At 37.3% G+C, this 72,089-nt stretch overlaps 1 long non-coding RNA gene across 1 annotated transcript; it reads right to left on the bottom strand.

Annotated features, from left to right (window-relative positions):
- Window positions 1-24,834: 24,834 nt before the first annotated feature.
- On the bottom strand, window positions 24,835-30,244 carry LOC120883283. The gene is made up of 3 exons (XR_005725727.1): window positions 30,233-30,244; window positions 25,336-25,341; window positions 24,835-24,937 (listed from the first exon to the last, which is right to left on the bottom strand). It is a non-coding gene; the product is annotated as an uncharacterized LOC120883283 (long non-coding RNA).
- Window positions 30,245-72,089: the final 41,845 nt, after the last annotated feature.

Here is a 72,089-nt window from a genome sequence, read left to right as displayed (position 1 = left end):
CCTGGAAAATTCCATGGACAGAGAAACATGGTAGGCTACGTCTATGGGGTCACAAAGAGTCTGACAAGACTGAGCGACTTCACTTTCACCTTACATTTTAAGTATTATATATGTAACGTGTGAAAGTCATTTAGCCCACTCTTGCCTAAAAAAGTAAAGAAAGTGAAGTTGCTCAGTCATGTCGGACTCTTTCCAATTCCATGCCATGGACTGCAGCCCACCAGGCTTCTCGGTCCATGGGATTTTCCAGGCATGAATACTGGAATAGGTTGCCCTTTCTTTCTCCAGGGGATCTTCCTGACCCAGGGATTGAACCCGGGTCTCCCACATTGTAGACAGACTCTACCATCTGAGCTACCAGTGAAGCCCAATCTTGGTTATTGTGAGTCTAATTGCCTTCTGGGTGGTGGTGTAAGCCTAAGCATTTGTGCATTTGGTCATCTGAGTAATATGATAGTTCCTAAATATTTTAACAAACAGAGAATTAAAATCATCTATGAATGATATCTATCTTTCTTACTACTTGTTTTCTATCGTTTTATTTACTTTCATGGTTATAAATTTAAGCTGTTTGTTCTTGGTGGTATGATAAGGTAACGAAGTTTATAAATGGTTTACTGAATGGAAAATATAGTATAAATTTCTGCTAAGATAGACTTCACATCCAACTTTTCATTTTGTATAGTATATGAAAAATACCACTAGGCAGTCCCATTTTATGAAATCCAAAACAGGGAATATCTTTTAGTTTTCTCATGAAGATAAGTCACTGAGAAATGTTGACAAAATTATTTTAGTATAAATTGATCATGGTGATAGTGACTTAATATGAATTGAAAACAGAAAACAATAGTCTCTACAATGACAGCTGAGACATCAATTATTGAGTATACATCAAATTGAAATGTTAAGCAATTATTAATAGTTAATTTTTATAAAAGCCAATGCACACTCATCTCTCCTAGGCTCTCAAAATTAGAACATGTGCATATTTACTTTTGTAGATACATATGCATCTACCCTAATGAAAACAATTCAATGTATCTTTATAATAATTCTCATGCATTATATTCAATAGTGACTTGGTAGACCCTATATAAATATGACTTCTAATACCAAAAAAACCTTTAAGTTTATACAAGACAAAAGAAAGTTGATCACTTCCTAGTAATGTAGATAATATTAAGAAAATTACTATGTCTAATTAATTATCAACTGTATTTCAGTCTGCTTTTGTTGTATGATAAACAACATTTTAGTGACATAAAACAATATCATTTAATTTTCATGTACATTTCTGTAAGTTGGCTGGTGTAAAGTTTATCCAGATTGGACTCAGCAGGCTTTGGCTCCAAGATAAGGAGTGGAGCCAAGCCCACTTTAGATATCTATGTATTGATTTCATTATATGTATATATTTTAAATGTAATAAATTAAATATTTCAAATATGTGTATACTTAAATTATTTCAGTAATGACAGATTGCTGTATTATATTTCATGATATGGGCATACCCTAGGTTTACTTAATCAGTTTCTAACAAAGTGTATTTATGTTTTCTTACATTTTCACTATTAGAAAAATATGTTTCCTCAGGCATTAGTGTACAGACATTGTTACTCTTACATAAGGCAAATCTTTAGAGAATAGAGAGAAGTAAAGTAATTCCTATAATATAAGATATGTACATTTCTAATGCAATAAGTTTTTTTCAAACTGCCTTTTATAGAGCAATTCAATTTCTACTCTCAACAACAGTTGGCATTATTAAAACCTGATGGCTAAAATATGCTAATAATGTTCTAATCTGCATTCCTTTTTATTATTAATGAGATAATGTACCCTTTTATGGACCATTTTTATTCCTTCTTTTTTGGCTCCATTTCATAATTGCTTCCAAATTATTGAATTGAGTGGGTTTTATTTTCTTTCTTTGCTTTGTAGGAAATGTTTATATATCCTGGATCTCAATACTCTGTATGGTAAACATGTGGCAAATGTATCTTTTCAGTTGCTGCTTGTCTATTAACAATATTTATGGTGAATCCGAATTTTAATTTTGATATAACCAAGTTTATCAAAGTTTACTTTATGACTATTGCTTTTTATATCTTGTTACTATTTTTCTCTCTTATAGACACAAATATTGCATACTAATTTTTATTCTAATTCTCCTAATATTTTTAAAGCATATACTGCAGAACCATAATCTTATGCTTACATCTTAGTATGCAATTTAGCAGCTTTATGACATTGAGCAAGAAACAACCCCTCTGTGCTTCACTTTCCAAAACTAAAAATTAGAATTATACTAAACAACAGCATACTTGCTACTAGTGGTGACTAAGTGCTAGCAAATTTGGAAAACTCAGCAGTGGCCACAGGACAGGAAAAGGTCAGTTTTCATTCCAATCCCAAAGAAAGGCTATACCAAAGAATGCTACCACAAACTACCACACAATTCCACTCATCTCACATGCTAGTAAAGTAATTCTCAAAATTCTCCAAACCAGGCTTCAGCAATACGTGAACCATGAACTTCCAGATGTTCAAGCTGGTTTTAGAAAAGGCAGAGGAACCAGAGATCAAATTGCCAACATATAGTGGATCATGGAAAAAGCAAGAGAGTTCCACAGAAACATTTATTTCTGCTTTATTGATTATGCCAAAGCCTTTGACTGTGTGGATCACAATAAACTGTGAAAAATTCTGAAGGAGATGGAAATACCAGACCACCTGACCTGCCTCTTGGGAAACCTATATACAGGTCAGGACGCAACAGTTACAACTGGACATGGAACAACAGACTGGTTCCAAATAGGAAAAGGAGTACATCAAGGCTGTATATTGTCACCCTGGTTATTTAACTTATATGCAGAGTACATCATGAGAAACGCTGGGGTGGAGGAAGCACAAGCTGGAATCAAGATTGGCAGGAGAAATATCAATAACCTCAGATATGCAGATGCCACCAACCTTATGACAGAAAGCGAAGAAGAAATAAAGAGCCTCTTGATGAAAGTGAAAGAGGAGAGTGAAAAAGTTGGCTTAAGGTTCAACATTCAGAAAACTAAGATCATGGCATCTGGTCCCATCACTTCATGGCAAATAGATGGGGAAACAGTGGAAACAGTGGCTGACTTTATTTTTCTGAGCTCCAGAATCACTGCAGATGGTGATTGCAGCCATGAAATTAAAAGACATTTACTCCTTGGAAGGAAAGTTATGACCAAGCTAGACAGCATATATTTTATTGGCTTATCCATTATTTAAAATTGTATGGTTTTATTTTTGGATCTAGGCACTCAATTTGTTCCATTTAATTATCAAAGGTGGCCAACTCTCTGAATTAACTTCTGAATTTAATTTCAATGAACATATTTTGGATTGCTAGTAAATAGAAACATGCTTACTTTTTTGTGTTTTTTTTTTGCCTTTTTTTTTTTTTTTTTTCTTATTAAACTCAACAATTAGTTCTAGTAGGTTTTGCTTACTTTTGTAGATTCTTTGGAACTTTCTATGTAGACTGGAATGCTATCATATGTAAAGACAGGATAATTCTTCCTTTCTAACAATCTGTTTTATGACTGATAAGTTTTAAAATACTTCAGATTTAAAACACTTCTGTGATTTAGGAAGCTCTGACCTTGATATAATTAAAACTTTCCAATATATTAGTATACCTACAAATAAGCATTTGGAAGAAAAGTAAGTGTCTCACTAAATTCATCAATTAGCCTGACACAGTGTTCCCAAAGCTAAAGCATGGCTGAATATAGGCTTACAACCAAGTCTTTAAAAAAATGAGAAAATATACTATCACTCAGTATACTATAATAATATAATAGGTAGTTGATCAGTTGAGTTCAGTCGCTCAGTCGTGTCCGAATCTTTGCGACCCCATGAATTGCAGCACGCCTGGCCTCCCTGTCCATCACAAACTCCCGGAGTGCACTCAGACTCACGTCCATCGAGTCCGTGATGCCATCCAGCCATCTCATCCTCTGTCGTCCCCTTTTCCTCCTGCCCCCAATCCCTCCCAGCATCAGAGTCTTTTCCAACGAGTCAATTATTTGCATGAGGTGGCCAAAGTACTGGAGTTTCAGCTTTAGCATCATTCCTTCCAAAGAAATCCCAGGGCTGATCTCCTTCAGAATGGATTGGTTGGATCTCCTTGCAGTCCAAGGGACTCTCAACAGTCTTCTCAAACACCACAGTTCAAAAGCATCAATTCTTCAGCACTCAGCCTTCTTCACAGTCCAACTCTCACATCCATACATGACCACAGGAAAAACCATAGCCTTGACTAGACAGACCTTAGTCGGCAGGGTAATGTCTCTGCTTTTGAATATGCTATCTAGGTTGGTCATAACTTTTCTTCCAAGGAGAAAGCGTCTTTTAGTTTCATGGCTGCAGTCACCATCTGCAGTGATTTTGGAGCCCCCCCAAATAAAATCTGATACTGTTTCCACTGTTTCCCCATCTATTTCCCATGAAATGATGAGACCAGATGCCATGATCTTCGTTTTCTGAATGTTTAGCTTTAAGCCAACTTTTTCACTCTCCTCTTTCACTTTCATCAAGAGGCTTTTTAGTTCTTCTTCACTTTCTGCCATAAGGGTGGTGTCATCTGCATATCTGTGGTTATTGATATTTCTCCCGGCAATATTGATTCCAGCTTGTGTTTCTTCCAACCCAGTGTTTCTCATGATGTACTCTGCATAGAACTTAAATAAACAGGGTGACAATATACAGCCTTGACATATTCCTTTTCCTGTTTGGAACCAGTCTGTTGTTCCATGTCCAGTTCTAACTGTTGCTTCCTGACGTGCATACAGATTTCTCAAGAGGCACGTTAGGTGGTCTGCTATTCCCATGTCTTTCAGAATTTTCCACAGTTTATTGTGATCCACACGGTCAAAGGCTTTGGCATAGTCAATAAGGCAGAAATAGATGTTTTTGTGGAACTCTCTTGCTTTTTCCACGATCCAGCAGATGTTGGCAATTTGATCTCTGGTTCCTCTGCCTTTTCTAAAACCAGCTTCAACATCTGGAAGTTCACAGTTCACATATTGCTGAAGCCTGGCTTGGAGAATGTTGAGCACTACTTTACTAGCATGTGAGATGAATGTAATTGTGCGGTAGTTTGAGCATTCTTTGGCACCGCCTTTCTTTGGGATTGGAATGAAAACTGACCTTTCCAGTCCTGTGGTCACTGCTGAGTTTTACAAATTTGGTGGCATATTGAGTGCAGCACTTTCACAGCATCATCTTTCAGGTTTTGAAACAGCTCAACTGGAATGCCATCACCTCCACTAGCTTTGTTCGTAGTGATGCTTTCTAAGGCCCACCTGACTTCAGATTCCAAGATGTCTGGCTCTAGATTAGTGATCACATCGTCATGATTATCTTGGTTGTGAAGATCTTTTTTGTACAGTTCTTCCATGTATTCTTGCCACCTCTTCTTAACATCTTCTGCTTCTGTTAGGTCCATACCATTTCTGTCCTTGATCGAGCCCATCTTTGCATGAAATGTTCCCTTGGTATCTCTAATTTTCTTGAAGAGATCTCTAGTCTTTCCCATTCTGTTGTTTTCCTGTATTTCTTTGCATTGATCGCTGAAGAAGGCTTTCTTATCTCTTCTTGCTATTCTTTGAAACTCTGCATTCAGATTCTTACATTTTTCCTTTTCTCCTTTGCTTTTTGCCTCTCTTCTTTTCACAGCTATTTGTAAGGCCTCCCCAGACAGCCATTTTGCTTTTTTGCATTTCTTTTCCATGAGGATGGTCTTGATCCCTGTCTCCTGTACAGTGTCACGAACCTCATTCCATAGTTCATCAGGCACTCTATCTATCAGATCTAGACCCTTAAATCTATTTCTCACTTCCACTGTATAATCATAAGGGATTTGATTGAGGTCAGACCTGAATGGTCTAGTGGTTTTCCCTACTTTCTTCAATTTAAGTCTGAATGTGGTAATAAGAAGTTCATGATCGGAGCCACAGTCAGTTCCCAGTCTTGTTTTTTTAACGTATAGAGCTTCTTCATCTTTGGCTGCATAGAATATAATCAATCTGATTTCGGTGTTGACCATCTGATGTCCATGTGTAGAGTCTTCTCTTGTGTTGTTGGAAGAGGGTGTTTGCTATGACCAGTGCAATTTCTTGGCAAAACTCTATTAGTCTTTGCCCTGCTTCATTCTGCATTCCAAGGCCAAATTTGCCTGTTACTCCAGGTGTTTCTTGACTTCTTACTTTTGCATTGCAGTCCCCGATAATGAAAAGGACATCTTTTTTGGGTGTTACTTCTAAAAGATCTTGTAGGTCTTCATAAAACCGTTCAATTTCAGCTTCTTCAGCATTATGGTTGGGGCATAGACTTGGATAACTGTGATATTGAATGGTTTGCCTTGGAGATGAACAGAGATCATTCTGTCGTTTTTGAGATTGCATCCAAGTACTGCATTTAAGACTCTTTTGTTGACCATGATGGCTACTCCATTTCTTCTGAGGGATTCCTGCCCGCAGTACTAGATATAACGGTCATCTGAGTTAAATTCACCCATTCCATTCCATTTTAGTTCGCTGATTCCTAGAATGTCGACATTCACCCTTGCCATCTCTTGTTTGACCACTTCTAATTTGCCTTGATTCATGGACCTGACATTCCAGGTTCCTATGTAGTATTGCTCTTTCAGCATCGGATTTTGCTTCTATCACCAGTCACATTCACAGCTGGGTATTGTTTTTGCTTTGGCTCTATCCGTTCATTCTTTCTGGAGTTATTTCTCCACTGATCTCCGGTAGCATATTGGGCACCTAATGACCTGGGGAGTTCCTCTTTTGGTATCCTATCATTTTGCCTTTTCATACTGTTCATGGGGTTCTCAAGGCAAGAATACTGAAGTGGCTTGCCATTCCCTTCTCCAGTGGACCACATTCACTGATATCTTAATTATATCACTTTGTATTTATTGTTGTTGTTTAGTCACTAAGTTGTATGCCACTCTTTGTGACCCTCATAGACTGTGGTTGGCCTGGCTTCCCTGTCTTTCACTCTCTCCCAGAATTTGCTCAGACTAATGTTCATTGAGTCATTGATGCCTTCCAATGTCTCATCCTCTATTGCCTCCTTTTCCTCTTGCCCTCAGTCTTTCTCAACATCATTGTTGACTTTTTTGCATCAGGTGGCCAAAGTATTGGAGCTTCAGATCATTATCAATCCTTCCAGTGAATCATCAGGGATGGTTTCCTTGAGGATTGATTGGTTTGATCTTGTTGCTGTCCAAAGAACTCTCAAGAGTCTTCTCCAGCACCACACTTTGAAAGCATCAATTCTTAAGCACTCAGACTTCTTTATGGTCCAAATCTTACATTGTTACCTGACTACTGGAAAAACCATAGCTTTGACTATATGGACTTTTGTGGCAAAGTAATGTTTTGCTTTTTAATACCCTGCCTAGGCTTGTCATAGCTTTTCTTCTAAGGAGCAAGTGTTATTTAATTTCATGGCTACAGTCACTGTCGACAATGATTTTGGAGCCCAAGAAAATAAAATCTTCCATTGTTTCGATTGTTTCCCCACCTACTTGCCATGAAGTGATGGGACCTGATGCCATGATCTTAGATTTTGAGCTTTTTAATTTTCCATTCCACCCTCATCAAGAGGTTCTTTAGTTCCTATGTGCTTTCTCTCATTCAAATAAGTTCAGTTTAGTCACTCAGTTGTATCCAACTCTTTGTGACCCCATGGACTGCAGCACACCATGCCTCCCTGTCCATAACCAACTCCCAGAGTTTACTCAAACTCATGTCCATTGAGTTGGTGATGTCATCCAATAATCTCATTCTCTGTCATCCCCTTATTCTCCTGCCTTCAATCTTTCCCAGAAATAGGGTATTTTCAAATGAGTCAGCTCTTCACATCAGACAGCCAAAGTATTGGAGTTTCAGCTTCAGCATCAGTCCTTCCAGTGAACACCCAAGAATGATTTCCTCTAGGATGGACTGGTTGGATCTCCTTGTAGTCCAAGGGACTCTGAAGAGTCTTCTCCAACACCACAGTTCAAAAGCATCAATACATCAACACTCGGATTTCTTTATAGTCCAACTCTTATATCCATACATAACTACTAGAAACCCATAGTTTTGACTAGACTGGCCTTTGTTGGTAAAGTAATGTCTCTGTAATTTAATATGTTGTTTAGATTGGTCATATGCAAAAGTAGGGAGTCAAGAAATACCTGAAGTAACAGGCAAATTTGACCTTTGAGTAGTGAATGAAGCAGAGTAAAGGATAATAGAGTTTAGCTAAGAGAACATACTGGTCATAGCAAACAGTCTCTTCCAACAACACAAGAGAAGACTCTGCACATGGACATCACCAGATGGTCAACACCGAAATCAGATTGATTAGATTCTTTGCAGCCAAAGATGGAGAAGCCATATACAGTGAGCAAAAACAAGACCAGGAGCTGACTGTGGCTCAGATCATGAACTCCTTATTGTCAAATTCAGACTTAAATTGAATAAAGTAGGTAAAACCACTAGACCATTCAGGTATGACCTAAATCAAATCCCTTCTTATTATACAGTTGCTAAGTCACATCAGTCGTGTCCAACTCTGTGTGACCCCATAGCTGGCGGCCCACCAGGCTCCTGTCCCTGGGATTCTCCAAGCAAGCATACTGGAGTGGGTTGCCATTTCCTTCTCCAGTGCATGAAAGTGAAAAGTGAAAGTAAAGTTGCTCAGTCCTGTCCAACTCTTCGTGACCCCATGGACTGCAGCCTACCAGGCTCCTCCATCCATGGGATATCCCAGGCAAGAGTACTGGAGTGGGTTGCCATTGCCTTCTCCAGATTATACAGTAGAAGTGCCAAATAGATTCAAGGGATTAGATATGATAGATAGAGTGCTTGAAGAACTATGGACAGAGATTCATGACATAGGAGATAAGGAGCAAGACCATCCTCAAGAAAAAGAAATGCAAAAAGGCAAAATGGTTGTCTGAGGAGGCCTTATAAATAGCTGTGAAAAGAAGAGAAGTGAAAAGCAAAGAAGTGAAGGAAAGATATAAGCATCTGAATGCAGAGTTCCAAAGAACAGCAAGGAGAGATAAGAAAGCCCTCCTCAGTGATCAATGCAAAGAAATAGAGGAAAACAACAGAATGGGAAAGACTAGAGATCTCTTCAAGAAAATTAGAGATACCAAGGGAAATTTCATGCAAATATGGGCACAATAAAGGACAGAAATGATATGGATCTAACAAAGCAGAATATATTAAGAAGAGGTGTCAAGATACCAGAAGAACTATCCAAAAAAGATATTCACGACCCAGATAATCATGATGATGGTGTGATCACTCACCTAGAGCCAAACATCCTGGAATGTGAAGTCAAGTGGATCTTAGGAAACTTCACTACAAACAAAACTAGTGGAGGTGATGGAATTCCAGTTGAGTTATTTCAAATCCTGAAAGATGATGCTATGAAAGCGCTGCACTCAACATGCCAGCAAATTTGGAAAACTCAGCAGTGGCCACAGGACAGGAAAAGGTCACTTTTCATTCCAGTCCCAAAGAAAGACAATGCCAAAGAATGCCCAAACTACCACACAATTGCACTTATCTCAGACACTAGTAAAGTAATGCTTAAAATTCTCCAATCCAGGCTTCAACAGTATGTGAACTGTGAACTTCCAGATGTTCAAGCTACATTTAGAAATGGCAGAAGAATCAGAGATCAAATTGCCAACATCCTTGGATCATCAAAAAAAGCAAGAGAGTTCCAGAAAAACATATATTTCTGCTTTATTGACTATGCCAAAACCTTTGACTGTGTGGATCACAATAAACTGGAAAATTCTGAAAGAGATGGGAATACCAGACCACTTGACCTGCCTCTTGAGAAACCTATATGCAGGTCAGGAAGCAACAGTTAGAACTGGACATGGAACAACAGACCAGTTCCAAATAGGAAAAGGAGTACGTCAAGGCTGTATATTGTCACCCTGCTTATTTAACTTACATACAGGTTACATCATGAGAAATACTGGGCTGGATAAAACACAAGCTGGAATCAAGATTGCTGGGAGAATTATCAATAACCTCAGATATGGAGATGACACCACCTTATGGCAGAAAGTGAAGAAGAACTAAAGAACCTCTTGATGATAGTGAAGGAAGATAGTGAAAAATTTGGGTTAAAGCTCAACATTCAGAAAACTAAGATCATTGTATCTGGTCCCATCACTTCATGGCAAATAGATGGGGAAACAGTGGAAACAGTGACTGTCTTTATTTTTGGGGGCTCCAAAATCACTGCAGATGGTGACTGCAGCCATGAAATTAAAAGACGCTTGCTCCTTGGAAGAAAATTTGTGACCAACCTAGACAGCATATTAAAGAACAGAAACATTACTCTGCCAACAAAGGTCCATCTAGTCAAATCTATGGTTTTTCCAGTAGTCATAATATGAGAGTTGAATTACAAAGAAAGCTGAGCACTGAAGAATTGATGCTTTTGAGCTGTGATATTGGAGAAGACTCTTGAGAGTCCCTTGCACTGCATGGAGATCCAACCAGTTCATCCTAAAGGAAATCAGTCCTGAATATTCGTTGGAAGGACTGATGCTGAAGCTGAAACTCCAGGACTTTAGCCATCTGATGCGAAGAACTGACTCAGTTGAAAAGACCCTGTTGTTGGGAAAGTTTGAAGTCAGGTGGAGAAGGGGATGACAGAGAATGAGACGGTTGGATGTCATCAGTGACTCAATGGACATGAATTTGAGTAAACTCCAGGAGTTGCTGATGGACAAGGAGGCCTGGTGTGTTGCAGTCCATGGGGTCACAAAGAGTTGGACACGACTGAGCAACTGAACTGACTGACAACTTAAAGGTGGCTTCCCCAGTGGCTCATTGGTAAAGAATCCCCCTTACAATGCAGGTGATGCAGAAGATAGGGATTCAAAGCCATGAAGTCATTAAGGCATCTGACATTATTTAGCAACAAAGCAACAATAGCTTAAAAAAGATTTTTCAGGGAGATATATCCCATAAATTATTTCTTTCTAAATTTGTTTAATATAAGTAAACATAGGCAAATGAGATTCAATCTGCTGAGAACTTTTATTCCATAGATTAGGATCCTTCCTTGAGAAAATGATATTGGCTTGTTTGCCAGGAATTCTGTTGTTTGTATGTATACAAGGAGATTAATTAAGCTACCTTCTTTTTATTCCAGAAGTGATCCCATAGTAAAAGGAGAGGATCAACAGCTGTCTAACCATTTCTTCCTCATTGTTTAATGCAGGAACTGCAAAAGTTGGGACAGCGGAAATGTGCATAAGTTTGGATTCTCCAGAGAAATATAACCAATCTAATCAGTTAAAAGAAAAGGTTTGAAAGCAAAAGTTGAATTTTCTGGAAAAGAAATTCTGCAACTTTGAGGCTACCCAAGCTCTGTACCTGCCAGCCTGCTATAGAAGATTTCAAATCTACCAGTCCCAACAATCACTTGAGCCCATTTCTTAATTCTTTTCTCCAAGAAAGTCAGTTTTTGCTCCTAAGGCTTTTCAACCAATTGAATGGGGCCCACCCACATTATCTAAGGTAATCCTATTTAAAGTCAACTGATTGTAAGGGGTATACACACATACAAAACCCCTCCACCAGAAAACTGAGATTAGTGCTCAATTAAACAACTGAGTGCCATAGCTAAGCAAAGTCTACACATAAACCATCACAAAATGTGGGTCCTCTGCTGATACAAATGATTCTTTCATTGGAAAAGTATTCAAACCTTTTTCTAAACACAGGAATCTCACTTGATGATGGATTTCTGTTGACAAGTCTGATTTTATGTTATGACTGGTTAGAAACTACTCTGTTTAATATACCTAGTTTCAATCCATGCAGAGTCCATCTGGAAACTCACAGTCTACTGGTGTTTAAAATACTTTTTGAGAGATATCTCAAAAAATATTGCCTATATTGCCTATTATAGTGTGGCTTTGGTCTATCTGGTTTCCCTGGTGACTCATATGGTAAAGAATTTGCCTGCAATGAAAGAGTTGTTGTTCAGTCGCTCAGTTGTGTTCAACTCTTTGCAACCCCATGGACTGCAGCATGCCAGGCTTTTCTGTTCTTCACCATTTCCCGAAGCTTGCTCAAACTCATGTCTACTGAGTCAGTCATGCCATCCAACCATCTTGTACTCTGTTGTCCCTGCAGTGCAGGAGACCTGGTTTTAATTCCTGGGCCTGGAAGATACTCTGGAGAAGGGAACTGCAACCCACACCAGTATTCTTGCTTGAAGAATTCCATGGTTGGAGGAGCCTGGCTAGCTACAGTCCATAGGGTTGCAAAGAGTCAGATATGACTGATTGATTAACTTTACTCTATATGGTGGTGCAAGTGGTAAAGGACCCCCTGCCAGTGCAGGAGACACAAGAGACATGGGTTTGATCCCTGGGTCAGGAAGATTCCCTGGAGAAGGGCATGGCAACCCACTTCAGTATTCTTACTTGGAGGAGCCTGGCAGGCTGCACTCCATAGGGTCACATAGAGTCGGACACGACTGAAGTGACTTAGCACACACTCAGCACACACATATGCCATATTGCATTTTCAAAAGGTGGCCACAGTAATATCATCCATCTTACATACATTCTAGTTTGTTATCATGACATTTCTCCCACTGAGAATAATTTAGAGGAAAAGCTATTATATAATTTTATCAAAATATTGGTTTTGGGGTGGATAACATGTCTTAGTGTTAAGATATTTAGCATTTTAATAATCTAGTACATGTTGTTTAAATTGCAGGTTTTCTCTTTATGTTTTATATATATATAAAATCTCCTTACTATCCTTAAAGTACTTAATCTAAAAATTTTAATATATTTCTCTAGTTTTTGGACTCGATTCTCAGTGTCACTGTGCTGTGTGCTTATTACTATCTGACTCTTTTGAGACCCCATAGACTGTAGCCCACCAGGCTCCTCCAGCCATGGGATTATATAGACAAGAGTGCTGGAGCAGACTGTGATTTCCTACTCCAGGCGATCTTTCTGACCCAGGGATCAAACCTGTGATTCCGGTGTCTCCTACAGTGGCAGGAGGATTCTTCACCATTGCTCCACCTGGAAAGCCCCACGTGTCACCATCTCTAAGGTATTTTGTACTAGATGTTCTCAGGTAGCCCAAACTTTTCTGCTTTATGACACTCTGTGACTATGAAAACTCTGAGCTTGTGGCTCATAGTGTCATTATCCTGTGGCAATAAGGAGTTCATGATCTGAGCCACAGTCAGCTCCTGGTCTTGTTTCTGCTGATTGTGTATAACTTCTCCATCTTTGGCTGCAAAGAATATAATTAATCTGATTTTGGTGTTGACCATCTGATGGTGTCCATGTATAGTCTTCTCTTGTGTTGTTGGAAGAGAGTGTTTGCTATGACCAGTGCATTCTCTTGGCAGAACTCTATTAGCCTATGCCCTGCTTCATTCTGTACTCCAAGGCCAAATTTGCCAGTTATTCCAGGTGTTTCTTGACTTCCTACTTTTGCATTCCAGTCCCCTGTAATGAAAAGGACATCTTTTTGTGGTGTTAGTTCTAGCAGTTCTTGTAGGTCTTCGTAGAACTGTTCAGCTTCAGCTTCTTCAGAATTACTAGTCAGGGAATAGACTTGGATTACTGTGATATTGAATGGTTTGCCTTGGAAACGAATAGAGATCATTCTGTCATTTTTGAGATTGCATCCAAGTACTGCATTTCAGACTCTTCTGTTGACTATGATGTCTACTCCATTTCTTCTAAGGGATTCCTGCCCACAGTAGTAGATATAATGGTCATCTAAGTTAAATTCACCCATTCCAGTCCATTTATGTTCACTGTTCCTAGAATGTCAATGTTCACTCTTGCCATCTCCTGTTTGACCACTTCCAATTTGCCTTGATTCATGGACCTAACTTTGAGCTAACAGCCAGGTTCCTATGCAGTATTGCTCTTTACAGCATCAGACCTTGCTTCTATGACCAGTCACATCCTCAAGTGTGTGTTGTTTTTGCTTTGGCTCCACCCCTTCACTCTTTTTGGAGTTATTTGTCCACTGATCTCTAGTAGCATATTGGGCACCTACTGACCTGGGGAGTTCATCTTTCAGTGTCGTATCTTTTTGCCTTTTCATATGGTTCATGGGGTTCTCAAGGCAAGAATACTGAAGTGGTTTGCCATTCCCTTCTCCGGTGGACTACATTCTGGCCGAACTCTCCACCATGACCCATCCATCTTGGGAGGCCCCACACAGTATGACTTAGTTTCATTGAGTTAGACAAGGCTGTGGTCCGTGTGATCAGATTCGTTAGTTGTCTGTGATTGTGTTTCAGTCTGTCTACTCTCTGATGCCCTCTCTCAGCACCTACCATCTTACTTGGGTTTCTCTTATCTTGGATGTGGGGTATCTCTTCACGGCTGCTCCAGCAAAGTGCAGCCACTGCTCCTTACCTTGGACGTGGGATAACTCCTCTCGGCCACCACCCCGACCTTGGACGTGGCGTAGCTCCTCTTGGCCTCCACCTCAGACCCTGGACATGGGGTAGCTCTTCTCAGCTGCTCTGTTCCTGCACCGTTGCAGCCACCGCTTGGCATTCATTAATTACAACACCAAACTGATTGTCAAAATTATTTACATTCCCTGTGCCATCCAGGGTCCATAATCGTAACCATTCTTTTATCTCATTCTTGCATACCAAGCCATTATTTCCCCTGTCCTAAATCACCCAGGTCCAGCTCTGAGACAAACTGAAGACCACCCATATAGCTCAGAGCCCACCTATATTATTCAGATTATCAAATCGTAAGCCATTTCTTCTGCCCTATCTTGCCATTCTTGCAAAGACTCTGGCCTGGGCTATCCTTTGTTTCTCCTCTTTGCTTCCTGACCATACTCATGTGTCTCTGCATGCCATAGTGAGCCCTCTCCATGCCATGGTGTACAGCCTCCTCTTAGGAAATTTCAGTAAGAAAAATCTTTCAATAACATTAGTTCTTCCACATCATCATTCAGGTACCTCTTGGAATTAAATATCCTGATGATGCAATTGCCACACTGTCAAAAGAATATTGCTGGTGAGCATGAAATCCATTAAAAAAAAATAGTTTTCAAAAAGTGGGGACATTGTTATAACAAAATTTGTATATACTTGTTTTAATCCATATGAAAGAAAAATAATATGAAGACATTTAATCTTAGAATCAAATATTAATCACTACAGCTAAATTAGGAAATATTTGCCAATATCACATTCTGAAAGAGATCAGCCCTGGGATTTCTTTGGAAGGAATGATGCTAAAGCTGAAACTCCAGTACTATGGCCACCTCATGTGAAGAGTTCATTCATTGGAAAAGACTTTGATAATGGGAGGGATTGGGAGCAGGAGGAGAAGGGGACAACAGAGGATGAGATGGCTGGATGGCATCACTGACTCAATGGACATGAATCTGAGTGAACTCCGGGAGTTGGTGATGGACAGGGAGGCCCGGCATGCTGCGATTCATGGGGTCACAAAGAGTCAGACACGACTGAGCGACTGCACTGCACTGAACTGAACATAGAAAGATGCATTAAAATAAAGCTGTGAAAACTCTTAAGTTATTCATCCATATCTTAAGTTATCACAAGTTATCCAAGTTATTCCAATAATTTTTTTTACAATTGTAGCCGAAATTATTGTAAGAAGCTGATAACACTATGTAATGAAGCTAATGAAGCAACCTCTGCATGAAATGTGGACTCTTTATCTGTTTCTAAATACAAGTATAATCAATATATAAACTTTGATATGTATATATCATGATTTTATTCTGTAGAAACCTTTATTTCTTCCACTAGTTCCCTCTTTCTTTCTCTCTCTCTCTCTCTCAATGTGGTCATTGAATTTGGGGGCAAGTGATATTGGAAAGAATATAATAATTAAAAGACATTACATGCCTGTGTGTAGAGTTGCTTCACTTGCGTCCGTCTCTTTGTGACTCCATAAACCTAACCCGTCTAGGCTCCTCTGGCCATGGGATTCTCCAGGAAAGAACACTGGAGTGGGTTGCTCTTCCTGAGTGGGAGCTTCCTGAATCAGGGATTGAATCCATGTCTCTTTATGTCTCCTTCATTGGCAGGTGGTTCTTTAATTCCAGTAATTTTTTATAAGCCAATTTTAAGGAGCTGATACACTATATAATGAAGCTAATGAAGCAACATTTACATGAATTTTGGATTCTAACTCTTTCTAAATACAAGTAGAGTCAACATATAAAGTTTAATGTAAAAAGACTTTATTTTTCTGGGCTCCAGAATCACTGCAGATGGTGACTGCAGCCATGAAATTAAAAGACGCTTACTCCTTGGAAGAAGAGTTATGACCAAACTAGATAGTATACTCAAAAGCAGAGACATTACTTTGCCAACAAAGGTCTGTCTAGTCAAGGCTATGGTTTTTCCTGTGGTCATGTATGGATGTGAGAGTTGGACTGTGAAGAAGGCTGAGCGCCGAAGAATTGATGCTTTTGAACTGCGGTGCTGGAGACGACTCTTGAGAGTCCCTTGGATTGCAAGGAGATCCAACCAGTCCATTCTGAAGGAGATCAGCCCTGGGATTTCTTTGGAAGGAATGATGCTACAGCTGAAGCTTCAGTCCTTTGGCCACCTCATGCGAAGAGTTGACTCATTGGAAAAGACTCTGATGCTGGGAGGGATTGAGGGCAGGAAGAGAAGGGGACGACCAAGGATGAGATGGCTGGATGGTATCACAGACTTGATGGATGTGAGTCTGAGTGAACTCTGGGAGTTGGTGACGGACAGGGAGGCCAGGCGTGCTGCAATTCATGGGGTCGCAGAGTCGGACACGACTCAGCGACTGAACTGAACTGATACAGTTTAAGGAAAAACATACACTTGAGCAAGATGAGTTGTTTGTTGTATAATCATTAGCTCTGGGCTTAAAGAAAAAAAAAAATGTTTTATGTGACTAAGCAAAGGAATGTAGGAACAAAAAAAAAGTGTGTCCTCTTCTCCTCAAGAGCTCTGACCCCTTTTCCCCCCTGGGGGACCCCAGACTTCTTATCAACCTACCTGAGAATGAACTCTCTGATTTCATAATCAACCCTTTTTCTTATCCTTTAAACCACTGGCATGACCTGGGCAGCCCTACAAGACATTACACTAATAATTAAATGAAGGAATTTTTAGAAGATAAATATCATCAGAACTGATAGTGTTGATAGAGGTACACATATAACCTTAACTATATGGTAACTGCTGAACTTCTTTTGGGTGTGGTGTTAAAGTAAGTCTAAGAAGTTGGTTGTACATACAAAATTAATGCCCACGGATTTGGTGTAACACTTAGGGTTGGCCCTTGTGTGGCAGACAGGATACTTAAAAAATGAGGCCAACAAGAACAGCACCATTAGGGAATGCAGAATGAGTTTACCATTATTTCTCTTGATTTCACCCCTTCCTTTCTCTCTTCAGTTCTAAACTCTCCTACCTGGAAACATATGGCAGACATTTTGTGTAAACTTAAATTCTGATGCTGGGAAACTAAGTCAGCCACCTCACTGTGACTTACACACAATACCCAAATCCCAAATCAGTGTGGTTCTTCAAAAAGGGATTTTTCAGAACCAAAGAAGAATTATAAACACATGTCCAGAGACTTGCATTTTTTTGTGTAAAAAAGTTTTCTTATTAAAAAAAAAAAAGCTCTGTCAAATAGAATAGCTAAAACCTTACATTATGTCTTCTTTCATTTTTACCTTTCTAAATGTGGGAAGGGTGCTACTTAACACTGCTAATTATGGACATTTATTACTATTCCATGAGAAATGGGGATTTATAGAATTTATTAGATGGTTACATAAAATTTTATGCATATTCATAAGAGCATAAGTAGAAATTAACTTTTGCAGTGAGTAAAGTAATGCTCAAAATTCTCCAAGCCAGGCTTCAGCAATTTGTGAACCATGAACTTCCTGATGTTCAAACTGGTTTTAGAAAAGGCAGAGGAAACAGAGATCAAATTGCCAACATCCACTGGATCATGGAAAAAGTAAGAGTTCCAGAAAAACATCTATTTCTGCTTTATTGACTATGCCAAAGCCTTTGACTGTGTGGATCACAGTAAACTGTGGAAAATTCTAAAAGAGGTGGGAATACCAGACCACCTGACCTGCCTCTTGAGAAATCTATATGCAGATTAGGAAGCAAAAGGTAAAACTGGACATGGAACAACAGACCAGTTCCAAATAGGAAAAGGAGTACGTCAAGGCTATATATTGTCACCCTGCTTATTTAACTTATATGCAGAGTACATCATGAGAAATGCTGGACTGGAAGAAACACAAGCTGGAATTAAGATTGCCAGGAGAAATATCAATAACCTCAGATATGCAGATGACACCACCCTTATGGCAGAAAGTGAAGAGGAACTAAAAAACCTCTTGATGAAAGTGAAAGTGGAGAGTAAAAAAGTTGGCTTAAAGCTCAACATTCAGAAAACGAAGATCATGGCATCTGGTCCCATCACTTCATGGGAAATAGATGGGGAAACAGTGGAAACAGTGTCAGACGTTATTTTTGGGGGCTACAAAATCACTGCAGATGGTGACTGCAGCCATGAAGTTAAAAGATGCTTACTCCTTGGAAGAAAAGTTATGACCAACCTAGATAGTATATTCAAAAGCAGAGACATTACTTTGCCGACTAAGGTCCGTCCAGTCAAAGCTATGGTTTTTCCAGTAGTCATGTATGGATGTGAGAGTTGGACTGTGAAGAAGGCTGAGCGCCGAAGAATTGATGCTTTTGAACTGTGGTGTTGGAGAAGACTCTTGAGAGTCCCTTGGACTGCAAGGAGATCCAACCAGTCCATTCTGAAGGAGATCAACCCTGGGATTTCTTTGGAAGGAATGATGCTAAAGCTGAAGCTCCAGTACTTTGGCCACCTCATGCAAAGAGTCGACTCACTGGAAAAGACTCTGATGCTGGGAGGGATTGTGGGCAGGAGGAGAAGGGGACGACCGAGGATGAGATGGCTGGATGGCATCACCGACTCGATGGACATGAATTTGAGTGAATTCCGGGAGATGATGATGGACAGGGAGGCCTGGCGTGCTGCAATTCATGGGGTCGCAAAGATTCGGACACGACCGAGTGACTGAACTGAACTGAACTGGGTCTTTTAAGATACATTCTTTGTTGTTCAGTCACTCAGTCATGTCTGATTCTTTGCAAGCCCATGGGCCACAGCACACCGGGCTTCCCTGTCCTTCACTATCTCTCTGAGTTTGCTTAAACTCATGTTCGCTGAGTTGATTATGTCATCCAACCATTTCATCCTCTGTCATTCCCTTCTTCTCCTGCTTTCAATCTTCCCAATATAATGGTCTTTTCCAGTGAGCTGGCTCATCACATCAGGTGGCACAAGTATTGGAGCTTCAGCATCAGTCCTTCCAATGAACATTCAGGGTTGATTTCCTTTAGGATTGACTGGTGTAATCTGGGCATTGTTTCCACTTTGGTTCAGTCCCTTCATTCCTTCTGGACCTATTTATTCACCCTTTTCCACTAGCATTTTGGACACCTACTGACCCAGGGGGCTCATCTTTCAGTGTTTTATATATATATATATATATATATATTTGCCTTTTCATACTGTTCATCAGGTTCTCTAGGCAAGAATACTGAAGTGGTTTGCCATTCCTTTCTCCAGTAAAATACATTCTAATATTCCACTTTTGGAATTTGCTTATTTAAGCAAAACAACATTGAATAAGTTTTGAGCAGTTTCTAGATAATCCAATTAATTATCAAATACTTTGAATAGCCTAAAATCTCTGTTTCTAGATCCAGTTTTCTGACATGATGTAATTATTCTGGGGTCTCAAAGAGGAATGCTAAAGCCTAACTGGGATATTGAACAGTGAACTAAATCATATAGGATCTTCCAAATGTCTATGTTTAAAGTTTTTGGTATGCTGTCTACTTTACTTCAAAACAGATACAATTGTTTAGTGATGTCATAGAGAAGAAATCTAAAAGAAAGGGTATAATGAGGATGTTCAAGAATGCTGGAGAAAAATAAATTTCTAGGAAAGGGAGTTATAAAGTGGATTAAAGTGCTTGAGGACCATGGGAGTTGAACAAGCTTTCAAAAATGGAAGAGGGACAGAAACATCGAGAAGGACACTGAACGTAGGTATCCAAGCAGCATCTCTTAAGGAAGCAGAAGCTTTTTTGGAGGAGTGAGCTGCAATCTTTGAAAACAATTTGTTAGTTAAAGAGAAAGAATTTTTTTAAGGTGTAATAAACACTGTAAAAGAGAGTGAAAGAGAGAAATGGGAAGATTGAAAGTTTTGCTAAGTAAAGAAAATTCAATTTTCTTGTGGACAGAGGTCCAGTGTGACTATGACATTTATCAAACATCATGAGATATGTATGACACCCTCCCTTATCAATTCCCCTTGTCCCGTTGTTCCTGTTATTACCTTTCCCTCTCCTCTTTCATGAAATTCTGGCATTGGGTCAATATCATTTGGAAATTACTGCTGCTGCTGAATTTCATTTAGAGAAAGTGACAACACACATCTGTGACTATGACATCTAACCTACTAAATATAAAAGTAAAAGAGCATATTAACAAATGCCATCACCATCACAGGAATAAAGAGAAAATTGGCTCAGGTTATATTGAGAATATTTAAAAACACAAATATATTATAAGCCTGAAAATAGGCCCTACAGGAAATTATATTTTATTTCTATGGTAATTTATTCACCTTAAGTGAGGAGTGACACACTGTAGATAGTTTATGGGTTTGTAATTTGGGTAATTAATTCTTTAAACTTTCATGACACTTTAGCTTCTCTAATTTTCAAATTATTTTACATTCCATTAGAATCATACATTACTGGGTGGGGACAATCAGTAATTTATTTATATTGATTTATGTCAGAGAGGATATTGTTTTGATGTCTGAGGTGAAATGAAGCACTAGGAATCAACAAAAGCTAATTTTGTTACTGCAGTCATAAATAATTGTTCAATGTGAAGAAAATATGCATGTAATTCAAATATCTCATTCCTATTAATGTAGAAGGTAATTGAGTCATTACCACTGTCTCATCAATGGGGCTTTAGAAGCACTTGCCAGATAACTTCATTTATACAGCCAAGTTAAACTTTCTTTAGCCTTGACTCATTGAACAGTGCAATTTAGTACTTTGTAATAAACTGGGATTTTAAAAGGAAAATTGTATTGGTTTTCTACTTCTTGACACATATCTTTGGAATGGAAGACTGTTGCATATCAGGAATTCTCCTTCATAGGAGAGATGTGACTTATGATAAAAATAGTTGTTTAAGAGCCCCTTTTGAGCAGTTTCTCAGTTGTGTGGAATTCCATGTATCTTATTTAGCCATAGGTGCTGGGGTCCAGCCACGGTGGATCCAGGGAAATTCTAAGCATGGATGGTGTAGGAGAGGAAAAACTTATTTATTTAATAATATAAGATTAGATTAGGAAGAAATAGTGTAGCAGGAAAATTAAGTGGAGAAAAGAGGCTGAATAACTTGGTTTACTTGGAAAGTCAATAAAGTTCCAGACAAGGAGCTTGCACCATCTACGTAAGGCCACTGGTGTCCTCTTGAATAGATGGGGGTGCCCCACCTTGGGCTCCCTCTCATGTGGATCTTAGAAGCTGGGGCAAGTAAGTAGACATGGTGAGCCTCCACGCTCCAGATGGGAATTCAGCCAGAAATTAGAGTAAAGAGAAGACATGGGGGAAACCAGTCCAGCCACTGTTCTGGCTGCTATTGTCTAGAAAGGCCTTTTATACCTTTTTGATTGTACATAGAGATCAATGGGTAATACAAAATTATGCAGCATCAGCAGCCCTGACTCTTATCAAAACCAGGCTTTCTCTCTGCATACCTAATTGTATACACAAGTCTTAGGTGATTTACATCATCTTCTGGCCAGAGGGCCAATTAACATTGTACGGCCCTTTTCTGATAAGGGTTTGTCAACCAGAAGACTTATTTGTGTTGTTCTTCCCAAAGTCTGGTGCCACTCTCAGAAAGCACTAAATAAAGTTACATTCTTACATAGCAAAGATACAACAATTTATAACAAGTAAAACGAGTACAGTGATTTATAACAAAGAAAAGTAATTAACTCAAAAGTTTAGTGTTGCTAACATCAAAGCTATTATATATCTTTTTCCATATCCCATTTACATTGATTAACATCCTCCAGTTGCCTAAAAGATAAAGAATATGGAGGCCTGGCAGCAATCATTGAGTCAACAGTGAAATCCCGTCACAATATGATTTTTAGCTCTTTAGAAAAGGCTCTGTATCTTAAGATGCTTTAAGCTTTGTGCCTCTTGTGGTTGGGGGGCTGTAAACAATCCACAAATTGTAAAAGGTCCGGGGGAACCTGTTAGGCAAGTTAGAGAGTTATCAGAGGGGGTTTTAAGCCGAGACATTCTTTTGCAGGAGACTGAAGCCCTGAATTAACTTTTTCCAGAGAGTGTCAGAAAAGTAGAAAAGTACAATAAGGCAGGCAGATTCTTATTTTGGAGGGTACATGCTCAGGAAATACCAGGGGAAAACCCTGAGGCCTGATTCACCTTGCCCATCAAGGCCTCTGGCGCATGACCTTGTCATGGGTGGGATTCCTCACGCTGGCTCCCGGCACATAGGGTCTAAGAAGTGTATTTGTTTATAATTCCATTTAATATGATTAATGTAAAGCCAACTATAGCAAACCATACCAGTTTCTAGACTCCTAACATTTGTATATCCTCCTTAAAAAGCTAAAAAATTTTAGCTTTTTAACATTGAAATAGCTTAGAAGGAAAAAGCAAGGATGTGAATGAGACAGATCTCATGCATATTTCCTGCTAAAATTTTAGGTAGACAATTCTATCAATAATTTGCTGAACTGCTTTCTATTACTCAGCAACATATAATTAATAAAATATTACATAAGTCTGATTTAATCCTGCTGAAAATTCAGTTGTTTTTATTAATCTTACCAAGTCTGACAGGAAAGAAAAGGCACAATCAAAAAGTTATTTAAAGATAATTTAATGAAATGCTGTTTACAGCAGTAGATGCAGAGTTGTTGTTGTTCAGTTGCTCAGTTGTGTATGACTCTCTGTCACCCCATGGACTGCAGAACACAGACTTCCCTTTCCTTCACCATTTCCCAGAGCTTGCTCAAACTCATGTGCATCTGTCAGTGATGCCATCCAAATGTCGTCCTCTATCATCCTCTTCTCCTTCTGCCTTCAATCTTTCCCAACATGAGGGTATTTTCTAATGAATTGACTCCTCAGATCAGGTGGCCAAAGTATTGGAGTTTCAGCTTTAGAGTCAGTCCTTCCAATGAATATTCAGGACTGATTTCCTTTAGGATTGATTGGAGTCCAAGAGACTCCCAAGAGTCTTCTCCAGTATCAGAGTTCAAAAGCATCAATTCTTTGGTGCTGAGCTTTCTTTATAGTCCAACTCACATCCATATGTGACTACTGGAAAAACCATAGCTTTGACTAGATGGAACTTTGTTGGCAAAATAATATGTCTGCCTTTTAATATGCTGTCCAGGTTGGTCATAGCTTTTCTTCCAAGGAGCAAGTGTCTTTTAATTTCATGGTTGCAGTCACCATCTGCAGTGATTTTGGAGCCCAAGAAAGTAGAGTTTGTCACTGTTCCCATTGTTTCCCCGTCTATCTCCCATGAAGTGATGGAATTGGATGCCATGACCTTAGTTTTTTGAATGTTGAGTTTTAAGCCACTTTTTTCACTCTCCTGTTTCACTTTCATCAAGAGGTTCTTTAGTTCCTCTTTTGTTTCTCCCACAAGGGTGGTGTCATCTGCATATCTGAGATTATTGATATTTCTCCTGGCAATCTTGATTCCAGCTTCTACTTCATGCAGCCCAGCAATTCTCATGATGTACAATGCATATAAGTTAAATAAGCAGGGTGACAGTACACAGTCTTGATGTATTCCTTTCTCAATTTGGAATCAGTTCATTGTTTCATGTCCAATTCTAACTGTTGCTTCTTGATTTGCATTCTCTGGAGGCAGGTAAGATGGTCTGATATTACCATCTTTTGAAGAATTTTCCACAGTTTATTGTGATCCACACAGTCAAAGGTTTTAGCATAGTCAGTGAAGCAGAAGTAGATGTTTCTCTGGAATTGTCTTGCTTATTTTATTATTCAGTGGATGTTTTCAATTTGATCTCTGCTTCCTCTGCCTTTTCTAAATCCAGCTTGAACATCTGGCTGTTTTTGGTTCGTGAACTGTAGAAGCCTAGTTTGGAGAATTTTGAGTATTACTTTGCTAGCATGTGGGATGAGTGCAATTGTATGGTAGTTTGAACATTCTTTGGCATTGCCTTTCTTTGGGATTGGAATGAAAACTGACATTTTCCAGTTCTGTGGCCACTGCTGAGTTTTCCAAATTTGCTGGCATATTGAGTGCAACACTTCCACAGCATCATCTTTACAGATTTGAAATAGCTCAGCTGGAATTCCATCACCTCCACTAGCTTTGTCATAGTCATACATACTAAGCCCACTTGAGTTCACACTTCAGAATGTCTGGCTATAGGTGAGTGATCACACCATCATGGTTATCTGGGTCATTAAGATCTCTTTTGTATTATTCTTCTGTGTATTCTCACCACCTCTTCTTGACATCTTCTTCTTCTGTTAGGTACACAACATTTGTGTCCTTTACTGTGCTCATCTTTGCATGAAATATTCCCTTAGTACCTCTAATTTTTTTTTGAAGAGATCTCTAGTCTTTCCCATTCTATTGTTTTCCTCTATTTATTTGCATTGAACCCTAAGGTAGGCTTTCTTACCTCACCTTGTAAGAACTCTGCATTTAGATAGATATATCTTTCCTTTTATCCTTTTCTAAGCTATTTGTAAGGGCTCCTCAGACAACCATTTTGCTTTTTTGCATTTCTTTTTCGTAGGGATGGTTTTGATCACCACCACAATATTACAAAACCTCTGTCCATAGTTCTTCAGGCACTCTATCAGATCTATTCCTTTGAATCTATTTGTAACTTCCACTTAGAATCATAGGGGATTTAGTTTAGGTCACACCTGAATGGCCTAGTGGTTTTCCCTACTTGTGTTGTTGGAAGAGGGTGTTTGCTATGACCAGTGTGTTCTCTTGGCAAAACTCTGGTAACCTTTGCTCTGCTTCATTTTGTACTCCATGGCCAAACTTGCCTGTTACTTCAGGTATCTCTTGACTTCCTACTATTGCATTCCAATCCCCCATGATGAAAAGGACATCTATTTTTGGTGGTAGTTCTAGAAGTTCTTGTAGGTCTTCATAGAACCATTCAACTTCAGCTTCTTCAGGATGCATGGTTGAGTAGAACTGAAATGAATGGTAAGACTCCTAGGCACCTGCAGTAGCTATAATCTATGACCTTACCTAGCTTATGGGGGAGAGACTACTTTCATTAGAGCTTAGCATTACAGCCATTGATGTGCAGTCACCTGAATATCACTGTGACCAGAGAGAATGCAGCCATTGACCAAACATGGCCCAGGATTAACAGAGCAGGGCTTACCTGATAGCTCGGTAAAGAATCCATCTGCAATGCAGGAGAGCCCAGTTGGATTCCTAGGTCAGGGAAGATCCACTGGAGAAGGGATAGGCTACCCACTCCAGTATTCTAGGGCTTCCTTGTGGCTCAGCTAGTAAAGAATCTGCCTGCAATGAGGGAGTCCTGGGTTTGATCACTGGGTTGGGAAGATCCCCTGGAGAAGGGAAAGGCTACCCACTCCAGTATTCTGGCCTGGAGAATTCCATGGACTATACAGTCCATGGAGTCACAAAGAGTTGGACATGACTGAGTGACTTTCGTTTTCACTTTCAACTGTCTCTTTCCACCTACCCTTTGGCCAAAAGTATAACTATTGGTCAAAGGATCTAAAGGTTAATCTAAAGTAGAGAGAAGTCAGAAAAGTGTGGAAAATAGTTCTGCACAACAACTCAAGTAAAGTTATCACAGAAGTATAGTAAAATTAAAAAATAATACAAATCTAAATACTAAATATTTAAGTTGAGAAAAGCTCATATGCATATTGAAACTCTCTTGATAAAAAAATATGTCTTAAGGTTAAATGATTGCATACATAATTTTAAGAGATATGCAAATAATAGCTCAAACAATTTAAAAATGTATTATATGTATTTTACTTTCAATAACAGCCACTTAATAGAAGAATAAAATGAAGAGACTCATTGCTACTTCACAAGTTATCTCAGAGTCCATTCCTATAAAGAAAATGGACAACAGAATATATTTCTAAATTTACTGTAAGAACTCTATGTAGTCATTAAACAAATTATTCAGCAAAAAATGCAATAAAATCTTAAATATGTGTTATATAATATTGAAATATCACTAATTGAAGATTTACTTTAGGCCATATGTCAGAGCAAATGTACTGGGAATCCTCTTACCATAAAATGACTCTTGATTAATTACTAACTATTAAAGTAGATGAATCTGTATCTAAGAAAAGTCAGCAGTGAGCACATGAAGATGATGTAATTTCATTGAAGGATGTAGAATTTAGAAACAATGATTAGAGGCAGGCAAGGAATCAAACACAAATATTGAACTATATATTCAGAAAAAAAGAAAACATAGTTCAGTGTAAAATAAAAATAAAAACTCTCTCAGACAAAGAGAAACAGGAAATTAATCAATAAGAAACCTGCCTTTTAAAAAATGTTAAAAGAAGTTCTTCAGGAAGAAATAAATGATTTATTTATTTATAGGTTAAAAGAAAAACAAAAAACACTGAGCATCCATAAAGAAAGCAAGAATTTTGGAGAAGGAAAAAGGAAGGTAAAATAAAATATTTCATTGTTCTTATTCTTGAGATTAAAATGAAAAAAAAAAAAGCTTGCCTAATGACAATAATACCAGTGTACTGCATGTTTTTAGGATATGACTAAGTGAAATGAATGGCGATAATGTAATAAGAGGCAGGAGGGATGAAGTGGAAATAGGCTAAATAAATGCTTCTGCACTACACATGAATCATGTTATTTGAAGGTAGAATTTGATTAGTTTAAAATGTATACTGATAATTATAAAGAAACTTAAAAAATAAAACACAAGAAATGAAGTAAAATTGACTTGCTAAAACAGTAGACAATAGGGAATTACATAAGATACCCAATTAAAACAAAGGAAGGCAGAGGGGAGCTAACAATAGGTATATAAAAAGTCATGTCTTTTTAAAAGAGTGGACTAATAACATCAGAGAATGGAAAATACTACATACATTTTTCAAAAGTATAATATGCTGTTTTCAAATGATAAGAGTGAGGAACAGATATATATATGAAGGATGGAAATACACTCATAGTGGCTTAATAAAGAAAAAATAGATAAGTTGGAAAAAACAATATTTGAGCCAATAGGTATTATTTGGGACAGTAAATTTTATCACACCATAATACATGATTTATTTAGATATTTTTATAGTTTTAAATATTTTTTTACAGTCTTAACCTAAAAGGTAACAATAAAGTATGTTACAATTTGACAAATCTGTCTTTCAACACAACTCACACAATTAGATAAGAAATAAACAAATATCAACTGAAAACATTTAATTAAATGAAAGATTTTGATTGAAAAACATTCATAGAAATCAGCAGTGTGAAAATACACATTTCCAAGCAAGAAGTCATGAATTATGTATGGAGAATAAAAATATATATTTGAAAATTATGAAAATAATTCTAAACTAATTCCAGTAATTCATTCATTAAAAATAGTATGAATTATAAAAGGCAGACACTTAGTGATAATGTAGCTACATCAATAAAGACAAGATCAGTAGATGTGCCTCCCTGATACATATTGGAGGCCCCCAGTAGCGTAGAAGCCTAAGTGATATAAGCAGTCTACCTTTCAGCCTCAAGTGCTAGCAGTTGTTGTGCCTTAACTGCGTTAAAAATGCCTTATCACAGCTGATTAAATAAGCTTCATTTCAAATATGACACCTGAGGCATGGCTTTGGTTGCATAATAAGTTATTGCAACTATAAACTATTTAAAAAGAGGACAGATTTTTTTTAAACCTGTCCAAATAACCTTGTTGCCATGGAAATACAAACTCTTAACAAGTGATTCCAAATTCTGGAAGAGTCAAGTAGGGGAAAAAAGATAAATGGTTCATGTCTATTTACAATAGCATGGTCTACTACTGCTGTGAGTTATGGACAGTTTCAGAGAAAGGTGTCCCTTGTATAAGAAAATAAAATGTTAAGACATCAACAATGTTTGGAAAAAAAAAGCTGCAGTCATCCCCTATTGGTTCATTTATTCCTTTGTAATTAATTTTGTTTCATTGGATCTTGGAATATTAATCTCATGGTCCTCTCTCAGTTGATGTTCTGAATATTCTGATTCAAACTAATGGTATGGCCTTAAAACTACTTAAGTGATGTCCTAAGAAGCTATACCAAAGTACCTGGCACACTGTTTCCAACAGGACTGTGAGACAGTCCTTCTTTGTTGAAGATGCCTTCTGGCAAGCAGCTGATTAACAAACATTGTCATGGAAGCACTTTGTAAAAACAAAACAAACAAACATCTACCTGAAAGTAGATAACAAGACTCAAAGTGCTATACTTAAATTATGGCTGATGGTTATCAAAAGCAAAATATCTGTTGAGAATTCAACTACAAGTTTAATATGAAAAAAAAATCATGCAGTTGACAAGGGAAATTATTTTCTATGGCATGTCAGTCTAAAAGTTTTAGACAAAATATTTATGAGTAACTATATTTTCAAAAAGTGAATATATCAAATTTATAAAATGGATAAGCATAATACAGAGAAAAATTCTTAAGTGTAAAATATAGTAATTGTGAGACACAGTATATCATTAATATATTAAATACATAGCATAAATATAATATACAGGCTTCCTCAGTTGCTCACCAGTAAAAAAATATCCACCTGCAATGCATAAGACTTGCAGAAGATGTGGGTCCGATTCTTAATTCAGGAAGATGCCCTGGAGTAGGAAATCATAACCCACACCAGTATTCGTCCCTGGGAAATCCCACGAACAGAAGAAACCGGCAAGCTGCAGCCCCTGGAGTTGCAAAAAGTCGGACACAACTGAGCCACTAAACAACAGCAACATTGCTAGAATATACCAAGAATATATCATCAAATAAGGAAATTCAGTAAAATGGAGTAGGTCATACACACACACAAATATATTTGTTGGTATATTAATGAAGTTTCATATTTTCATAGTTAAGTGACATAAATTCAGTTAAAAACTAATGGCCTAGAGTATACTAGATTCAAAAAAATAAAGTGATGATCAAGTTAATATTTTAAAAAATAATTAAATGTATAATTGATGACACTAAAATGTTGTTATGTAATGCGAGAAGCAGCAGCAACACTTTGATAAATGGAAACATATTGAAAATGTAGAAACTGACATAACTCTAGTAACTTCCCAGATTCTTACCAACTGAGCTATCAGGGAAGCCCAGTAACTTCCCATGCAGCATAATATTCTGAAACACTTATTTTACCAATCACATTTAACTTCAGAAAGGTTGAGCAGCACATCTGAATTAATGATTAATAAATAATTAAAAATTAATGAAACATCAATAAAAATCCCAAATGCTACATGCATGCTCAATCATGTATGACTCTTTGCAACCTCATGAACTGTAGCCCTCCAGGTTCCTCTGTCCATGGGATTATCCTAGCAAGAAAACTTATCAATAACAATAGTAATGTATCAAATAAGCCTATTTCTATCATCTCTTTTTTAAAAGTAAAAAATATTTTCTAATGCCCCAGCAGCTGGAATTCTGAAAAACAGTTTTGTTCCCAAAGATACTATTTAGAATATGAATTTGAAAAGGCAAAATATTAAAATTTGTCAGGAAGTTCATATAGTAGATTCAATAAGAGCTTAGTTTATTAAAAATCAATTCTTAGCTACCTATTCAATGAAAATGACAACAAAAGATATTAAAAGTAAATATAGGAGGCAACATGATTGTAAGGAAATGAAGCTCATTCAAAAGTGAGAAGTCTTTGCTTTCTCAAATAATATAATAAAGTCGACATAAAACACAGGAAATTAAACTAAGTCAAAAAATTATTTCATTTTAAGCAGATTATTCCAAAGGTAAAGAAAAACCGTTTATAAGCTTTTATTAAAATAAGATCAATAATTTGAGACTTTTTAAGAAAAAATTTAATGGCAAGAATATTTAATAATATTTAATACTAAAGTTCTTTTTGAAAATTTTATAAACTTAGCCATCTTTGGCCTAGAAAAATAAAAATCCATTTCCATGAATCTTGTACAACTTTACATGTCTACTTAGGTTTGTTCTACACTTTTCTCTGACTCTGGGACAACTAGTCATTTCTCTTTGGGGCAAAACTACTCCTTGGTTTTTGTTTTTTTTTTTTTAACCCTTGACAAAAAAACAAGAAAACCCACCATGTACTTTGTATATAAAATTGTTCCTTTCTGCTACTAACACTTCTATTCATATATATTATATATAACTTATAACCACAGTAGCTTCTTCCACAAGTTGGATAATTGTGGACTGTCATATATCAGCATTTTATAGAAGACTGGAAAGCTTATCAATATACAATTCACACATTTTTATAGAAACATATGTCACTTATATTACAATTACTGCAAGTAACATGAATAAGGACACGCACCAATCCAAATAAATGTACTATCTAAGGATAATAGATAAAAAGTACATGATTTTTTAACATTACAAAGTTTGTAAACAGATGGTGCTTTTATATGCAATTATATATTGCAGTTTTACAAGTAAATTTATAATTTTATAAAGACTATTAAAAGCAAGTACTCTAAATTCTTATGAATTTGACATTATATTTTTAATCAGTTAATGGAAGATTTTCCAAGGTAATCTGAGTATAAAATATATTTAGTGTTTTATGTTTTACTCTTCTTTTTAAGCAGTAATATTTTTGCTAAACAACATATGATTGTTATCTATTCAAAGCCAAATATCTGCAAATAGCTTTGGTATAAGAAAAACAGTTAACTACCAACTACTTCATCTACCTTATCTGCAGGATTTACAAGTGTTTCTGTATTTTAAAATAATTATGTAAGAACCCTAAAAAACTATCAAAAGTATCATTTTAAATAATTTTATTACTTTTTAAAAGTAAGCATGTATATTTTTTAAAAGAGAATTCCATTAATTCATGTTATCACCAAGGTACAAATGAATCTCAAAGGAAATATTAGAATTAATTTTTTTCAAGTTTACTGCTGAGATGTTCACAAGCCATATCTAATAGTCTATCTTGGGAATAATTACTGGTAATGGGAATCCTAGGGAAATTATTGTGTGCTGCTGTGAATTAGGAGTGCCACAGGTGGTGTGCATCAATTGGAATGGGTTAGAGGAGAGTAGTAGTCTGAGCCAAAACTGCTTAAGCTTGATTTGTGGAATCATTGTCTCTGGATGCTTCAGACATAAACTGGCTACTTACAGCAAGGCCTTTTTTTTTTTTTTCCCAAACAAAACAAAATGGGGCATGTATAAAACAAAACACAGATTGACCATCATGTTTTTAATATGTAAAAGTGAAATATCTTCAAGTTGTGAAAGAAACATACTTTAAGGCAGATTTCTGAGTGAATATGAACTGTTTTAAATTAAGGTTAACAATGGATATTACAAGACTCTGGTTTATTTTGCATAGATTTAAAATAATCATTAACAAATTGCATTGATTGGTTACTGGTATGTCCTCCTATTACATTTCAGGTATCCAGTACATTTATAAACAGCACTATTTGACTCTATTATTGTTACTATTTATCTCCCTAGTTGAAGAAAATTTATGACTTATCACCAGTAAATTGCCATATTATGGTCTGATGGCTTACTATATATAAATACCTGGGGATGATTAATTGGCTTTTCTTTATAACAATAAAGTTATGATTATTTCAAATATTTCTAAAAGGATTTGTCTTAATCCTATGACTATAAACTATTTTCAGAGAAAATATTTTAGATAAATATCAGATCAGTCTACTAATTTAAAGTAAATAAATTTAAAATGCCAAATACAGTATCCCTGCCCTGAGGAGCAACTCGAGGAATGGTGGCTGAGCAGGCACAGGAGGGCCTAGAGGAGCTATCCTACGTTGAAGATCAGGGACGGCAGCAATAAGGAGATACCCCTCGTCCAAGGTAAGGAGGAGTGGCTGTGCTTTGCTGGAGCAGCCGTGAAGAGAAACCCCATGCCCAAGGTAAGAGAAACCCAAGATGGTAGGTGCTGTAAGAGGGCATCAGAGGGCAGACACACTGAAACCATACTCAAAGAAAACTAGTCAGTCTAACCACACTAGGACCACAGCCTTGTCTAGCTCAATGAAACCAAGCCATGCCTGCGAAGCAACTCAAGACGGGTGGGTCATGGTGGAGAGGTCTGACAGAATGTGGTCCACTGGAGAAAGGAATGGCAAGCCACTTCAGTATTCTTGCCTTGAGAACCCCATGAACAGTAGGAAAAGGCAAAATGATAGGATACCAAAAGAGGAACTCCCCAGGTCATTAGGTGCCCAATATGCTACTGGAGATCAGTGGAGAAATAACTCCAGAAAGAACGAAGGGATGGAGCCAAAGCAAAAACAATACCCAGATGTGGATGTGACTGGTGATAGAAGCAAGATTTAATGCTGTAAAGAGCAATATTGCATAGGAACCTGGAATGTCAGGTCCATGAATCAAGGCAAATAGGAAGTGGTCAAACAAGAGATGGCAAGGGTGAACGTCGACATTCTAGGAATCAGCAAACTAAAATGGACTGGAATGGGTGAACTTAACTCAGATGACCATTATATCTACTAGTGCAGGCAGGAATCCCTCAGAAGAAATGGAGTAGCCATCATGGTCAACAAAAGAGTCTGAAATGCAGTACTTGGATGCAATCTCATAAACGACAGAATGATCTCTGTTCATCTCCAAGGCAAACCATTCAATATCACAGTTATCCAAGTCTATGCCCCAACCAGTAACACTGAAGAAACTGAAGTTGAACGGTTTTATGAAGACCTACAAGACCTTTTAGAACTAACACCCAAAAAAGACGTCCTTTTTATTATAGGGGACTAGAATGCAAAAGTAGGAAGTCAAGAAACACCTGGAGTAACAGGCAAATTTGGCCTTGGAATGCGGAATGAAGCAGGGCAAAGACAAATAGAGATTTGCCAAGAAAATGCACTGGTCATAGCAAACAATCTCTTCCAACAACACAAGAGAAGAGTCTATACATGGACATCACCAGATGGTCAACACCGAAATCAGATTGATTATATTCTTTGCAGCCAAAGATGGAGAAGCTCTATACAGTTAACAAAAACGAGACCAGGAGCTGACTGTGGCTCAGATCATGAACTCCTTATTACCAGATCCACACTCAAATTGAAGAAAATAGGAAAAACCGCTAGACCACTCAGGTATGACCTAAATCAAATCCCTTATGATTATACAGTGGAAGTGAGGAATAGATTTAAGGGCCTAGATCTGATAGATAGAGTGCCTGATGAACTATGGAATGAGGTTTGTGACATTGTACAGGAGACAGGGATCAAGATCATCTCATGGAAAAGAAATGCAAAAAGCAAAATGGCTGTCTGGGGAGACCTTACATATAGGTGTGAAAAGAAGAGAGGCGTAAAGCAAAGGAGAAAAGGAAAGATATAAGCATCTGAATGAAGAATTCCAGAGAATAGCAAGAAAAGATAAAAAAGCCTTCTTCAGCTATTAATGCAAAGAAATAGAGGAAAAGAACAGAATGGGAAAGACTAGAGATCTCTTCAAGAAAATTAGAGATACCAAGGGAACATTTCATGCAAAGATGGGCTCGATCAAGGACAGAAATGGTATGGACCTAACAGAAGCAGAAGATATTAAGAAGTGGTGGCAAGAATACACAGAAAACTGTGCAAAAAGGATCTTCATGACCCAGATAATCATGATGATGTGATCATTAATCTAGAGCCAGACATCTTGGAATGTGAAGTGAAGTGGGCTTTAGAAAGCATCACTACGAACAAAGCTAGTGGAGGTGATGGCATTCCAGTTGAGCTGTTTCAAAACCTGAAAGATGATTCTTTGAAAGTGCTGCACTCAATATGCCAGCAAATTTGGAAAACTCAGCAGTGGCCACAGGACTGGAAAAGGTCAGTTTTCATTCCAATCCCAAAGAAAGGCAGTGCCAAAGAATGCTCAAGCTACTGCACAATTGCACTCATCTCACATGCTAGTAAAGTAATGCTCAAAATTCTCCAAGCCAGGCTTCAGCAATACATGAACTGTGAACTCCCTGATGTTCAAGCTGGTTTTAGAAAAGGCAGAGGAACCAGAGATCAAATTGCCAACATCTGCTGGATCATGGAAAAAGCAAGAGAGTTCCAGAAAAACATCTATTTCTGCTTTATTGACTATGCCAAAGCCTTTGATTGTGTGAATCACAATAAACTGTGGAAAATTCTGAAAGAGATGGGGATACCAGACCACCTAACCTGCCTCTTGAGAAATCTGTGTGCAGGTCAGGAAGCAACAGTTAGAGCTGGACATGGAACAACAGACTGGTTCCAAACAGGAAAAGTAGTGCGTCAAGGCTGTATATTGTCACCCTGCTTATTTAACTTATATGCAGAATACATCATGAGAAACGCTGCATTGGAAGAAACACAAGCTGGAATCAAGATTGCCGGGAGAAATATCAATAACCTCAGATATGCAGATGACACCATCCTTATGGCAGAAAGTGAAGAGGAGCTAAAAAGCCTCTTGATGAAAGTGAAAGAGGAGAGTGAAAAAGTTGGCTTAAAGCTCAACATTCAGAAAACGAAGATCATGGCATCCGGTCCCATCACTTCATGGGAAATAGATGGGGAAAGAGTGGGGGAGTTTATTTTGAGGGGCTCCAAAATTACTGCAGATGGTGACTGCAGCCATAAAATTAAAAGATGCTTACTTCTTGGAAGAAAAGTTATGACCAACCTAGATAGTATATTCAAAAGCAGAGACATTACTTTGCCAACAAAGATCCGTCTAGTCAAGGCTATGGTTTTTCCTGTGGTCATGTATGGATGTGAGAGTTGGACTGTGAAGAAGGCTGAGCACTGAAGAATTGATGCTTTTGAACTGTGGTGTTGGAGAAGACTCTTGAGAGTCCCTTGGACTGCAATGAGATCCAATCAGTCCATTCTGAAGGAGATCAACCCTGGGATTTCCTTGAAAGGAATGATGCTAAAGCTGAAGCTCCAGTACTTTGGCCACCTCATGCGAAGAGTTGAGTCACTGGAAAAGACTCTGATGCTGGGAGGGACTGGGGGCAGGAGGAGAAGGGGACGACCAAGGATGAGATGGCTGGATGGCATCACGGACTCAATGGACATGAGTCTGAGTGAACTCCGGGAGATGGTGATGGACAGGGAGGCCTGGCGTGCTGCGATTCATGGGGTGGAAAAGAGCCGGACATGACTGAGTGACTGAACTTACTTATGACTGTTGATAACTTTACTTGAAATATAACTTTGAATCACAAAAAATAATGAATACATACACTATAATATTAAAACTGAAAAACCGGAGTACCTATCGACTGAAAATAAAAAAGAAACAAAACAAAAAACTAGATAAGATGTTGATTCCCATTTACCTCTGCCATTATATCCAATCATGACAAATTAATGCAAAATTAGCTAAATTTTGAGGTCTAAGATAATTTTGGACTGCTTTCCATAGATAAACTAAGTACATTTGTGAAAGGAAACTACTTCAAATGTTACTTAAATAAAAGAAAAAATGAGAATGTTAGAACAAATTCATAGGGCTAAGCAAAAATTCAAAATAGTGGGAATAAAAGGTTAAAAATCCCAGGAGTGATTTTACTGAAGTGATTCCCATGTTATTTGGTAAAACTGATACATAATGACTCATTTATGTGACCCACTTGCATGCTGGAAAATGAAAATACAATTCTTGCCATTCAAATACCTTACTGTTAAAAACATTTGATTATTTGAGGTTAATCTGAGCTGTATAAAGTCAAAATAGATGTAATAAAACCAAAATGCACTGAGATTTTTTTAATAAAGAAACCCCAACTTTTTGAGACAATATTTTTTCATAGGGTAGTTAATGCAGTTTCTTAGAAATGCTTAAAAGTACTATCTCAGCTATAACATGATTTAATCAACATTAGTGAAAGATCTTGCAGGGATTAAACCTGAATCTCCTGCACTGCAGGTGGATTCTTTAACCACTGAGTCAATAAGGAAGGCTAAAGTGAAAGTGAAGTTGTGTCCAACTCTTTGCGACTCCATAGACTGTAGCCTACCAGGCTCCTCTGTCCACGGGATTTTCCAGGCAATAGCACTGAAGTGGGTTGCCATTTCCTTCTCCAGAGGATCTTCCCAACCCAGGGCTCGAACCTGGGTTGTAGACAGATGCTTTACCATCTGAGCCACCAAGGAAGTCAAGAAACATGAACTTTAAAAAGGAATTTTTTTTAATTATTGTAAAGAGAACTTACAACCACTGTGGGGTCTAATGGTAGTGTTCCTATGAAATAATTGTAAATGTTTCCATAAAAATAAATTATAAAAGGATATTAGTAAGATAAATTTAGATAAATACTAATTTTTCAGAGTCCAGTCAGAGAGAAATCTTTCTGAGTATTTATTAATAACAAAGGGAATTTAATGCAGAGAATTACAGATGTGGTAGCTTAAGAAGGTGAGTCAGTGTTTGTGAAGAAATTCAGACACAGAAGTCAAGTTACTTCTTCAATTCTTAAGACGGAGGAACTGATAGAAGATGGAGTGTTACAAGAGTCCAGAAGCCAGAGTCATTAGCAGAAGCTGAAGTCATGATAGACCTATCTGGAAGGAATTATGCTGTAGACTAAGTTCTTATATTGAAGTTCATATGAAAACCCAGATTTGTATGTTGAATCTTAGTCTCCAGTGCAGTAGTATTTGTGCGTGCATGCTAGGTCGCTTCAGTCATGTCCAACTCTTTGCAACCCCATGGACTATAGCACGCCAGGATCCTTTGTCCATGGGGGTTCTCCAGGCAAAAATACTGGCGTGGTTGCTGTGCCCTTTGAACCCATGTCTCTTACATCTGCTGCATTGGCAGGTGGGTTCGTTCCTGCTAGCACACCTGGGATGCCCATTTGGAGATGGGGGCCTTTGAAAGATCATTAGGTTGTGAGACTAGAGCCCCCACAAATGGGGTTAGCGTCTTCACAAAAGAATCCCAGAGACCACCCTTACCCTTTTAGCCATGTGTGAACACAAGGAGAAGAGAGTATTGCATGAATCAGAAAGTGGGCTCTCATCAGATACTGAATTTGCTGATGCTTTGATCTTGGAATTCCCAGGCTTCAGAACTAAGAGAGATCATTGTTTAAGCCACCAGATGGTGGTTTTCTTTATTATAGAGTACCCAACATAGACAACCTACAACCACAGAACTTTCCCTGTTAATACTGCTAGAGATGCAATCAAAGGCAAAGAAGAACAGAGAAATCCATGGACGCCCCCTTCCTCATATTCCCCAACTTCCCACACGCGCTTTCCATTGACTTAACACTGCCAGATGCCAGCTGAAATGTCTGTTCATCCTGAGATACAGCACAGAGCAGGACAGGACTGTTATTGAGGAAAAAGAAACACAGCTCTAGCAGAGGTATAAAAACACACAATATTAGAAAGGCAAAAACAAATTTTAGATAAGGTAGTAAAGGCAAGGTTTTCAGAGCAAAAGATATTAAGGTGATTCCTGTAAGGTTTTCCAATTTTTACTTAACTGTTCTTACATTGTTGGATTGGTTCAAAATTCTGGTCTCAGAAACTGTGCTGTAGATGAAGCTAATTTTTTTTTTCTTTCCTCAATTCCTTCCTCACATAGAATTGCTGAGTCAACTTACTAAGAATCTTTACATATATAATATAAAAGCATTTCAAAAAAAAATAGCAATTTACACTCCCAACAATCTAGAAATGTGTCAGATTTCCAAACCTTCAGTGACATTGGATATTTTTATCACTGATTTATATACATACAGTTCAGTTCAGTCATTCAGTCATATTCGACTCTTTGTGACCCTATGGACTGCAGTACACCAGGCCTTCTTGTCCGTCAACTCCTGGAGTTTACTTGAACTCATGTCCATTGAGTCGGTGATGCCATCCAACCATCTCATCCTCATTTATTCCCTTCTCCTCCTGCCTTCAATCTTTCCCAGCATCAGGGTCTTTTCAAATGAGTCAGTTCTTTGCATCAGGTGGCCAAAGTATTGGAGTTTCAGCTTCAGCATCAGTCTTTTCAATGAATTGGAATATTTACAATTGAGAGCCAAACCCTGCTCCAGGTATAGAAAATACCCTATGCCCATAGAAAATTGAAGACTCTATTAAATTAAAGAAATATTTTTAAAAAGTTGGAAATTCTACCTGTTTCAAGGTTCTTAAATAAGTTGGTTATAGGATATTCATCCAGTTCTTAAATGAAAATGTTAAAGGATAGTCCTCCATAAAATGATGGTCCTAAGCTTTAATTATGAATTACTTCTAAAATTCACTCTAGAAAGGACATCTCTTTGGGGTTAGTTACAAAAGAATTCCCTGGAGGCAAAGAATGGTACCACTCTAACTTTTCCACTTTGTCACTATCAGTACAACTACTATAGCATTATTAGTAATTTCTATTCAACATATTACTGCTGGATTCCCTCTTATTAGAGGATGTCTAAGGACTTGATGAAACAAGCATTTATTTCCCTCAGCAGTGAAAGCTTTGTGATTTGCTGGCTTCTGCAGATTTCACCAATAACTACAGTTGACCTTTATCTCAATGTAGCACTCCCTATTCATCCATAGTGAAATGGACCATGTTGGTAATCATTTTCTTTTGAAATCATTTTAGTTTGTCAAAAGGGCAGGTTTAAAGAGCAGGAACAATCCCCCTTAGAGTCTGTATAGATGGCCTTTCACACTATTCAACCTTTTACTTACAAAGGGCTCTTTAAACTCCAAGTTTCACACCACATGCATCAAAGAGAGTATGAAATAATGCCATCTGTCAGTCATTTCTTTCCAATGGTTGAAGGGACTCCCCATTATGAACTGCATGTTTGAAAATAAACCTGCAGAGATAATGTCACTGAAGTATGTCCTTAAAAGGAATTTCCTAATAAATGTGTTATATCATTTAGACAATATTCATGCCAAAAATTGATAAAGCCACAAATATTAAGAGGGACAGAATGTGTTATAAATTCAAAAGACATTCATTGCTTCAATTTCATAATTCAAAAATATTTATCTTAAGGATAAATGTTTGTAGATTCATTTTCAGTTTTTGATCATCATATTGTACTTTTTCAAACAAATTTGAATTTTTTTTATCTTAATGTAAGTTTATTCTCATTGTGAAAATAAGAACAATTACTTGGAGAAAATTTTACCACTAGGAAAAAGGGATGGGAGATAAAGCTTGTGTTGGGTTGGGTTAGGGAAAGCTACCATATACTGTTGCTTTCAAATAGATTAAATTGAAAAAAATGGTAAAAATAAAAATCCCATCCCTCAGATATTGTGTTCCTACTCATGTTCACCTAGAACAGTACTATTTTACTTTCTTTCATTAACTCACTTGCCAGATTAAGAGGAGTATGATTAAGGGTTCTGTCTCATATGTAGTATGATAATGAACAGAGATGGATTTCACCTGGGGGCAAAGTAATGTGCACAAATCAAATCATGAAGTCAGAATGACCAGGTAAGTGTATGAAGCCATAGGGCCAGTTTAGGATGGAACACAGAAGGACTGTAGACACAGGCAGAGAAAAAAGGGATCTGTATGAGTTTTAAGACTTGAGTAGAAGTACTGAGGCCAAATTTTACTAGTGTGAATTACACTCACTATATGAGAATTAACTGTAACTTTTAATTTTGTTGTTGTTGTTCAGTTGCTCAGTCATGTCTGACTCTTTGCGACCCCATGGACTGCAGCATGCCAGGCTTCCCTGCCCTTCACTATTTCCTAGAGCTTGCTCAAACTCATGTCCATTGAGTTGGTGATGCCATTCAACCATCTCATCCTCTGTTGTCACCTTTTCCTGCTGCCCTCAATCTTTCCCAGCATCAGGGGCTTTTCTAATGAGTTGGCTCTTCACGTCTGGTGGCAAGTATTGGAGCTTCAGCTTCAGCGTTAGTACTCCCAATGAACATTCAGCATTGATTTCCTTTAGGATTGACTGGTTTGATCTCCTCACAATCCAAGGGACTCTCAAGAGTCTTCTCCAACACCAAAGTTTGAAAGCATCAATTCTTCAGCATTCAGTTTTCTTTATGGTCCAACTCTCACATCCATACATGACTACTGGAAAAACCATAGCTTTGCCTATAGGGACTTTTGTTGGCAAGGTGATGTCTCTGCTTTTTAGTGTGCTGTCTAGGTTTATCATAGCTTATCTTCCAAGGAGCAAGCATCTATTAATTTCATAGCTGCAGCCACAGTCCACAGTGATTTCATAGCTCAAGAAAATTGTCTGTCACTGTTTCCACTTTTCCCCATCTATTTTCCATGATGAACAGATAAATTCTCTTTCATTCTGAGAATGCATTGACATATACAGTGTATGCTAGCAATCCATAAATGTGCCATATGAACAGATCAGAAATTAAACTTGGAATTTTGAGAAAATTTTTAGAAAAACTAAAAAATATATTTTTATGTAAGTAACTTGATTTAGCGATTCATGGGGTCACAAAGAGTCAGACACGACTGAGCGACTGAACTGAACTTGATTTATAACATATATATTTCATGTGTACAGCATTATATTACTACTTCAAGGTGCTTACCTCCCAAAGTTTTATTTCCATCTATCACTGTACATTTGATCCCTTTTATTCACTTCTCCCCTCCTCTTTGATAACCAGTTCTCTCTTTTCTATGTTTGTTTTCGTTTGGCTTGTCAATTTTATTTATGTATTAAAATAATTACCTTAGTTTTACTGATATTTTATATTGTCTTTTTAGTAATTTATTTGTGCTCTGATTTTACTTTTTTCTTCTACTAACTTTAGATTTTACCTGTTCTTATTTTTCTTGTTACTTTAGTTTAAGGTTAGACTGTTTGAGATTTTCTTGTTTTCAAAGGTAGGATTTTGTAGGTTGCCATCTTTTTGTTCCCCTTGCTGCTGCTGCTGCTGCTGCTAAGTCACTTCAGTCATGTCCGACTCTGTGCGACCCCATAGACGGCAGCCCACCAAGCTCTCCCATCCCTGGTATTCTCCAGGCAAGAACACTGGAGTGGGTTGCCATTTCCTTCTCCATTGTTTCCCCTAGCTGTCTTTAAAATTTTCATTGACTTTTGACAATTTTAATATGTGTGCCACAGAGAATGTCTTTTTTGCATCAAGGTAACTAGATGTTAGCTTGCTGAATTTTTATATCCACTTTCTTTCCCAGATTTGGACATTCTCAGTTATTATTTGTTAAAATAAACTCTCTGTTCTTTTCCTCTCCCTTCTCCTTGTAAGATATCCAGATATTCCTTTCCCTAAAAGTGTCAGAAAGACCTTGTAGATTTTTTTTTTTTTTACTTCGTATTTCTCTTTCTTCTATATGTATCCTTTCTAGCTTTCTCTTCAAACTCTCTAATTCTCTTTTACACAATATGCTCTATTTCCAATGCTTTCTAATGCATTCTTCATCTATTAGTTACTCAGGTCCAGAATTTCTGTTTGGCTTTAGATTTTTAATCTCTTCAATAAATGTCCCCATTTCATTAATTTTATTCCAGTGCTCATTGAATTGCCCTTCTGAGTTTATTTGTCATTTACTGAGTTTCTTCATGACACATATTTCAAATTCCCTATCAGCTGCACTGCAATATTCTGTTATTTTAAGTTTGGTGTCTGGAGAATTGTTCTTTTCTTGCTGTGATACAGTGTTACTGTGGTTCTTCATGGGTCTTGCTGAATTACTTCTCTGCTGGTGATTTTAAGTTTATATTGGCAGTTGGAGTTTTTCTCTTGTTTTCCAGCAGATGGTGCGATAGCATAAGGTTTTAGTTTCTCTTAGCTGTGCTGTCTTTGGTTGGAGAGTGGTGCTCTGCATCCACTACTGTCTTTGTAAAAGGTATGACTCCGTGTCTTTGCCATCACTTCTTGCCCTCTGGGGTTCTGGTTGTGTTGCTTCTGCCAGAGCCACTGTCAATCACCAGGATGGTGGGCTATATTCCCTTGCCTCTGGAATCCCCTGAGTTGCAGGCACAGTCTGCCACTCATTGTGGAGTAAGGGGGATATTTGGAGGAGAGCCGGTGCTACTCAGAAACCTCTGCTGTACCTGCTGTTTTAAGGTTTGAAGGCTCCGCTACTGTGGATGGAATTCAGGAGCCTGGGGGTGGGCATCGCAACATCTGAGTGGATGGGATCCCAGACTCCATTGCCACTGCTGCCCTAGTTATCTGTGGCTGTGGATGCCCCAGAGGGTCGGGGGCCAGAGTCGTATGTGCTGCCCACCTTGATGCTACTGGGTTCTCTAAAGCTGTGGGTTCAGTTGTCATGGTCAGAGGGACTAGACTGTAGGCATTTACGCCGTTGTTCCCTTGGTTGTGTCGCTTCTGTGTGTTCCAGTTCACCCATCTTTACAGGCACTGACGTGTGGAATTCTCCAGCATCCTGGTGTGTTGTTTAGAGGAACCTTTGTTAAGCTGTGTTTTTGTTGTTGCTGTTGTTGTTTTACTGTTCATATATTGAAGGAATAGAAAAAGGTGGCTTTGCACTCTACACACTGCTGACTTCACTCTTTGAGAAGAACTTCTCAAGTCAGTAAAGATGGAAATAGAAAATTCATTTACAATTAATTCATAAAAATCACACCTTTTTAATGGAGTTTATAATACTGAATAATAACACTGTTTGGGATAAAGTACAAATCATCCAAGTCTAGAGTTTATCAACAAAGATCACATAAGAATGAAACACTCACTTTATTTCAGCAACTCTACAGCCACATGAGGAAAAATATCACAGATGTAGAAATGTACAATATAGTTTAACAATCACTATGTAGAAAAAAAATATATATATAGAAACTATAAAGCACAGCTGTTGAGTAACTAACCCCATTTTTATTGGTCATTCTCAAAAACACATTTGCACAGATACTCTAGAGTTGATTCCCTTTATATTAAGCCAATATAAGTCAAATTGCAAAAATATGTTAGAAGTTATTTCCTGAGATTTCTAACTAACCTCATTTAGATGTTGCAGTATATTAATCCAGATCATATTGAATTTTATCTCTAATTCATCATGCTTAAATGAACCATCAGTTTCATATTTCAAAATATTTAGTTGATCATCAGTAAATGTATTTACATGCAGATGTTTTAATTGTGAATAAATTATCCTGATAGAAAAAAATATAAATCCTATGTGTGTGACAGTAATAGTATTCTTGTGTAATAATTCATTTTTTATTAATATATTTATATATTCATTCCAAAATATTTCTTAAGCAGCTATAACATTAAAAGCACTTTCTACAAGCTGAGTGCAAAAGAGAAATTGTCCCTGACTTCTATGGAATTTAGGTGTAAAGTGTAAAATGCATAAAATATGACACAAATAAATGTGTATCAATTCATACTTTGAAAGAGATTTATTAAAAACTTACTTTAATATAAGTGATGATGGAAACATATCCATCCTTCGTTCTTACAATGTGTTGGCTTCGGTATGCTTTACTGAGTAATCAGTCCAAAGAGACTGAGATCAAATTCATTGAATTTGGTCATGCAGTATTAAATTAAAGCAAATATCAACAGGATTTTGAGAAAAAGAATGTGGCCATACTACAATGTTGACTTCAACTCTTCCTCTCACATTGAGTTGCTGAATATAGTAAATAAATATACGGATTGCACATAACAGTTAGTTAATGTGAGTATGCACCATATGTTACATGGGGCATACCTACGTTGAAAAGATGACTTGTTGTTTACCTGATGCTGCTGCTGCTACTGCTGCTAAGTCACTTCAGTCGTGTCCGACTCTGTGAGACCCCAGAGACGGCAGCCCACCAGGCTCCCCCATACCTGGAATTCTCCAGGCAAGAACACTGGTGGGTTGCCATTTCCTTCTCCAATGCATGAAATTGAAAAGGGAAAGTGAAGTCGCTCAGTCATGTCCGACTCTTAGCGACCCTATGGACTGCAGCCTACCAGGCTCCTCTGCCCATGGGATTTTCCAGGCAAGAGTACTGGAGTGGGGTGCCATTGCCTTCTCTGATATTCACATTTAAATAAACATCCTGTATTTTATCTGGTAAACTCATCCCCAGGGTCTCCAAACTAAAGTAGCTGCACAAATCACATATCATTTGGTCCTACCTTAGGAATCCAAGTGAATTTCTTTTTAAGTTTTTCTTATCGATTTTTACCGTGGTCCAATGCATTAATCCAGTATATGTTAGCAATGCATAGACTTTTCCTTGGACTATAAGGAAATCTAGGGAAATTGTATCCTCTGTTAAAACCATGAACAGAAAATTAAGATTAACCTGAATGAATTCCATGGCCAAGGTAAAGAGCATTAATCAGTTCAGCCAAAGAAAGTTAAAAAAGTAGATCTATTTTGGAGAGATCTCCATATTTATTAAAGATTCTATCGTGATGCTTCTTTAAGTCCCTTATGACCATTATTGAGGTGCAAGCTACCATGTTTTTCAAGAAAGGAAGGAAGTGAATGTCTGATTTCCAAACAAGAAATACAGACCCAGGAGTATTCATGATATCCCTGGAATGAGAGAATCAGTAAGATTGGAGAATGCCTAAGTGTTAGTGTTAATCACTCAGTCGTGTCTGATTCTTTGCAATCCTGTAGACTGTAGCCTGCCAGTCTCCTCTGTCTGTAGGATTCTCCAGGCAAGAATACTGGAGTGGGTTCCCACTTCCTTCTCTAGGTGATCTGCCATATCCAGGGATAGAATCTGTGTCTCTCATGTCTCCTGCATTGCAGGTGGATTCTTTACCACTAAGCCACAAGGGAAGCTCCAGAGAACCCCTAAAGTGGTATCCAATGATTCAGGAAACATAGATTGGAAATACTTTACATGGGGCCTTCTAGACAGGTGGTAGGCCTCAGAGGTCCCTGTTAAGTTAATAATGGAGTCTAGATCTTTGATTTAGAAAGCATGTGTACTTTGTACTGTTTGCTCACATATTCAGCAAGGCAATATTTGTTTGCCGTGGAATGACATGCAAAGGAGTAATCAGACATGTGTCTTGTAGATGTGCAGAAACTCGGGCCATCACTTCCTGTCCTTGAGAAGGCCAGGTCATATGATCAGAACTGTCTGGTAGGGGACGAAATACTTAGTGGTCACTAAAATTTGAGGTTCACGAAACACTGGAAAAATTTCTCCAGATGGTTTCCTTAATAAGGGGCAATACAAAAAGATTACTCATGCCCTCCCTCCCTGTTTCTGTCAGCGTCTAAGATATTTCCTCTCCATTGACAAGTCTGTTGTTCCCTCGCTAAATCACTAAATGTATTTCTCATTCAAATAGCTGACTTTTCACAATTATTGCCTACTTACACCTACATTTGTTCTGAATAGATCAGTTATGATTATTTGGAAGGGTGTTTCTATAAACCATTCAGAGATTCATTTTGACTAGTGTAGGAGGAGAACTCAGTGAGCGGTGCACTCAAGATGCTATCTTCATGATCTAAGACCATTCAATCCACCAAGAGAATCAGGCGAAGAACCAGAATTATGTCTTGAATAATTATAAATCTTGTAAGGCCCCTTTAGGCGGGGCTGCCATTAGTAAGATGTAGCAACTAGCCAGTTTGGGGATGCTGTTAAATAAAAGGTTGCTATTAAATATATCCTATCCTAAGCTGACGGAGAAGGCAATTGTACCCCACTCCAGTACTCTTGCCTGGAGAATCCCATGGACGGAGGAGCCTGGTAGGCTGTAGTCCATGGAGTCGCAAAGAGTTGGACACGACTGAGCGACTTCACTTTCACTGTTCACTTTCATGCATTGGAGAAGGAAATGGCAACCCACTCCAGTGTTTTGCCTGGAGAATCTCAGGGACGGCAGACCCTGGTGGGCTGCTGTCTATGGGGTCACACAGAGTCAGACACGACTGAAGCGACTTAGCAGCAGCAGCATCCTAAGCTGAAAATTTAGAATCCCAGACTTTCAAAACTGATTTAGATGGCTCATCACCAATTTTGTTCTAATAAATAATTAGGAAGGAATCTGGAAATGAATTATTTCTGTGGACATCCAAATTAAATGACTAAACTGCCTGACCTAGATATGTTAATGGAGTTCAAGTCAGAGTTCATTTTAGTTGCTTTTGAATCATGGAGCATGGCAGCTTCCTTGAAAACTTTGACTGTGGTTGTGTTGTTTTTGCAGTGAAAGGCATGCACTGGTCAGATTGAAAGCAGCACTGGTTGGTGAAAGCATAATTTTCCTTTCAGGGCTATAATAATATGCCAGAGTTAACTGGTCAGACCGAACCAATGACACTATAACCTAGAAAACAAGTCTGTAGCAAAGAGTTCTAAGAAAGTGTACGAAAGTTCTGATGAACTTTTCTGTCATAACTCAACAGGAACCATGTGCCATACATTATGGCCTCCAGAACCACAGCAGGTGGCTCACAGATGAGAATTCAGTGCTATATAAATAATTCTTAACTTCAGCCCTCCACCTCAAAAAACTTCCCCACCCCTAATGTTTAAGTGAAACAAAAACTGAAGAGATGTTATAAAAACGTGACAGCAGGGGGGCGGTTCTAAGATGGTGAAGGAATAAGAGAGAGACCATTGTCTCCCCCACAAATTCAACAAAAGATCATTGAACGCTGAACAAATTCCACAAAACTACTTCTGAATGCTGGCAGAGGACACCAGGCACCCAGAAAGGCAACCCATTCTCTTTGAAAGGAGGTAGGACAAAATATAAAAGATAAAAAGAGAGACAAAAGAGTTAGGGATGGAGACCCATCCCGGGGAGGGAGTCATGAAAGAGAAGTTTCCTGGAGTTTTGTGATCTCAGAGGGCAACATAACCGGAAGGAAAAAAAAAACCCACAGATTACGCACCTAACCCCAACTCTCAGCTTAGAAGTAGCCTAGATGGCTCACGTCTGCCAGCAGTGAGCAGGAGCTGAACAGAGAGGCATGGGCTGCATGCTTAGGGTAAGGACCAGGCCAGAAAGCCCTGAGGACAAGCTGAAGGAGCTAATGTGAGATAGCAACCCAAACTGTGGGATAGCCAAAGAGAGAAAGAAAAAAAGAGAGAGAGAGAGAGAGAACTTTCTCACAAAAAGCTCTAAGGCACAACCTGGCCCCCTCACAGAACAAAGGACTAAGCGAATACCAGAGGAGAGCTAGCCGGCTGTGGACCAGTCCCTCTCCACGGCCAGAGGCAAAGAGGCAGGCGGGTGACAGCCAGAGCTGGAAGGCAAGGGTCAATCTTGGCCCCAGAGATGGCATCCTCCACCAAACTGTGAGCAGGCTCCCAGTTCCTAACCAAGTCTTCCTGGGATCCTGGATGGTTGACATCCTCCATGAAGGTCACAGAGATCATCTCCCTAGAGGAGACACACAGCACACCTGAGATGGCACTACAGCTGCGCACCTAGGGAACCAAGCAGCTGGGACAGAAGAGGTGATAAGACACACCACCCCACCTAGGGAGTGTGTGCTCACCAAGCACCTGGTCACCTGAGCTGCTCAGACCTGGGAAGGGCACGAAATGAAGGCCCAACTGTGTCTGTGGAACCCAACTTTGTGGTGTACCTGAACCTGAGTGGCTTAGACCTGGGAAGTGCACACACCCAGGGACCACTGTGGACAGTTCCCCTGAAGAGCAACCTGGAGCCTGAGCAGTGTAGATTGGGAAAGCACACACACCATGAGTAGGGTCAAACCCAGTGTGGCCAGATACTGTGAGCACATGCCAGTGATAATTGTTTGCAGTGTTCCTCCCTTCCCACAGCAGTTGAACAAGTGAACCTAAATAAATGACTACCTTTGCCCCTTTGTGTTGGGGTGGAAATTAGACACTGAAGAGACTTGCAAACAGAGGAAGCCAAAATAAACAATGAAGAGGGAACGGCTTTGGAAGAGATAGGTGCAACAGATTGAAATCCTGAGGTTAGCATTGACTACATTGGAAGAGGCCTATAGACCTTGAGAAGAAGTATAAGCAGGAACAAGGAACTATCTGAAACTGAACTGACCCCACACTGCCTTCAACAACTCCAGAGAAATTCCTAGATATATTTTATTTTTTAATTTTTTAAAAAAAGTTTTATTTTTAAGTTCTTTATTATGCCTTTAATTTTCACTTTTAAAACATACCATTACCTTGCAAAAATAAGACCCTATTTTTAAAGCAAATTTCATATATATATATATTACAATTTTTGTGATTTTTTAAAAATATTGTATTGTTGAGAGTCTAACTTCTACTTTAGATTTTTAACCTTTGGTTTTGGTAGTTGTTATCAATTTTGTACCTTTAACAATCCAATCTTCAGTACCCATTTTTACTTAGGAGTGTGATTACTGGCTTGATTGCTCTCTCCCCTTTGACTCCCCTTTTTCTCCCTCAGGTCATCTCTATCTCCTCCCTCATGCTTCTCTTCTCTACTTAACTCTGTGAATCTTTTTGAGTGTTCCGGGCTATGGAGAACACTTACAGAACTGATTATTGGCTAGATTTGTCTCTCTCCTTTTGACTCCTCCTCTTCTCTTGGTCATTTCTATCTCCCTCATCCCTCTTCTCTTTTCCATGTAACTCTGTGAACCTCTCTGGGTGTCCCTCATTGTGGAGACTCATTTCACCATTAACCTAGATATTTTATTATTGGTGCTGTATGGATGGAGAAGACTTGAGGCTACTGTAAGAATAAGACTGAAAGCCAGAGACAGGAGGCTTAAAACCAAATCTTGAGAACCCAATAAAACTCCTGACTCCAGGGAACATCAATCAATAAGAGCTCATCCAAGAGCATCCGAAGAGAAGAGATCCAGCTCCACCCACCAGAACACCGACCCAAGCTTCCCTAACCAGGAAACCTTGACAAGCCACTTGTCCAACATCACCCACAGGCAGGAACCTCCACAATAAAGAGTATCCACAAACTTCCAGCATGCAGAAAGGCCACTCCAAACACAGCAATCTAAACAAGATGAAAAGGCAGAGACATATTCAGCAGTTTAAGGAAGATGATAAATGCCCACCAAATCAAACCAAAGAGGAGGTGATAGGGAGTCTACCTGAAAAAGAACTAAGAATAATGATCTTAAAAATGATCCAAAATCTTGAAAACAAAACAGAGTTACAGATAAATAGTCTGGAGACAAGGATTGAGAAGATGCAAGATATGTTTAACAAGGACATAAAAGAAATAAGAAAGAGTCAATCAATAATGAATAATGCAATAACTGAGATCAAAAGCACTCTGGAGGGAACCAACAGTAGAATAACTGAGGCAGAAGATAGGATAAGTGAGGTGGAAGATAGGATGGTGGAAATAAATGAAGCAGAGAGGAAAAAAGAAAAAATAATTAAAAGAAATGAGGACAACCTCAGAGACCTCTGGGACAATGTTAAATGCCCCAACATTTGAATCATAGGTGTCCCAGAAGAAGAAGACAAAAAGAAAGGTCATGAGAAAATACTTGAGGAGATAATATTTGAAAAATTCCCCGGAATGGGGAAGGAACTAGGCACCCAAGTCCAAGAAAACCAGATAGTCCCAAACAGGATAAATCCAAGGCAAAACACACGAAGACACATACTAATCAAATTAATGAAGGTCAAACACAAAGAACAAATATTAAAAGCAGCAAGGGGAAAACAACAAATAACACACAAGGGGATTCCCATAAGGATAACAGCTGATCTTTCAATAGAAACTCTTCAGGCCAAAAGGGAATGGCAGGACATACTTAAAGTGATGAAAGAGAAAAACTTACAACCCAGATTACTATACCCAGCAAGAATCTCATTCAAATATGAAGGCAACATCAAATACAGACAAGCAAAAACTCAGAGAATTCAGCACCACCAAACCAGCTCTTCAACAAATGCTAAAGGATCTTCTCTAGACAGGAGACACAGAAAAGGTTTATAAACTCGAACCCAAACAACATAGTAAATGGCAATAGGATCATACTTATCAATAATTACCACAAATGTAAATTGGTTGAATGTTCCAACCAAAAGACAAAGACTGGCTGAATTGATACAAAAACAATGTCTTTTTGTTGTTGTTGTTGTATGCTGTCTACAAGAGACCCATCTCAAAACAAGGGACACATACAGACTGAAAGGGAAAGGTTGGAAAAAGATATTTCACGCAAATGGAGACCAAAAGAAAGCAGGAGTAGCAATATTCATATCAGATAAAATAGACTTTGAAATAAAGGCCATGAAAAGAGACAAAGAAGGACACTACATGATGAACAAAGGATCAATCCAAGAAGATAAAACAATTATAAATATATATGAATGCAACATAGGAGCACTGCAACATGTAGGGCAAATGCTAACAGGTATGAAAGGGGAAATTCACTGTAACACAATAATAGTGGGAGACTTTAATACCCCACTCATACCTATGGATAGATCAACTAAACAGAAAATTAGCAAGGAAACACAAACTTTAAATGATACAATGGACTAGTTAGACCTAATTGATATCTATAGAACATTACAACTCAAAACAATGAATTTCACCTTTTTCTCGAGTGCACATGGAACTTTCTCCAGGATAGATCACATCCTGGGCCATAAATCTAGCCTTGGTAAATTCAGAAAGATTGAAATCATTTCAAGCATTTTTTCTAATCACAATGTGGTAAGATTAGAAGAATTCATACTTCATAAACTGGTATGATGGAGGCATGAGAAAGAATTAAATCCCCGAGGGAAAGAAGGGTCAGTATACAGGTCCTTGGAAAACACCCATATTCAGGGGTGGGTCAGAGGGAAACACAAGAGAATTTGATTCTACTGGAAGCCAAGGAAGATTCAGGATTTAGTGCCACTTGGCGGTACACTGTTGCAGTGTGGATGAGAAAAATCCACTGGATTCATTAGCAAGTGGGTTTGCTTTTTATGAGAGATCCTCATGATAACTCACGCTTTTCAATGAATTCTCTTAGTGGTTAAGCAGGTGTTGAAATGGTTAAAGACACAGATAGATGGACTTGAGAGTCAGTTAAGGTGTGATAACTTGGCAAAGGCATGATTGAGAAATGGGAATAAGTTAGATATTTATTTAAGATGTGGGACTTTCCTTGTAGCTCAATCAATAAAGAATCTGCCTGCCACGCAGGAGACCCGGGTTTGAATCCTGGGTCGGGAAGATTCCCTGGAGAAGGAAATGGCAACCCACTCCAGTATTCTTGCCTGGCAAATCCCATGGACAGGGGAGCGTGGTGGCTACAGTCAAGGGGGTCACAAGAGTTGGACATGACTTAGTGACTCAACCACCACTACCACCACAGGAAAAAAAAAAAAAAAACTATTAAAAATACAAACATATGGAGGCTAAACAACATGCCTCTGAATAACCAACAAATCATAGAAGAAATCAAGAAAGAAATCAAACTTTGCATAGAAATGAATGAAAATGAAAACACAACAACCCAAAATCTATGGGATTCAGTAGAGGGGAAGGTTCATAGCAATACAAGCTTACTTCAAGGAACAGGAGAAAAATCAAATAAATAACCTAACTCTACACCTAAAGCAACTAGAAAAAGAAGAAATGAAGAACCCCAGAGTCAGTAGCAGGAAAGAAATCATAAAAATTAGGGCAGAAATAAATGAGAAAGAAACAAAAGAGACCATAGCAAAAATCAACAAAGCTAAAAGCTGATTTTTTGAGAATATAAATAAAATAGACAAACCGTTAGCCAGACTCATCAAGAAAAAAAGGGAGAAGAATCAGATCAACAAAATTAGATATGAAAATGGAGAAATCACAACAGACAACACAGAAATACAAAGGATCATAAGGGACTACTATCAGCAACTACGTGCCAATAAAATGGACAACTTGGAGGAAACTGATGAATTCTTAGAAAAGTATAAGTTGCCAAAACTGAACCCGGAAGAAATAGAAAATCTTAACAGACCCATCACAAGTACAGAAATCGAAACTGTAATCAGAAATCTTCCAACAAACAAAAGCCCAGGACCAGATGGCTTCACAGCTGAATTCTACCAAAAATTTAAAGAGTAAACACTTATCCTACTCAAACTCTTTCAGAAAATTGCAGAGGAAGGTAAACTTCCAAATTCATTCTATGAGGACACCATCAACCTAATACCAAAACCAGACAAAGATGCTGCAAGAAAAGAAAACTACAGGCCAAAATCACTGATGAACATAGATATAAAAATCCTTAACCAAATTCTAGCAAACAGTATCCAACAGCATATTACAAAGATCATACATTATGACCAAGTGGGCTTTATCCCAGGGATGCAAGGATTCTTCAATATTCTCAAATGAATCAATGTGATATACAACATTAACAAACTAAAAGATAAAAACCATATGATTATCTCAATAGATGCAGAGGAAGCCTTTGACAAATTTCAACACCCATTTATGATAAAAACCTCCAGAAAGCAGGCATATAAGGGACATACCTCAACATAATAAAAGTCATATATGATAAATCCACAGCAAATATTATCCTCAATGGTGAAAAAATGAAAGCATTTCCCCTAACGTCAGGAACAAGACAAGGGTGCCCACTCTCACTGCTACTATTCAACATAGTTTTGGAAATTTTAGCCACAGCAATCAGATAAGAAAAATAAATAAAAGGAATCCAGATTGTAAAAGAAGTAAAACTCTCACTGTTTGCAGATGACATGATCCATCCTCTACATAGAAAACCCTAAAGACTCCACCAGAAAATAACTAGAGCTAATCAATGAATATAGTAAAGTTGCAGGATATAAAATTAACTCACAGGAATCCCTTGCATTCCTATACACTAACAATGAAAAAATAGAAAGAGAAATTAAGGAAACAATTCCAGTCACCATTGCAACAAAAAGAATAAAATACTTAGGAATAAATCTACCTAAAGAAACAAAAGACCTATATATAGAGCACTATAAAACATTGATGAAAAAAATCAAAGATGACAGAAATAGATGGAGAAATATACCATGTTCATGGATTGGAAGAATCGATATAGTGAAAATGAGTATACTACCCAAAGCAATTTACAGATTCAGTGCAATCCCTATCAAGTTACCAATGGTGTTTTTCAGAGAACTAGAACAAATAATTTCACAATTTGTATGGGAATACAAAAAACCTTGAATAGCTAAAGCAATCTTGAGAAAGAATGGAACTGGAGGAATCAACCTGCCTGACTTCAGACTATACTACAGAACTACAGTGATCAAAAGAGTGTGGTACTGGCACAAAGACAGAAACATAGATCAATGGAACAAAATAGAAAGCCCAGAGATAAATCCATGCACCTGTGGACACCTTATCTTTGACAATGGAGGCAAGAATATCCAATGGAGAAAAGACAATCTCTTTAACAAGTGGTGCTGGAAAAGCTGGTCAACCACTTGTAAAAGAATGAAACTAGAACACTTTCTAACACCATACAAAAAATAAACTCAAACTAGATTAAAGATCTAAAGTAAGACCGGAAACTATAAAACTTCTAGAGGAAAACATAGGCAAAACACTCTCCGACATAAATCATAGCAGGATCCTCTATGACCCACCTCCCAGAGTAAAGGAAATAAAAGCAAAAATAAACAAATAGGACCTATTTAACAGATGGCTAAAAAAACACATGACAAGATGCTCAACATCACTCATTATCAGAGAAATGCAAATCAAAACCACAATGAGGTAGCATCTCACACCAGTCAGAATGCCTATCAAAAAGCCTACAAACAATAAATGCAGAAGAGGATTCAGAGAAAAGGAACCCTCTTACACTGTTGGTGGGAATGCAAACTAGTACAGCCACTATGGATAACAGTGTGGAGATTCCTTGAAAAACTTAAAACACAACTGCCATATGACCCAGCAATTTCACTGCTGGGCATGCATACTGAGGAAACCAGAATTGAAAGAGACAACGTGTACCCCAATGTTCATCGCAGCACTGTTTACAATAGCCAGGACATGGAAGCAACCTGGATGTCCATCAGCAAATGAATGTATAAGAAAGCTGTGGTACATATACACAATGGAATATTACTCAGCTATTAAAAACAATGCATTTGAATCAGTTCTAATGAGGTGGATGAAACTGGAGCCTATTATACAAAAGGAAGTAAGTCAGAAAGGAAAACACTAATACAGTATATTAACACATATATATGGAATTTAGAAAGATGATAATGATGACCCTATATGCAAGACAGCAAAAGAGACACAGATATAAAGAACAGACTTTTGGACTCAGTGGGAGAAGGCAGGGGTGGGATGATTTGAGAGAATGGGATTGAAATATGTATATTATCATATGTGAAATAGATCACCAGTCTAGGTTCAATTCCTGAGACAGGGTGTTCATAGCTGATGCACTGGGATGACCCTGAGGGATAGGATGGGGAGGGAGGTGGGAGGAGGGTTCAGGATGGGGAACATATGTACATCCATGGCTGATTCATGTGAATATATGGCAAAAACTACCACAATATTGTAATTAGCCTCCAATTAAAATAAATTAATTACTTAAAAAATTTTTAGAGACGTTACCAAAAGCCCCTCTATAGGGGGTGACCAAGTTTTCATTCCCACAAAATATATGAGAGTGTCTGTTTCTCCATAAAAACAAAACAAAACATTGTGACAGCAAAATGCTCCAGATTAAGACAGAGTTCTCAGACAAGTCAACTTTTGGCAGGAGTTGCAATTCTTGAATGTACTGTTAGATCTTCCATCAAAAATAGTCTTTTATGTCCAGTTTTTGATGATGAGTTCCTCATGTATCTCTAGTCAGAAGAGGCTAGCATTGGTGGGCCCAGATGTATACTTGAATTAGAATGGATTGTTTACAGGTGAAGTGCCTGAGCTTGGGAAACCTGAACATTTTGTAATGCCAGTTAACATGCCAACTCCTTGGTCATGAGGGAGACATTTTTCTTTTATCGTACAATAAATATGTCTGTCCTTTGTGCCACAGGAACACACTATATCAATCATCCAAGGCCATTTGCTATAAGATTTTTCTTGAAGAGATAGTTTGGTCCAAAGGCTTGCATATTATGACAGAAACAAAGGTTAGCATGATGTGAAGAAACATGACAGAGTTGTAGAGAATTATCTCCCAAAATATCATTCTCATGGTAACAGGAATGCCATAGAAGCCAGATTAAATGACTTTTAAACAGTTTATTGCTTCATAAATGTGTTGTCAGTATCTTGTTACTCTGAGTGTATTTATTATTTTCAGCATGCTTGCATATACCAGAATCTTACTCTGGGTCTCTTCCTGTAAGGATTAAAATGCAAGCGGGTTGTAGTAGGTTCTTACTACTGCCTAAATGGTGACACTGAGAAAATAGAAAAGCAATTAAGGAAATGTATACATCAGCTTGGAACATGATACTGCCTTGCAGGCTACTACTTCAAAATTAATCATCACATGCACACAGCAGATCACTGAGCAAGGGTATCCTATTGCAGTATTTCTGTGTAACTTGTTACAGTCAAGTTTTCCTGCTATTATTTTATACTCTTGGCCATTTTATGCATACATACAGTTGTCCAGTATCTAATTTCAAGTATGTGAGTTTTCACACTAGCCTTGTAATTTTATTTTGCTTCATATATCATAACATTTTTATACTTTAAGCAAATATAAAATTTTGAAATGTAGCTCTGAGAATTATTTAGAAATGAAAAAGCTAAACTATTGCATTAAAATGATTTAATATGGCTTTGTAGATAGGAAAAAAGGGTGAGAGTGATACATTTCTTGTAAAAATTGAAAAATATTTTGATAACATTAACAATAGCTAATATTTATTGGCAACATTTAATGTCTTATGCACATTACTATGTATTTCCCATCTTAATTATTTACCACAACACTATGAATTAGCTATCACTTTTATATTTTAAAAATGAATAAACTGTGTATATAGTTAGATGAATGAAAGGATAAGTTTAGTGGGAGGGTATATGGTCAAATGTATAGGTGAGTTGGAGGTGAGTGAATGTATGTGTGGGTTTGTAGACAGGCAGAGAAATGAATGGATGGCTACAAGGATGGATGGATGGATGCATAGGTTGGTGGGTGGATGGATGGGTGGGTGAATAGATGGATGGATGGCTAGGGGAGTGGACTGATGGATGAGTAGGTGGGCGGAAAGAAGGAAGAATAAAAGAATGGGAGAATGGATGTTTGGGAGGGTGAATGGTGGGGGGCTATGTGGGCACATAGATGGCAGGTGCGTGAGAGTAGATGGATAAATTGATTCTTCTCAAAGATGTTGTATCTTTAAATAAAGTTGCCAATTGGTGGTTCCTTAGCTGAGTACAACAACTAGCATGTCTTGTTTGACTCACTCCATGCTGTTAAACGTTGGCTCTCAATCTTAGCTAAGCATTAGAATCAATTGGGGAACTTATGAAAATCCTCCTGCTCAGGCACCATCACCCACATCAATTGTGTCACAGTCTCTGGGGATGACACCTGATATCACTATTTTTAAAAATTCTCTCATGATTCAAATACAGCCAAACTTGAGAATCAATATAAATACAAAGGAAGAAAATAAAGTAAATGAAGAGATTAAAAGACTTTTCAGATGTAATTTTGTGTGACTCCGAAGTGAAAGTAAAAGTCATTCACTTCTGTCCGACTCTTTGTGACCCCATGGACAATAGGGTCCATGGAATTCTCCAGGCTAGAATACTGGAGTGGGTAGCTGTTCCTTCTCCAGGGGATCTTCCCAACCCAGGGATTGAACCCAGGTCTCCATTGCAGGCAGATTCATTACCAGCTGAGCCACCAGGGAAGCTCCTGACTCCAAAATGTATGCTTAGTACTGCTTTCATATACATATACATACATACATATATATACATACATATTTATACATTAAAAACTATATGATTTCAGTAAATATAAATATCATTTTTAAAATATTGCTTAAATAAATTTTATTTCATTCAATAGCTTATAATCAATTCTTCAAACATGGTTTTCATGCTGCATTAATCAACATTTATTTTCATTTTAATAAACAGAAAAATCATGCAACCTAAATAAAAATAAAAAAGAAAGGTAATTTCAAGAATAACAATTATAAGAACAATTGATATTTCAGTGATGCAGGGCTCAGAAGGAATCTTTAATGCACCTAAACCTTAACTGCCAGAAACTGCTTCTCAGGTTAAGTATCAATACAGAGAATCTGATTTCCAAACATGGATCAAGTATTCCTCTGCTTTTAATAGCTGGGAAACTAGGAAACAGAGAGGAAACATAGATGCCAGGCAAGCACTTCTTTACTTTGATCAACATCCTCATTCAGAGAAAGGCTGAGTATATATTCCAATAATGTCTGTTGCATAAATATTCATGTAATAATATAGGACAAACTGAGAATAAATGAAAGAGCAAATATGGATATGATCAGAAGTATTCTATAAAAAGGTAACAAATAGTTATTTTGAAATAAGAGTTTCAATTGTTATCTCTATTGGAAAAGGAAATGGCAACCCACTCCATTTTTCTTGCCTAGAGAATCCCAGGGACGACAGAGCCTGGTGGGTTGCTGTCTATGGGGTCTACTAGAGTCAGACACAGCTGAAGTAACTTAGCAGGAGCAGCAACTATTGCAGAAAGACAAGATGACAAGATTGTTTTAAAAGTAATCTTGTAGTAAAAGAAATATGTCTACAGGCTGTATTAAAAAACCAGTACAGGTGATTAGAGGACTGAGTATCCCTGATCTTAGGATGCCCTCATGCTGCCACTGAACCAACTGCAATGTTTACATTTCTATTTCAAAACAGAAGATAAAAGAAAAAAAAAATGGACCAACTGACTTCAATGGAATTTTTTTGTATCTTGGATGATTAACTGTATCCTGATTTTTCAGATCTCCAAGTATAATCTGTGTCTGTCTGCTCATATAAACCTGAAATGAGTGGATTTTTAAAATTTTGGAAAAATGTTAAAAAGTACTATCAAATATGTTGTTATAATCCTTGTATGAGTCAACTGAATTGAATGCTGATTTTAGGACCATACTATCTGGGTTCAGGTATTTTTTATTCTTTGCCAATATATTTGTTTGGACAACATATACATAAATATTATCACTTTGTGCCTGAGTTTCTTCATCCCTAAATTGGAATGATAACAGTACTATTTTAAAGATGTACTGTAGGTACAGATTTTGTTTCTAAAAAAATTTCACTATAAAGTAATTATTTTATTTCCTGAGAAACTTTGTGAAGCTTCTAGTTTTTAGAAACTGAATGCATTTAATCCAACTATATGCATAATAATAGCTTTTTTCAAATTCAATCATGAAGACTAGAGAATAAAATGTATAATAACTCTCATGGTTCCTCGAGGAGAGGTATATTTATTTCGATTGACTGAATCTCCCAGAGGGCATAGCAGAATACTGAATTCATTTGCTAGATTTTAAGAAGCCCTCAACAGGGGGGATTTTAAGAATTTCCCTCTTACTTTGTAACTGAAAAAATAACTTGGATGGGGAAAACTTGAATTCTTTGAACACATGACTAGAAAATCTGAGATCACAAATGAAACAGGTAATCATATTTGTTCCTTAAATCCAGCTCCAAAATTATTGCTTAATATTAATCTTTTGTAGCAAACATACTAGGTTAAGGAAAACTAAGAAAAGCTTGTTTTTCCCAATGTTACAGGTTCAGTTTTTATAATGTAACCTAGTACATGACAGGCACTTGGTAAATATTTGTCAAACAGATAAATTAACTAATCTTTGAAGTTCCAAAATTTTATAAATAAGTAGAGTATGTATTAGAAAATTCATTTATAAACAGCTAATTTCAAGTATAAATTTTCAATAACCCTTACACTTCTTTCTTTGAAGTCATTTTTTATTATAAAAATATAATGATAAAATAAAGGGCTTATGTTTCATAAGTTTTAAATATATTTATACACACATGCAGATATTTAATTAAATTTATGGATAAATAAAATATCTTGAAATCATTTGCTGAAAAATCCTAAAACATGCTCCAGTATTTTACACAATATTCATGGCATATTTGGTCCATGATAGCATAGATTTAAATACTATGTTATTGAATATTTATATAGAATATTCACAATGACAAATTTTAATATTGCCTTTTTTTCAGAAAGCAAAAAATTAAATATCTTACATGCTAACACCATAATTTCCAAGTATAATACAAATATTATTTTAATGTCAGTTCAATGTTTCATTGTCATGATTATTCTTTGAAATGAGATAATCTTTGTAAAACATTATTATTATTACTAAATTAATTTCATGAAGAGCCAAAGCAGACAACTGAAGACAGTATGGATTGAGAACATGTTTGGAATATAATTTTATTTCATATATATAAGTGGGTAATAAAATGTGTAAAAAATACTTGCTCCTACAAGGAAAGCTATAACTAACTTAGTGTATTAAAAAGGAGAGGTATCACTCTGCCCACAAAGGTCCATATAGTCAAAGCTATGGTTTTTCCAGTAGTTATGTACAGATGTGAGAGCTGGACCATAAAGAAGGCTGAGGAATGAAGAACAGATGTTTTTGAATTGTGGTGCTACAGAAGGCTTTTGAGAGTCTCTTGGACTGCAAGGAGATCAAACCAGTTGATCCTGAAGGAAATCGACCCTGACTATTCATTGGAAGGACTCATGCTGACGCTCCAATACTTTGTCCACCTGATGCAAAGAGCCAACTCATTAGAAAAGACCCTGATACTGGGGAAGATTAAAGGCAGGAGGAAAAGGGGACAACAGTAGACTAGATGGATGGATGGCATCACCGACTCAATGGACATGAATTTGAGCAAACTCTGGGAAATAGTGGAGAACAGAGGAGACTTGTGTGCCATAGTCCACAGGGTCACAGTCTGACATAACTTAGTGACTGAACAATGAGAGCCAGGTCAACCAAATGTTATTATTTATAACTATACAAATATGTTTGTTATACTTTTTTGAACACTCCTTCAAATAAGATAACAAATTATTCAGTTCAGTTCAGTCACTCAGTCATGTCCAACTCTGCGACCCAATGAATCACAGCACGCTAGGCCTACCTGTCCCAACTCCCAGAGTTCACTCAAACTCATGTCCATCGAGTCAGTGATGCCATCCAGCCATCTCATCCTCTGTCATCCCCTTCTCCTCCTGCTCCCAATCCCTCCCAGAATCCCTCCCAGTCTTTTCCAATGTACTGGAGTTTCAGCTTTAGCATCATTCCTTTCAATGAACACCCAGGACTGATCTCCTTTGAATGGACTGGTTATTATTAGCATTATATAAATAAATAAAGATAGATTCTTAGGTTATCTGACTCTGTATCCTCACTTTGAGAAAAATACACCCAAAAGCCTGATAAATACTGATTGATCACAGCAGATTTTGACTGTGAGAATCAGCTCAGCAACATGTCTGGCTACAAAGGAATGTGAAATTTAGTGATTATCCTACATGATGTACCATTAATGTTTACTTATTAATGTTAATTTTCTGTCCTACAAATATTATCACTGCCTCTGCAAGATACAATGCGTCCACAGTGGTCAGCTGCTTGTCCTGAGGGAGAATGCCATATCAAGAACCCCAAATCTAAGGCTACATTTCTCAGTGGCAATAATTTGATAAGTCATGGTAAGGGTAGCCCTTTCTATCTGACCATGAGTAGCATCTACATTAACTGCCATGACTGCTCTGTACCTTCCTGAAATTACAGCTTCTTCTTATGATGAATAGCTAAAAATGTAGTCATTTGGTTGTACTATTATGTAATCATCACCTTTGTCTAGTTTCAAAATGTTTTAATTATGCCAGTAGAAAATCACATCATCAATTGCAGTCAACCCCTATACCTTCCTCCTTCCAGCTCCAAAAACCATCTAATTGATTTCTGTCTCTAACCTATTCTGGATACTCATATAAGCGGAATCATACAATATATGGCTTTTTTTGTGTCTGTGTTTTATCATTTAATATAATAGTTTCAAGTTTCATCCTCACTGCAGCACATATCAGTACTTCATTATATTATTTGATAAGTAATGTTCCATTGTATTGCTAACCAAACTTTTAGAAATGGATACCTGATTGAAATATAAAAGACATTTTTGGGGGATTAGGACTGCAGTGCAGATTTGAAAAGTACTTGAATTGTCTTCTGCCAGACTAAAAAATGGGGAGAGGCTTATACAGGCAAAAAAACACACACAAGGTTACAGTTAGTTACATGAATTGTTTATCAAGAATTATAACTGGAAGTGACAAGAAGTGAGAGGTAAGTGTATCTGTTAAGGATCAGCAGGGGCCCATATTGTTGCATAGTTACAAGAGGAAACCTTGAGACTCTAGGGTTGAGGCTGGCAGGTATTCTGAATACAGCTGGTGGTGTCTTTCTATCTGGTATAATTCAAATAAAGTTCAAGTTCTCAGTGGTAGAGATGTGATTGAGACCAAATTTTCCATAGCCATCATATTCTATTTGTGTATGATTGAATTGTGAGTGGGCTTTACAGGTGGCTCAGATGGGAAAGAAACTGCGTGCAGTGCAGGAGACCTGGGTTCAGTCCCTGGGTTGGGAAGATATCCTGGAGAAGGGGATGGCTAATGATCAAATTGCCAACATTCGTTGGATTATCAAAAAAGCAAGAGTTTGAGAAAAACATCTACTTCTGTTTTATTGATTATGCTGAAGCCTTAACTGTGTGGATCACAACTGGAAAATTCTTAAGGAGATAATACCAGACCACCTTACTGCCTCCTGAGAAATCTGTATGCAGGTCAAGAAGCAACAGTTAGAACTGGAAATGGAACAGCAGACTAGTTCCAAAGAAGTATGTGAAGGCTGTAAATTGTCACCCTGCTTATTTAACTTATATGCAGAGTACATCATCAGAAATGCTGGGCTGGAGGAAGCACAAGCTGGAATCAAGATTGCCGGGAAAAAATATCAATAACCTCAGACATGCAGATGACACCACCCTTATAGCAGAAAGTGAAGAAGAACTAAAGAGCCTCTTGATGAAAGTGAAAGAGGAGAATGAAAAATTTGGCTTAAAACTCAACATTCAGAAAACGAAGATCATGGCATCTGGTCCCCTCACTTCATGGCAAATAGATGGAGAAACAATGGAAACAGTGACAGACTTTATTTTTTTCTGGCTCCAAAATCACTGCAGATGGTGACTGCAGCCATGAAATTAAAAGATGCTTGCTCCTTGGAAGAAAAGCTATGACCAACCTAGACAGCATATTAAAAAGTAGAGACATTACGTTGCCAATAAAGGTCTGTCTCATCAAACTATGGTTTTTCCAGTAGTCATGTATGGATGTGAGAGTTGGACTATGAAGAAAGCTGAGCACTGAAGAATTGATGCTTTTGAACTGTGGTGTTGGAGAAGACTCTTGAGAGTCCTTTGGACTGCAAGGAGATACAACCAATCCATCATAAATGAAATCAGTCCTGAGTATTCATTGCTACTGCTACTGCTAAGTTGCTTCAGTCCTGTCCGACTCTGTGCGACCCCAGAGACGTCAGTCCACCAGGCTCTGCCATCCCTGGGATTCTCCAGGCAAGAACACTGGAGTGGGTTGCCATTTCCTTCTCCAATGCATGAAAGTGAAAAGTGAAAGTGAAGTTGCTCAGTCGTGTCCGACTCTTCGTGACCCCATGGACTGTAGCCTACCAGGCTCCTCTGCCCCTGGGATTTTCCAGGCAAGAGTACTGGAGTGGGTTGCCATTGCCTTCATTGGAAGGACTTAATTCAAAGGAAGTAATTAAACAAGGAGGACATGAAATGTCTGTTTCCCTCCTCTAATCTGTCTTTTATTACAGTTGTCTTAGCTAAAAACTTAGGTTGAGGAAAAATTATTTTTCCTTCCCTCCACTGGCAGGTCTACTTGTTTTTGCCTTTCAGCCCCAATATTTTCCCTACAGTATAGCCAGACTTACATTTCTAAAAGCATAAATCATATATTTCTTTTCATTAAAAGTTTGCAATATCTTCTGATAAGTCTAGAATTGAATCCAATGTTTTCATTATATCTCTCAAAGTGCTAAATGATCTGACATCTATCCCCACCTTGAGCTGATTTATGCGATACTAATGCTTGTGGCACTTCCAGCCACACAGACTATCTTCTTGTGCCAAACCTCCCAGTACCTTACTGATTTAGGTCCTTTACACTTGTTACATCTTCCTTCTTCCTTTTACAGTTTCAAATGGCTCATGTTTTTATGTCATTTGTGTCAGAATTTCAATTTTACCTCCTCAAAGAGAGCTTCAATGATAACTCTTTATAAAATGGCATTCCATCTCCACCAGTCTCTCCTTTTTTTTTTTCCTCCAGTATTTAACAATAGTTGACATTTTTCTGTTTAATCATATTTTTTCTTCTTTATAACTTGTTTATTTCACCAGCCCATACATAATTCATGAGAGAAAGGACTTTATCACTCTTATTAATAACTAAAAGAGTGACTGTCACATGGAAAACACCAAATAACTGTTTTAATAATAATGCATTTACTAATTTTAAAACCACTCTTGAACTCTATTTCAATATCTATAGGTAGAACACATTTTAAACCAATATTTATAATAAGAAATAGTATACTTAAAGTGCAGCTTTTTATTACTGACAACAAAATAATTGTCTCTAGACAGTTCAGAGAGAGAAATGAAATCATTTTTCAGTTTATAATAATATACTTTTTTCACTTATAATAAAAAATGAAAATCTAAACTATAAAATATCCTATTTCTTACCTATTAACATGGCAGAAATCCAGGTGTGACAATATGGGTTCTTGCTGAACACAGAGGAAATAAGAATACACATAACATTCACGATGGGAATGCAAAATGATTTAACTATTATGAAGGGCAGTTTGCTAATAAGTAGCCAAATTGTTTATACACATATTTAATAGCATTTACTCTATTTGTAATGACTACAGACTAGCAAAAGCCCAAATATACTTCACTAGAGGCTGGATCAAATTCCTTGATACATTCATAAAACAAGTGGTAGGAAAAAGCACAACCATTAAACAAAGAGAAATATTTGTATAAACTATTATGAAATGATAGCCAGGATATTTAATTAAGTGATGAGAAGAAAAATATAAATAAAACAAAGTTTATTATGCTATAATTATTCTGAAAAAGTAGCCATAAATACAAATTTGATTACAAGTATACGAAAAAATAAGTCATGAAATAAAAGAAATTTGGATGGAGAATACTATTGACAGATGCTAAGCCTCTTTAATTATAGTTTTTAAAAAACTATATACAAATTAATATTTTATGCAAGTATATAAGTAAATTAAGTTTAAACTGAAATAACTAAAAGTTTAATGCAAGATGTTACCTTACTCATATATCTAGTTGGTAATATAACCACAGAGAAGAGTTATTCCAACCTACCTAAAAATATGTATTTTGTTTTTATAGACCTAATATGTCTTAGGGACAAAATAAGCTATAAAAATAGTATCAAACTACTTACAGTAGACCTATTTTTGTGATAACTTTGGTATTATTTTTATGATAATTGACAATGCATGTATTTTTGGCTCAGCTAGTAAAGAATCTGCCTGCAACGCAGGAGACCTGGGTTCGATCCTTGGGTTGGGAAGATCCCCGTGAGAAGAGAAAGGCTACCCACTCCAGTATTCTGGCCTGAAGAATCCCATGGACTGTATAGTTCATGTGGTCACAAAGAGTCATACACTACTGAGTGACTTTCAATCAATCAATCTGATCAAAGAAATGAATAGTTATATTGCTGTTATTAAGAATTCAGATTTTTTAAAAAGAAGACATACATGTACTGTATTCTATAAATAAGGTTCTTAAAGATGGAATTTTAAAGAACAATGCAAGAAGTACAGCACAAAAGTTAGGCACAATACAAAGATTTCAAACCAAATCTCTATTAACTACCTGCTGCTGCCAAGTCGATTCCGTCGTGTCTGACTCTGTTCGACCCCATAGATGGCAGCCCACTAGGCTCCCTCATCACTGGGATTCTCTAGGCAAGAATACTGGAGTGGGTTGCCATTTCCTTCTCCATATTAACTACCTTGTTTCATAAAATTATATAATGGCATTTAACACAGCATTATATGAAAGTTTGATATATTTTATATCTATTATAAGTAAATTTTATCTTTATAATAAATATATTCCAATTTAATACAAACATTTCCCTAAAGAAAAGTGTTGTCTTGATACTATGATGTGTAATTTCCTGACAAGTTGCTGTCATGACTATGAAGTCTCCATAGAAAATTTCAATATGACTCTTAATCTTCTTGACAGATTTCAATTGTGTATAGGTGAATTCCTTTGCTATCTACCTTAAAGTACTACAATTTAGTTAATCAGTTATATTATTAATATAACATAAAACAAAAAGTTTTAAAAAAGCAAAACAAATTATGTTAAGTCTTACAGCACTTCTAAATATAAAACTTATGATCTGGTAGGATAGAAACACAATTATAAGCAGCTATTACAAAAATATTGTGACTGCATAAGAGGTACCAAAACATTTTGTTGGACTGATGAATTTATATTTATCTATTCAAATAGTAAAAGGAGTACGTCAAGGCTGTATATTGTCACCTTGCTTATTTAACTTATATGCAGAGTACATCATGAGAAATGCTGGGCTGGAGAATATGTAGATGACACCACTTGCATGATGGTGAAGTGGAAAAAAGTGAAGAAGAAATAAAGAGACTCATGATGAAAGTGAAAGAGAAGAGTGAAAAAGTTGGCTTAAAGTTCAACATTCAGAAAACGAAGATCATGGCATCCGGTCCCATGACTTCATGGCAAATAGATGGGGAAACAGTGGAAACAGTATCAGACTTCATTTTGGGGGGCTCCAAAATCACTGCAGATGGTGATTGCAGCCATGAAATTAAAAAACTCTTACTCCTTGGAAGGAAAGTTATGACCAACCTAGATAGCATGTTCAAAAGCAGAGACATTATTTTGCCAACAAAGGTCTATCTAGTCAAGGCTATGGTTTTTCCAGTGGTCATGCATGGATGTGAGAGTTGGACTATAAAGAAAGCTGAGCACCAAAGAATTGATGCTTTTGAACTGTGGTGTTGGAAAGACTCTTGAGAGTCCCTTGGACTGCCAGGAGATCCAACCAGTCCATCCTAAAGAAAATCAGCCCTGGGTGTTTATTGGAAGGTCTGATGTTAAAGCTGAAACTCTGGTACTTTGGCCAGCTGATGCAAAGAGCTGACTCATTTGAAAAGACCCTGATGTTGAGAAAGATTGAGGGCAGGAGGAGAAGGGGACGACAGAGGATGAGATGGTTGGATGGCATCACCGGCTCAATGGACATGAGTTTGGGTGGACTCCGGGAGTTGATGATGGACAGGGAGGCCTGGCATGCTGTGGTTCATGGGGTCTCAAAAAGTCATACATGACTGAGCTACTGAACTGAACTGATTTAAGAAAAATTGTTAGATTCATTGCCCTTTGATGTACTTGTCAAGGCTAGCATTTAGTTACTGAAGATATAATTAGAATTCATGGTTGCTAAACAGAAAAGCTGAGGCTGTCATAGTTCTCTGTTATCTCTGGACCTATATGCCCAATGAGAGTAAGAATCAGATTATGACTTTTTCTCAACTCTTTTCACTACTTCACATGGTCTGTTATATAGCATAAGTAAATATATGCACACAATACCTATGTGTATAATAACACTAGTATGTATATACAAAAGTATATGTATGTGTGTATGTGATGTATCAGAGAAGGCAATGGCACCCCACTCCAGTACTCTTGCCTGGGAATATCCCATGGGTGGAGGAGCCTGGTAGGCTGCAGTCCATGGGATCGCTAAGAGTCGGACATGACTGAACAACTTCACTTTCACTTTTCACTTTCATACATTGGAGAAGGAAATGGCAGCCCACTCCAGTGTTCTTGCCTGGAGAATCCCAGGGACAGGGGAACCTGGTGGGCTGCCATCTATGAGGTTGCACAGAGTCAGACACAACTGAAGCAACTTAGCAGCAGCAACAGTAGCAGCAGCATGTGATGTATGGGGTAAGACCCCTCCTGGTATGGTCAGAGACAGAGTGCCAAGATGGGTTTCTGTTGTAGTTTAACTGGGTACTCAGGTGGTATTGCACAGGTCTGATTTGCTCAAGTGAAGGTCATACAGGTAACACCAATGAAAATTCTCATCCTTCTCCTATGCGCAGTTAGAGGTGTGTTAATCATAGAGAAAGTATCAGTCTTAAGGTCATAATGGTGTGCATTTTCATTCTAAGCATTTTTGAGGAAGTCAATCAAAAAACACTTTCTGAACTTTCAATTCACCTATCACCCAACCTTGCATTTTTAAAGTTGTAAAACAGCTAGGGAACCTTATTCATGACTGCTCATGGATTATGTTGATTCTGACCTCAGACATCTTTTTTTTTTTTTTAATTTCTTGCAAGTGAATAAAATCTACAATTCAAACTGTTACACTGCAATTTCCATCCTGAATTGTCTTTCAAGGTGATCACTGACTGTACCTGTATAATAGCAGCAGTCCACTTCCTGGTTTTGCTATCCTATCACGTGCAGTGCTCATGAATTTTTCCCTGCTTGGGTCATTTACTCATAGAGAACCTCTCATTGCTACAGCTGTGTGCTGAAGAGCTGAGCAGTGCAAAAACCAGACACATGAGGAAGAAGTGAGTCTTCTGCACATGTAATTTTTTATGGTCTCTGTGTTTGTTCTGCCTAGGTTATGTTCCCACACATATATATTTCACTTGATAACAGAGCTTCATTGTCATAAACAACTTTATGACTAATTTTACACATTTTTTGTGAAGAATACTACATGCTAAACTTTTCTAAAGAGCGAATTCTGAAATCAGACTTCTTAAATTATAGATTCACTGACATATCAGACAGGGCATATTTCTTAGTTTTACCCTACATTAATTCTTTTGAGTATTAGATAGGTATATAATATTAATCTTTTAGACATTATTTATTAGGCAATACAGTGAATAAAATTTAATACTGCCCACTCTAATAGTGCTTAGCACCAAGTATACACCCAGTGTACATTAACTCTTATTAGGAGACCCGAACACACATTAAATACACACAAAACACCACATATACCTAGATTAAATAATCAATGAAAATCAAAGTATAACATATCTAGAATAAAAGAATAATAACATACTAATTAAATATTGATTAAATTCATTGATTGAGGCTATAAAATAGAAATAACTGATAAAAAGTATCAACAATAGCAACAAGACTTCCCTGCTGGCTCAGCAGTAAAGAATTTGCTGGTAATGCAGATGACTCAGGTTCGGTCCCTGGATGGGAAGATCCCTGGAGAAGGAAATGGCAATCTGTTCCAATATTCTTGCCTGGAAAATTCCATGGATAGAGGAGCCTGGTGGGTTATGTCCATGGGGTTTCAAAGAGTCAGACAAGACTAAGCAAAAGCACCAATAGCAACAAAAGACTGAAAAAAAAAAAAGTTTGTTAATTACTTTTTTAAGGGCTGTTATACTTATAAGCAATCACATAAATGCAAATTAAAACCAAGGGAAAATGATTCACACTCACCAGCCTAGGAAATTGTCTATATCTTGTCAATAATGAGGCTGTAAAACAATGTAAACTCTTTTGTACTGCTGAAGGAAATGTAAGCTGGTACAACTAATCTGAAGAGGAATTTGGTAGTTAATTTGGTAATTAATAAAAGTCATTAAGTCACAAAACAGTTTTCTTTCTAAACAGATGTTTAAAGGAACTCTTTCACTTCTGAGAAGATATGTGCAAAAATGTTTACATAACTATTATTTATAAAATCTAAATTTAAAATGAAAAGAATGTAAGCAAAATCTTATTCTTGAGGATGTAAACAAATGTTGAGAGAGATAAAAGCAGATGCTTGTGTATTGTTAAACCAAATGCAGGATAGAATTGTCTCTGGGCTGTAAGTAGCTACCAAAGGTGAGGATGTAAATGGAGAGTGATAGTCACAGAAAGCCCCAGTTTTATTGTCACAAGTTTATTTATTTGACTGGTTGTTGAGTACATAGTTATTTGTTGTATTATTAATAGCTTCATGTAGAGTTTCATGCTGTACTGCATTTTAATAGAAAGAAAAGAATGAGATTTCCTGAAAGGAAATATATAAGGAGTGTAAAACATTACCTATGAATATTTAGGAGCTACTAAATTTAACAAGAGGGAGAACAAAGAAACATCAAACACACTGCCTAAGAATATCCCATAACTGTTACAAATGCCAGACTTTGTTTGTGTTACAGCTAAATCTGAAATTAAGTTTTCATCTTTCATATTCTTCCTTTTTGCAATCTGTTAGGAAAAAATATCTTTTAGGGTATCATTGAAAAGAAAGCTGTTTCAACAAAAATCAAATGTTAGCTACAATGATTCATTAAACTCTTTGGAAATAATAAGAAAGTCTTATGACTCATGAGGACAGCTTACAATAAAGCATGTGAGATAGATGCTGGGAGCAGAGAGAGACTTGGTTTATGTGAGTGGATGTCACAGGTTGTATGGGTCATGGGAGGCTAGATGTTACAATGTTTAACAGACACCCTGAAAATGTACTGCTTCCTCATGAGCAAATTCACTGTGGGTTGGTAAGGAGGCTCTTGTTAACATAATCAAATTTAGTGGCTAGTGGCAACCATAGATGGTCACAGTGTTCCTTACTGTAGCACTGAAAAGATATCATGGTGAAATTACAGTGTTACTCTTAAACCTGGAAATGATGTTAATTTTCATTAACAATTCATTTAAAAAGCAAGTCATGTGACTACATTGAATTCAAGTCAGAATAGAAAATTACAATACTTCTAAATAACTGGAGCAAGAGAGTCAATATATATGAATAACCCTAATGATACTATAATGGCAATAAATTGAACCTCAGATACTAGAGGTGCAAGTAAATATCATCTTGCCTTCAAAAGTTTCCATACAGTGTACTACCTAAAATGTATATTTACTCAATATTTTCAAATATATAAGGTTATTTATAAGTGGAAAACTTAATGGGGCAGGTTACATTGTTAGGTCTGTATAAGCTATTAAGTCATTCCCTCATTTTCATTCTGATATCAAAAGTTTTTACTACTTCTCTACCAAATACATGACAACTCCATGATGGAAGTCAAAGCTCCTGAAGGCACCTTGAGAATCTCCAGTCCTTTAAGAATGGATGGATAATGAGAACTAGAGCTTTAAGGAGTTACAATCTATAATGAAAGACAAGTATTAGGCAATATGTAGGATGAGAAAAAAAGAGAGTATATGGAGATACAGTCATAATTTCTAAAACAAAAGTTATTTGCATATTATAAAGTGTTATTTTAATTAATTAATCCAGGAAATTTATGCCAAAAATCATAGATTTTCTATGAATATTCAAAAATATAAATAGCATATGAGCAAATAATAGCCTAGGATTTCTTTAAAAAGCTACTAAATAGACTCAATATTGTATATTTTATTTTTCCATGCAGAAATTCCTATGTATGCATTATTATTATTTTTTTTCTTAAATTCTTATTAGTTTAACATTTATATATAACAAAGATCTCAACATTCAATAGAAAAAAGATTAGAAGAATGGAAAACAAAGATAACAATTACCTGAAGCAAATTTAAATGCCTCTATCCCTGTTAGTAAAATTATATATAATTGTACAAACCATATGGTAAAATACTATCCAGTCATTAAAAACAAATTGAGGCTATTCTGTTTGGCTTTTATCTTGAATGAAAAATTATTGCCAATTTGAGTAAACAAGGATTAGTCACTCTGATTATAGGAATCAAGTGGAACAAATAAACTTTTTAAAAAATTTTTACCAGTTGTCTGAACTTGGCAATGCTAAGTGGTAAATTTTTCAAAGACAAAATTGAAGTAAGCAAAACTTAGTTAATATTCTTTCATACATATTACACAACACTTTCAGGTGGGATGGATTTATCAATTTCTCTAACACGTAAAAAGCTCAAGACAATATTTTACAGTGTTATATGTCAAGGACACACTATGTGTTTTAATTATAAAGACAGAATAAATTAGGCTCATTTTAAAACTATTTTTGCTAATCTTACATGAAACTTCCATTTCTATTTATGAGAAAAAATCTTGCCCCAAGTCAGAAATTCATTGACTCACTCAAACAGCATTTTCTAATGAAAAGCACAATTCAGGTTGAAAAATTTTACAACTACATTTAAAGAATATTTTATAGGAAGAGAATATGAGCATTGCAGTTATACATGAATTTAGACATTGAATCTTTAAATATTCTGAGATTATTTACTACTTTCAAATAATCAAATTTCACAATGATGGAACTTTAAGTGACTTTATTTTTCAGCCAGCAGTTAAGTCATCAGTAAGCCACTGAAAAGTAAAATTAGCCTTCTAGTTTCAGAATTCAAGTTATGGAGTTTGGAAAGTGGAAAGTGAAAGTGTTAGTCACTCAATTCTGTCATACTTTTTGGCCCCAGTGGAC

This window comes from Oryx dammah, unplaced genomic scaffold, assembly GCF_014754425.2.
Source record: "Oryx dammah isolate SB20612 unplaced genomic scaffold, SCBI_Odam_1.1 HiC_scaffold_24, whole genome shotgun sequence".
In the NCBI taxonomy this organism is placed as follows: Eukaryota; Metazoa; Chordata; class Mammalia; order Artiodactyla; family Bovidae; genus Oryx; species Oryx dammah.
The sequence above is the reverse complement of the archived record's forward strand: the minus strand, read 5'-3'. Positions and strand labels throughout refer to the sequence as shown.